This window comes from Amblyomma mixtum, chromosome 8 (genome assembly GCF_055824585.1).
Source record: "Amblyomma mixtum isolate Tamu chromosome 8, ASM5582458v1, whole genome shotgun sequence".
Lineage (NCBI taxonomy): Eukaryota > Metazoa > Arthropoda > Arachnida > Ixodida > Ixodidae > Amblyomma > Amblyomma mixtum.
The window spans coordinates 126,137,569-126,193,563 of NC_143019.1; the positions used below are offsets into that span (position 1 = coordinate 126,137,569).

The following is a 55,995-nucleotide window of genomic DNA, read 5'->3' on the forward strand; positions in this document are numbered from 1 at the left end:
CCATCTGTATATCCAGGTTATTTCATGTCTTACGTTTTTCCCCGACACTACACACACAACCGTACTTGTATTCTTGCAAGTCAGTTTAGTTAATGCTTTACCGAACCCCATGTGTCTTCTGATACTTCTGACTGTCCATGTTTGAGCGGCTTAATGCATTAGGTACATCTGATTGTTCGTTTCCAACTTGTTCGTGTTTTAAGTGCAGACAAAACGGTAGCACAAGTAATTAATTTATATCCTGTTGTTTCCGTCCATGTGGCACTCTGTGTATTTTTGTTTACCGGTTCCTGGCGTACTGAAAAGAGTACGCAAAATGCCCCTCTCGCTGGGTACATACACTTTTTCCGATAAGCTGCACACCGAGACATCTCCCTTTAAAACATTGCTAGAGAAATAGCGCACTTTTATGTCTAATATAAATTGCCGCCTTCCTTTTGCTCAAGAAATGACTGATCATTGTTGCACCAGTTCCAGAGATTCAATACTCATCTCAGATATCATGCAACCGCCACTGAAAAAAAGTCAATTTGACACCGAGTTATGCGCGATCTCACTGCACTGCCAATTTCTGATGCACCGTTTCACATGTTCTTTTTAATTGGACTACGCAGCCACTCGAAAACATGCATGATGGACAGACATAGTGAATCTGTTGTTTCTGCAAAAGGCCGGGTCAGTAGAATTCTTAATACGAAAGCATTACTTAGCTACATCGACGATTTAGTGCCCTCAAAACGTGTCAGCAGCCATTTCTCCGTTCGTGTGAAAGTTACGCGAAAACAAATGACTGTGTGTGATAGCAGATGATGTAGGATGATTTGCGCCAAAGCTTGGTCCATGTGAAGCAATTAGTTGATTAAATGGGACCAGAAATGTCACTTTGATGTCAAAATGAAATTGGACGTTAATATAGCTCGAGGACGTGAAAACAATATTAGACCTAAAATCTCTGGGAGAAAAACGGAACCACGTGACATAGGATAATAAAATATCGTTGTACAGCAAATTTATTGATCTGGGGTAATTGGTTATTTATTTAGAGGCCAAAAGGACATTTAGACGCCAAAATAGCCCCGGACATGTATACACTGCGAAGACGTAAAAATAGCGGTAGGCGTCAAAATTGCAAGAAGTAAAAGCAGACGTAAAGAGACAAAAGAGAAAGAAACGGCAAAAAGAGAGGCAAACAGTCTAAAGCGAAGCAAAGAGAGGTAACGAGTGTGAAAAGTTCATCAGTGTTTTCGCATTCTCCCCATGCGGGTCGCCGCAGTGGTCTCTAACGAGTTTGTTCATATAAAGGAACTTAATGCGAGACCTAGTTTAGACTGGAGTGGCACTCAGTCTTAGTGCTGTGCTCTTAACTGCCATTTTTTTACTGCTGGCCAGCTTACGTGTGTCGTATTATACATTGTGTTGATTTTCCACTGTTTTCATCAAGACTTGTACGTAGTTCATGCATATAGAGCATCGCATCACTCTAATAAAGATCATGTACTTGTAATGAACACTATAAAAGCAGCGATGGTGTAGTGCCAAGGGCCAGCGAAAGTGATCGGTTCGCGCCATATCAAGTTTGAAACAAACTCGCGGTCATATAGTATTTTATTTTCGTTTATATTATTGCAGGTTAAGCAGGCTTCAAACATATAGACAGACCTCAGCAAAAGCCAAAATTCCAAGCCTTGGTGTCGCGCTAAATGCGCCTAGTTGCGTACCCGAAGCGAGGTAAAATTCCCCTCAATCCCAGCGTAGCAAATGCGGCGCAGCTGCCTGTGACGTCACTTTTGGCTCGCGCCTCTGATTGGCTCCTCCGTGCCACAGCTACGGTTCTCCTCCTCCTCTTCCCTGCCGGCGGTCGCGAGGTCAAAGGTCAAATCGGCTTCAGACTGCAGCTTTTTAATATAGTGTGGGTAGTAGGGCTACTGCACTAAAATATCATTGCTCACGTCAACTCTGCACAAGAAACTCACTCCGGGCCGCAGTCGCTTTTCATGGATTTCGTGAGGGCACCTTAATAGATTGTGTTGTCTGGAACCGTTTCTTTGCAATCAGAACTTATGATTCTGAGGTATTTTTATTTACAGATCCAAATGTCACCGAAACAGCCGAGATGATGTACTCCAACTACTTCAAGAATTGTTTTGTACTGCGTTTTCCTTACTTCGGAGAGCGTAAGTCGCGCACTTGTTTTATTTATGTGTGCAGATTTCTTGCGCTTAGTACTAATACCCCCAGTCTTCTATGGAGGAAACTTACTTTCGGGCTAGGAATTCATTTGTGTTTCCCTTTTATGGCAAAAATACAACTGTAAGATGAAAACGATATTTCGGTATGCGCTTCTACTGGATGCTCTATGGCTTTGAAAACAATCCTTGGTTATCAATACCGCTTGACATTTTTAGTGCGTTAGCGCCTAAAGTGGGCAATCCCCGCTGCTTGTCTGGATCCGGTATCGTGGCAGGCTGCTCAGCTGCCCACCGTGTTAGGCGGCAGCTCAATTAATCGCAGAGGCTGCTCGCAAAGAGCAACCTGGATCGCATTCCAATCGAAGAAAACCAAGTTCCATCGATGACAGCACCTGCCATAGAAGGGCAGTGACGCATCCCTTGCCCACTGCGCCAGGAGTGATAGACATCCAGGGATGTATAAATGGATAGAATGGCCAATTCGGCAGGTATGGACGTTAACCCATTATTGCTGCCATCAGTCAACACTGGATCTGAACTCCGTAACTCATGTGAAAACCGAACTGTTAGCGCACCTTATTCGCATTTCGCCTATGAAAATCGGCCGTCATTTTGTTCCCTTACAATCGGAAAACTAAATGCCTACTTAATCATCAGTTTATGTGGCCTCCGTACATACGTAGTTTCTGTGGTTAGTATTGAACAATGTAGCAGAAAGTCGAGGGAATCGTGAGCATTCGTAATTGAAATACGCAGAAACAACCGTGAGGACGACGTTCAATCATCTGTTAGCCGAATTGAGTCGCAGTTATTTTCTTTGTGTTCCAACATCAGAATCTCTCAGGCTCTTTGTAGCAAATTTATTTGCTAACTTTTATATGCTAATTTGCATTTATTTGCTAATTTGTGTCAACTTGCAATCTGCTGTCGCAGCTACCGCATCACTGATTTTAAGCGCGGGGCGCTAGAGCGCAGAGTTATTCAAATGTGGTTTTGAAACGGGCATCGCAGTGTCTTCTGAGCACACACCAACACGTCTGCTACGAATATGGTGCTAACATTGTTGTCTGTTAGTTCTGGAATTGCAATAATTATGCCCCCTGAATCTGCATGATAACTACCAAGTTAATCAATTTTTATCTACCGAACTCGTTCATAGCATTCGCCGCTGGCTGGAATTCAAACGCTGGAAATGGCATTCTCCTTTACGTTTCGCATAAAACCTCTGACACGATATCCTACTAACGTCTACTTTTCTCCTGTATTTCGTTCCACAGAATGCGTTCTTTACGTGTCCAAGGGCTTAGAAGACGACGTTCCACCGGACTGTTTAGACCATTTTGTGGACATCTGCGGCGTTATTGTTCTTGAGTACAGCCAAGATCTGTGTGCCGACGACATAGAAGATTTTACAATACCGTCATAGGGGGACCTCTGTGTAGTACAGAAGACAGGCGTTTTAATCCATGCACAGCGATTTTGAACAAGACACCGCCTTGCAGATCGGATCCAGTGGGTATTATCAAGCAAAATAAATGTCGCAGGATTTTTGGCTGAAACTTGAACATTCCTTCGTACTGAAATTCAACCTAAGCAATGACACGGTAAATACGTGCGTTCGATATAGTTTCTCCTAAGTTTTGTATTAACACCATCATTATAATTTCTCGCTTAGGATTTTCCGCTTCATAAACTTCATCCTCACTTGAGTGTGTACACCCAAGAAGATGCGTTAAAATATCAAACTCAAATTCTCAAGTACGAAGAGCAACAAAATATGAAATAACTCCAGTACCACGATTTCTAGCGAAGTTGTGAATATATATATATATATATATATATATATATATATATATATATATATATATATATTGCTCCTATTTTCGGCGCTTCGTCCGCAATTTTGCGTCGATCATTGCGCCACTCACGAAACTGCTTGGAACAGACAACGGTACGGGGATCGATACCCCGCACCTCCACCAAATGAAAGGGGGTTCGCGTACTAGTGACCTCAGCTATACAGTTCGCCAAACAGCTGAGCGGACGGCAGCAAAATCACAGTCAGTCTACACAGCCAGAGAGCTGGAGCCGCGCGCGCCGGCACACTTCGTCGTCAACTTCTTCGTCTGCCATCGAGGCAACCTGAGGCGCATTCATAATAGTTCAGGCGCGTTACTTGTAATTCACTACAATGTATATATATATATATATATATAACGATAAGAAAGCAAACATAAAAAGAACATAAAATTAAAATAGGAATACAGCGACAGAGGCTTGGGTAACAGAGCTATAGCGATAGACGGGAAGGGAAGTAGTTGCTTCTCAGAAGGCAGGCGCCAGCAAGAATATTGTCTTCAGAACCGCCCTTCTATATGGGTGGCGAGCCCAGGATAGAGAATAAAGACAATATCCTAACAAGAAAATCACAAATTAAAATATAAAAATAGACATATAAAACAAAAAGGCAAAAAAAACCAAGCGCACGCTTGCATATGCACAGTACATCACAGAACGGACCGCTCTCCAGGGGTGCATGTGTTCAAGACCGTTGTAACGTGAGTTAAGAGTTAGACCACAACATTTAGAGCTCCTCAAGACTTGCAATATCCCTCTAAATATGGATATTACAAATATAAGTATATATAAATAGTAATATCCATGTAAATCTTTGAAAGGAAACCACTTAAGCATAGACAGCGACGCAGTGTGACTTGTAAAGTCATACATCTACTTTCTTTAGGCAGCGACCGCACATAGGGTCCACCAGAGCCATAATCCTAAGAGAAAAATGATAGGATGGAGTGTTTTTGGCAGGTACTCGCAGTTCATAAAAAGCAGCTTTGCAATATCCATCAAGGGGATCGTATAGAAGTTGTATCTTTTCAATATTATAGGAAAATAACAGGCGTAACGGTCTCAGTCAGCAGCAGAGCACACCCTCAAGAAACGAATGGCAGTTAATGTCCTAGCTGAGATAATTAAGAAGACATAGATATGGGGAGGGCATGTCATGCGAAAGGAAAATAACCAGCGATCGTGAAGAGTAAAGGAGCGTATTCAAATCAAAAACAAGCGCGACAGAGGGCGTCAGAGAGTAAAGTAGGCAAACGAGATCAAGGATTTTCCGGGGATAACATGGTCGCAAGGGACACAGGAGGGCGGTATTTGCAGTTCAGCGGCGGAAGCCTTTGTCCGGCAGTAAGCGTAGTCAGGATGATGGTGATGAAGATTGCTCTTGGGTGGTATAAGCTTCCACACTTCTGTTTTCTGCACCATCCAAGCCAGTACCGTGAATTACTATTTTCCTTGCAGCAATTACCGAATTTAACGCTGCCTGTACACCGGCGCTCCCTGCGCAGTCTGAACCCAGTTGTGGGATATGCCGTTGTCCCGTGCAAGGAGCACTCCTTACCACTTGTCAACCACATCGTGGCACCAGTGTTGCACGGGCCCCATGGAATCTGGGCTGATGGCCGTAGTGGATACCAGGCTGAGGTGCAAAAACTGACCATTAGACCTGTTTACTCTCGCTGTCGCAAATTTGCATCATAGCAAACATGCTCAGGCTACTCACAGACAAGTCCAGCTACGTGGGATAATTTTCTTTTTGTATGTTCCAAACTCGCGCGGTGTTATATCTACAGGCACCACTACGAATGCATATATGCAGCAAAAGACAGTGAACACGTTCGAAGCACAGCCTTCTGCGGGCTAGCTAGCTCATTTCAGAAAGGGGAAGGAATACACCAGGGCATCCTTGTTGTTGTCTCCTCTCCAGTCTGAGTCACGCAGTCTTACCTTCTTTGGACGTATTCGAATGCTGGCAGTGCCCGGTGCTTTATGGTGGAAATGGTTGACTGATGATTATGGCAAGACCTGCCACATTAAAAATTGCATACTTATTCTGCGGCCTTGCAGACTGCTTTGTCGATACCGGGTTCTCAATACGCATTTTTTTCGATCATGGCTCGTTATCTTCTGATTTGTCACAGTTTCTAGACAGTGGGACTTTACGCAACCAGCCTCCTTCAAGAAACCATACGTCCTTTAGGTGACAATCTTTGATTAATGCAACAGATAAGAAGGTGAAAAACACTCAATTCGGACAAGTTTTCGATGAGAGCAGTGTGGTTCGCTCCGGACTTCTTTCGTCTAGTGAAGTGCCCCATGAGGACAGCCGCCGCACAGGCTCGGTCCAGGAGCATGCCGGTCAAAGTCGCTTCCCTCTCTTTCAGTGGGGGACTATTGTGTGAATAATATACCGGGTTATGTTGGTATGCTAACGACTTGTGGTACAGTACTGCAGTAAGAAAGACTATCCGTATGAGCGGTGGGATGAATTTTATTGAGTACGTATAGGCACTGAAAGGTGCCTATCTGAAGCTGGCGCTAGCGTGTCGGCTCCTACTTGATGAGCTTAGGGTAAGGCGGTGGCTATCGTCTCCTCTTGCGCCTTGTGTGCTCCAGTAGGAGACGACACCCTGCAGCGCAGGTAACGAGTAGCACGGACTCCTCCGCAGGTTGAGGGTTGTCTCGCAACACGGTTGCGTGGGTGGATAAGCGCATTTTCCAATCAAGAATCAAAGGCAGAGCATAGAGGCAGGTTAGGAGCAGGGATCATAGAATGTGCAAAGCTTGCGATGACGTTTTGTGATGCATGCCTGCGCACTGCATGGCTCCTAGGAGAGTCAAACAATAAACCAAAACTCATTTGAAAAGTTGAGTTGAGTTGAGTTTAATGAAGCATAAGCGACTAAGGCTATCGTGCGCCAAGCTCAGGGTATAAAAAATTGTTTTATGTAGATGTTATACAAATGTCGAAATGAACGGCGGTGTAAAGGGCCTAAAAAGTTCATTCGTGCAACCAAGTAAAAATATAAAGCAAAATTTTAGAAGTGACTTATGGTAAAAGCTTTAAAGAGGGTCGGCAACCTCAGCAGCCATCCTTGGCTGCGCAAGGATCTCGAGGTCCTCAACTGATGGAATAGTGACCTCAGCCATCTTCTCACGACGAGAGGGTGGCTGAGGTGTGGTCCGAAAAATTCGCAAGTTTTAAAAAATTTACCATTATTTATTACATTTACAATTTGTTTGAAACACCTGCACTATTTAAAAACTTAAAAAACCTGTGAAATGTCAACAAGTGCATCTTTGCCTAAGGGCAATGTTGGATGGAATGGTATGAGTTCACTATAAAAAATTGTAAAATGCTCTTTCCTCAGTCTTTCTAGTTTTCTGCATGAAAATAAAACATCGTTTATTGTTAACTCATCTTCGCATAATTCACATTCTGGCTTGTCTTCTTTTGTTAGTAGGAAATTATGTGTGAGATGAGTGTGCCCTATACGAAGACGACAGATAACCACTTCTTTGAAACGTTCCTGGTGGGTGCAGGCCTGCCACTCACCTAAAACTGGCTTTACTAAGTGTAGTTTGTTATTTACCTCATTGTTCCAAGATGACTGCCACTTTTCTTTTCATTTACACTGTATTAAGTTCACGCAATCTATAGAGGGCATATTTACTTTTTTTATTTCCTTGCCCCGAGCTTGAGCAGCGCACAAATCTGCTCTCTCGTTTCCTTTTATTCCGACGTGACTCGGGACCCAGCTGAGTTTAATGTTCTGTCCTTGTCCTGTGGCTGTTACTATGTTATGTATGATGTTAGCAAGTAGTGGAGTGATTGAATTTCTAGAGTGGAGCGCAGTAAGTAAATTTAGTGAGTCTGTGTAAATAATATTGTTTGTGAGTTTTTTGTTTACTGTTTGCTGAGTGGCTACACAGACAGTGTAACATTCGGCCGTGAAGATTGATGCACATTGCGGAAGCCTTACTATTTGATTCCAATTCTCCTGTACCACTGCGCTTCCAACGTAAACATCTGTTTTTGAGCCGTCTGTATAAAATGGTGTAAAAGTGCTGTATTTCTCCTCGAGTGCAAACATTTTTTGTATTATATGCTGCTGTGGGGTTTCTTTTATACGGAACTTTGTATGACTGAAATCACAGATTGAAGGAAAAAGGTACCATGGGGTAATGGATCTAGTCTTGGAGCAATGCCAGGTAATGTGTCTAGTATGCCGAGGTTTTCGCACATCTCTTCGAAACGCAGCAGGAGTGGCCTGGTAGTTTATGGTTTGTTATTGAAGAGTGTTCTGGATGGACGCTTTGTAACTGTTAATGGTTGTGTTAGTTCGGGGCGTGGGAGCCCCTCATGCGAGGAACCTCTCAACACAGTTGCTGGGTGGAGACTGGGGGTTTATTGCAGTCGAGGGAGAGAGAGAGAGAGAGGGGGGGGCGAGTGTACAAGAAAACACTTCCGCTGCTGTGGGAGCGCGGATGGTCACTGCTTGGTGCGAGTTAGGAGGAATGTACTGTGCGATGTCAGTGCACGTTAAAGAACCACAGGTGGTCGAAATTTCCGGAGCCCTTCACTACGGCGTCCCTCATAGCTTGAGTCGCTTTGAGACGTTAAACCCCAGTAAACCAACCAAACAATTTAGTATTGCATGTGAAGGATCTATGTTCCGCATGCGAGGTTCGTAAAGGCATGTTGTCCGTGATCGCAGTTGCGTCGCTTCGCCGCTTTCTGCGCGTCTAACCTGTTCGCACAGTTTCGGTATTACGGTTAACACAATGACACCGAAAAGTAATCTACATTTTTCAGCTGACGGTGCCCGGTGGGTACGCCAACCACTGCTCTGTGGAGTGATGCCATAACAATGGACGCACAAGAAGCCGGATTCTGAGCTCACTCACGTGCCAAACGGCAATGCCAACTGTATGGATTAGTTTGTATTTACATTGAGCAAAATAATTCGTTTCACAAAGCACCTAGTGTCATTTCTGGCATTCCATATTTTGACGAAGGCTGAGTATGCGGCTGCGTGGCTGCGTGAGATATTTTCATTTGCTTAGGCCGAAAATAAATATCGAAACGATAGCAGACCGTAGAGAACAAAAATACTTAGGCATCAGGGCACGGCAGTGCGCAGCTCATGCTAGCATTGAAACTGTGCGCGCATGAAACGGAAACCAGTAGCTGTTACCGGTTTCTCTTCCAGCCGCTTGGTGCGGTACAGTCAGTTAAGCCGCTGGGCCCTATGGGAGTGTACGCCATTTAGCAATCCCTTTCTCTATGGTTCCACTGCAATCTGAGGTTTCTTCTAGAGACGGCGCAAAAGGGAAAGGGACAGCGGGTTTTCTTGTGCCTTCCTTGTCCCTCTCCCTTTTGCGCATCTTCAGAATTAAGCTTAGCTATGAACGAACAAGTCACAACGAAAGTACTGCTTGAGCTACAATAGTTAATTCATCGCGCATTCAGGAGCAGCTGTCGTCGTCTTGAAGAGGCTGCATACATACCGAGGCCTCCGAGATTATCAGCGGGCCTTTGCGGAGCAAGAGTTCTTCTTCACTGGGCCTTTATGCCAGCGTAAAAGTTTTTTCCCCCGCTCATCCTTCTTGCCTGTTACCTTGTTTTAGGAAGAAATAAGATGTCTCGGCAACTAATTCTCGAATGCGATAAGCCCGAGGAAACTGGCACCCTTACTTCCGACCCTCGTTCCCATCAACATGTATACACCACTTTTCGCTAGTTTGCCAATTTTTATTTTTGCCTTTTTCACGAGTAATTTTATCAAGTTTAATAATATATTCTACCCGCAAATGCTTCTCAGTTCACCGGGCTAAGCACAATCTCGGCACAGTGCCGTGAAACTTTGTGCACATTCGCACAGTTTTTCTTTCGCTTTCCTCTTGTGTTCTTCGGAGCCTATATCGCGCTCCTCAAGAAATAAGCCTCTGAAAACCGCCGCCCATCCTATTGAGCCCGAAGGCCACGCGCAAACGCTCCCACCACTAAGTACTGGTACCGGGCACTTGTTTTCCTTCGTTGTTCTGTAGCTTCACGTGTCGTTCTATAGGATTATGTCCGCCGGGCGATTGTCGCGACTCCTCGGTTAAAATTCTATTTGCAATGCGACATCACCCAGTAAAATTACATACCGAATTTGGGCCTTGCAGCATTGCCATCTGAAAGGTATACGCGTGCAACTAACGATCTTTTCTCCTTTCAAAACACTGCTCACCGAACGACCATGTCTGGTTGTTTCGCGGTATTAAATACTCTTGCTACAGAGACAGTAAAAGAGAGTTGATAGTTAATTAAACATCGCATAATAAACCTCAAACTAGACGCGGACGACGCCTGAGCGATGTGACGGGCGGCCTGTTGATCTGTCGAGCCAATCTCTTCCCAGCCGCTCATTTAAGGCGCAGCCTTATGTACGGTGCAGAAACGCTGGATGTTCGGTGCATGAGGGACTTCTTTTCGAGAACCGCTACACGCTGGACGATCTCTAGGGTTTTCGGAATGGCGGTTCGTTTAAGGCTCGCTTCAGGGGGCTTAAGCCTCATCTTCCTTGTGGCCACAATGACAGCAATGCGAGGGCAGACAGTTACTCAACGAGAGATTCGGGATGCATTTCAGGTAAGTCCAGTTTTGACCTTGTGTCTGTGTGAGAAATACCGGGTAATCAGAGATGTGGACAGGACATTTTAATTGCCGTTGTCGGCGCTGCTGTAATATAAGTGGAGAAAGGAAAAAAGCTGTGTTTATTGAAAAAATAATACGTGCGATACTCTAGGAGCGCACCCTTAGCTTCTTGCCAGGTTGCTAGAGTTACATTTCACGAAGAGAAGCACGTTTTAGAAGCATTGAGAAGCGCTAGAAGCACGTGTTACGAGCTTAGAGTGGGCGCTTCCAAACGGCAGTGGGTTTTTTTTGGTTCTCAGACTGTATGGCCTCTCAAAAATTTGTTGGTCATACAGTTTGAGAACCAAAAAGAACCCACTGCCGTTTGGAAGCGCCCACTCTAAGCTCGCAAAACGTGCCAACGTAATCTTAGCCTGCCAGTCTGCTCTAGAAAAATCATGCCACCACAAGATAGAAGAAAGCTTTAGCCAGCAAGTTCAACGTTTCCGTGCAGCTGGTTATCCGCCCCACCTCATCACCGAAGCGTGTGAAAGCCTTTTACAAAAGCTTAAAGGCTGTAAAAAGAAGAATGAGGACAAGGAAAAGCCACTGCAGGTGATGCCTTACATACACCAGGTATACCAGAGCATCAAAAAAGTATCGAACCGTTATGGCGTCAGAATGGTTTCTTGGGCACCGGTTAAGCTGAGTAGTGTGTGCCCTTTGATGACGAGAGAAAACAGAACTAGGCCGCAATGCTATACTACGGACGAAAAGAGGTTCACAAAGTGTGACTCAGGCTTTGTGTACAAAATTCCCCTCACTTGTGGTAGAGTTTAAATTGGCCAGACAGGTCGGTGTTTCAATGAACGTGCACCCGAACATAACTTGGCAGTAAAAAACAATACGGGAGGTCATCTGGCACATCATTGTAAGAACTGTGAAGGGAGGGTCAGGGCAAGAAAAAGTGCCTTGCACCCTAGTTTTGCGCAACACTACTTTTTTTGTTTAAGTCAAGAGATAAGACGGAAAGGGAGGTCGGCGAAGCCTATCACACCACAAAAAATCGTGAAAAATGAGTCAGCACTCCGTCTATATCGCTTTCACTGAGCGAAACCACGTTTTTAGAAGACCACCTATATTTGTTTACCTTGTGCATCTAAGATGTTCTTCAAAGCCGGAAATCTAGTTTTATCTGGTTTTATGCTCACCTTTACACTGGTTCTTCGTTGCCTTCCATGTCATGGTTGTTTTTCCATACTCCATTCCATTCTTTTACCTGGTTTTAATTTTTTTACCGTGACTATTCTTGTTTGTTGTTTCCATGTTCTCATGCCGGTTTTTCCATTTGTCACACCATGTTTTTATCGCGTTTTCATACTGTGGTTTGGTTTGGTTTGGTTTGGTTTGGTTTATGAGGGTTTAACGTCCCAAAACGACTCAGGCTATGAGAGACGCCGTAGTGAAGGTCTCCGGAAATTTCGACCACCTGGGGTTCTTTAACGTGCACTGACATCGCACAGTACACGGGCCTCTAGAATTTCGCCTTTATCGAAATTCAGCCGCCGCTGTCGGGATCGAACCCGCGTCTTTCGGGCCAGCAGCCGAGCGCCGTAACCACTGAGCCACTGCGGCGGGGCTTTTCATACTATGCTACTCTCTGTATGTAGGGACAACTGCATTCTCACTTCGAGTATCTTTCATTCTTTTTCCTCAGGCTTATTTGAGGTTCTTCATACTAAATTGTATTCGTTTCCATGGCCTGGCGCTTCTGGGGACATGTTGACTGAATGCTCTCTGGTTTATCGGCCTTTCTGCAACGCAAACTTTGATCCATGTGGTCTAGATTTTAATCAGGTCTCGTGTAAGTGACAGTGGTGGTTATGCGCATAGCTTCATCCTCTATATAGCGTTTGCTTTTCGGTCTCGAATAAGCACTTGCAAGTCTGCACCTGTGTGCTCGTCTGTGTTCTTCGTCCTCCTGTCCTGTCCCTTGTGCGCAGTACTAATCTTTTCAGTAACATGGAGCACTCGAGTAGTACAAGAGCGGGTGCAGCCCAAAAGGCGTGGCATCCAAAAGAAAAGTAACATGGAACACTCGTGCAATACAAGAGCAAGCGCAGCGCATAAAGCGTGACATCAAAAAGGAAAGTAACATGAAGCACTCCAGTAATACAAAGCGAGCGCAGCGCAAAAGGCATGTTATCAAAAAGAAAATTAACATGGAAAGCTGGAGTAATACAAGAGCGAGTGCAGCGTATAAGGCGGGACATCAAAAAGAAATGCAACATGAAACACTCGTGCAATACAACAGCGAGCGTGCCGCGAAAGGTGTGACATCAAAAAGGAAAGTAGCATCAAGCTGCTGTTTGAAGTGCCAAGATGAAAGTGACAAAAGATTGCATCATCAGAAATGATCGCTAAGTTTTTCCCAGAATGACCTGCTGTCAACTCATGATGCGATGGTATTTGGCAGGCCATTGCATAGTGCTATTGCGTATGAAAAAATGAAAACTTTATGGCTATCATTTGTGGAAGTAAACTTCTTGCGTCCTGAAAGAAAATTTTCGATCCAACGGACTAGGTTGATGGGATTCATGGTCGTGAGGGCTTCTGAAGTAGATGACTGTTGATAACCCCATCAAATGCTTTGCAGTAGCCTAAAAATATAGCATCTGTTTGGTGGTTATCGTCCATGGACTGTAGCAAATCTTATATGAACTCGCTAAGGTGGGCTTCCTATGAGGGATTTTCCCTAAAACCATGTCTATGAGGATAATAGAAGACATTAGGGTCATGCTGTGTCATTAGATTCGTGGATGTAATGTGTTTTAGAAGTTTTTATGGGACACCGGTTACTGAAATAGGATGGTGATTAGAGGCTGATTATCAACCGATGGCTATAAAAACTGAAATGATTTCGGGGATTCTCCAATCATCCGGGACTTCCTTCGATTGTAGACTGGATGAGAGCTTATTTTATTATCTGGCCCGAGACCGTTGACGTCTTTTTTAATAGTTTACTACCAATATAGCGACAGCCTGGCGACGAAGAACATTTTAGAGAAGCAATGAGGTTACTAATACCGTTGGCATTGATCTGGGTCATAGGCATCGTGACTGGTCAGGATTCTGATGGAGGTAGGTTCGCAGAGTTGTTTGCGCGAGAAAAAAAAAACCTAGACAAAATAGCCGTTTAAAACGATGGCTAACTTATCTGGTTCGACTAGTTGACCAACAGTACCCATAAGCGTTATGTGCTTCTGGCGAGATCTAGGCGATAGGATGCGCCACAATTTCTCAGGGTTCGATTCTGGGATTCCAAGTAGATCGATGGAAAATAATTTATTTTTTTGCAGCAGCTAGGTTTCAATACATATAAAAGGTATACGCATACAACTAACGATCTTTTATCCTTTCAAAACAGTGCTCACAGAACAGCCATGTCTGGTTGTTTCGCGCTATTAAATACTCTTGCTACAGAGACAGTAAAACAGAGTCGCCCATGCTATTGAGCCTGAGGGCCATGCGCAAACTCTCCCAGCACAAAGTACTGGTACCGGGCACTTGTTTTTTTTTCGTTGTTCTACAGCTGCACGTGTCGCTCTAAAGGCTTATGTCCGCCCGGCGCTTGTCGCACCCCCTCGTTTAAAATTCTATTTGTCAAGCCACATCACCGATTAAAATTACGCACCAAATTTCGGCCTTGCAGCGTTTCCAGCTAAAAGGCACGTATGCAACTAGCGATATTTTATCCCTTCAAAAAGGACACATGAATTCCTGAAATACACTGTGCTCGCCGAACGACCAAGTCTGATTGTTTCGCGGTATTAGCCACTCTTGCTACAGAGACAGTAATAGAGAGTTGGTTGTTAAGTGAACGTCGCTTAATAAAAGTAAAACTAGAAGCGGACGACACCTGAAAGATATGACGGGCGGTCTGTCGATCTGTCGAGCCTAGCTCTTGCCAGGGCGCAGCCCAATGTACAGCGCATAAATTCTGGATGGTCGGTGCATGAGCGACTTCTTTTAGAGAACCGTTACACGCTGGACGATCTCTAGGGTCTATGAAATGGCGGCTTGTTTAAGACTCGTTTCAGGGGGCATAAGCCTCATCTTAGTTGTTGCCACATCGACAGCGATGCCAGGGCAGATTGTACCTCAACGAGAGATTCCGGATGTCTTTGAGGTAGGTCCAGTTTTCTCCTTGTGTCTGTGTGACAAATGCTCACTGGGTAATGAGATGTGGACAGGACATTTTAATTGCCGTTGTCGGCGCTGCTGTTATATAAGAGGAGAAAGGAAGAAAGCCGTGTTTATAGAAAAAATAAGACGTACGATACTCTAGGAGCGCACCCTTAGCTTCTTGCCCGGTTGCCAGTTTTACGAAGAGAAGCGCGTTATCGAATCATTGAGAAGCGTTAGAAGCGCGTGTTACGAGCTTAGAGTGGGCACTTCCCAACGGCAGTGGTTTCTTTTTGGTTCTCGGACTGTATGACCTCTCAACACATTTGTTGGTCATACAGTCCAAGAATCCAAAAGAACCCACTGCCGTTTGAAAGCGCCCACTCTAAGCTCGCAAAAGGTGCCAACGCAATCGTAGCCTGCCAATCTGCCCTAGAAAAATCATGCGACCACAAGATAGAAGAAAGCTTTAGCCAGAAAGTTCAACGTTTCCGTGCAGCTCTTTATCCGCCCCACCTCATCAGCGCAGCGTGTGAAAGTCTTTTACAGGAGCTTAAAGGCCGTAAAAAGAAGAATGAAAACGACAAGGAAAAGCCACTGCAGGTGATGTCTTACATACACCGGGTGTTCCAACATATAAAAAGTAGCGAAGCGATATGGCGTCAGAATGTTTTTTTCGGTGGCGGTTAAGCTGAGTAGTGTCTGCCCTTTGATGTCGAGAGAAAAGAGAGCTAGGCCGCAGTGCTATCTAAACAACGCGAAAAGAAGTTCACAAAGTGTGATTCAGGCCTTGTGTACAAAATTCTCCTCACTTGCGGTAGAGTTTACATTGGGCAGACTGGTCGGTGTTTCAATGAACGGGCACGCGAACATAAATTGGCAGTAAGAAAAAATATGGGAGGTCATCTGTCACATCATTGTAAGGGCTGTAAATGGAAGGGTAAGGGCAAGAAAAAATTGCCTTGCACCCAGTTTTGCGCAACACTACTTTTTTGTTTAAGTCAAGACATAAGACAGAAAGGAAAGTCGTCGAAGCCTATCACATCGCAAAAAATGGTGAAAAATGCGTCAGTATTCCGTGTATTTCGCTTTCACTAATCGAAATCACATTTTTAGAACGCCACCCAGAATTGTCTCAGTTGTGTCCCTAAGATGCTCTTCGAAGCCGGAAATTTAGTTTTATCTGGTTTTACGCTCACCTTTACACTTGTTCTTCGTTGCCTTCCACGTCATGATTGTTTTTCCGTACCCCATCCATACTTTTACCTGGTTTTAATTTTTTGCCTTTACTCTTGTCGTTTGTTGTTTCCATGTTCTCATGCCGGTTTTTCCATTTGTCACACCATTTTTTTATCGCGTTTTCATACTGTTTTTTCCTCTTGTGGTCTGTAGAGACAACTGCATTGTCGCTTCGTGTATTTTTCATGCTCTTTTCTCAGACCCGATTTTAGGTTCTTTACTAGTTATTAATCGTTTTCTTGAGATGGAGTTTCTTGGGACAGGCTGACTGAATGCTCTCTGGTTTATCGGCCTTTCTGCAACGCAAATTTTGATCAATGTGGTCTAAACTCTAATCCGGTCTTGTGTGAATGACAGTGATGGTTATGCGCAGAGATTCACCCCCTATATAGCGTTTGCTTTTCGGTCTCGAATAAACAGTTGGAAGACTGCGCCTGTGGTGTCGTCTGTGTTCCTCGTTCTCCTGTCCTGTCCCTTGCGCGCAGTACTAATCTTTTTAGTAACATGGAGCACTCGTTCAATACAAAAAGAGCAAGCACAGCGCAAAAGGCGGACGTCAAAAAAAAGTAACGTGGAGCACTCGTTCAATACAAGAGCAAGCACAGCGCAAAAGGCGGACGTCAAAAAAAAAGTAACATGGAGCTCTCGAGTAATACAAGCGAGAGCGTAGCGCAAAAGGTGTGACATCAAAAAGAAAAGTAACATAGAGCACTCGAGTAATACAAAGCGACCGCAGCGCAAAAGGCATGACATCAAAAAGAAAAGTAACATGCAACACTCGAGTAATACAAGAGCGAGCGTAGCGCAAAAGGTGTGACATCAAAAAGAAAAGTAGCAACAAGCTGCTGTTTGAAGTGCCAAGATGAATGATCGCTGTTTTTCCCAGAATGACTTGAGGTCAACGCATGATGCGATGGTATTTTGCAGGACAATCCATAGTGCTATGAAAAATGAAAACTTTAGAGGCTATTATTTGTGGAAGTGAACTCCTTGCGTCCTGAAATAAAATTTTGGATCTCGTGTACTAGGTTGATGGGACTCCTGGTCGTGAAGGCTTAAAATGACTGCTGAGAACCCCATCAAATGCTTTGCAGTAGCCTAAGAACATAGCATCTGTTTGGAGGTTATCGCCCATGGATTCTAGCAAATATTTTAAGAACTAGCTAAGGTAGGCTTCACATGAGATATTTTCCCTAAAACCATGCCGATGAGGAAACAGCAAGTCGTTAGGTTCATGCTTTGTCATTAGATGCGTGGATGTAATGTGAGAAGTTTTGAGGGGACACTGTTTACTGAAAATAGGATAGTAATTAGAGGCTGATTATCGGCCACCGGCTTTAAAAACTGGAATGATTTCGGGGATTCTCCAATCATCCGGGACTTCCTTCGATTGTAGACCGGGTGAGAATTTGTTTTATTATCTGGACCGAGATCGTTGATGTCTTTTTAATAGTTTATTATTGATATGGCGACAGCCTGGCGACGAAGAACATTTTAGAGAAGCCTTGAGGTTACTAATACCGTTGGAATTGACCTGGGTCATGGGCATCGTGACTGGTGAGGGTCGTAGAGTTGTTTGCGCGAGAAAACAAAAACTAGACAAAATAGCCATTTACAACGATGGCTAACTGATCTGGTTCGACTAGTTGACCATCAGTACCCATAAGCGTCATGTGGTTCTGGTGAGATCTATGCTATAGGATGCGCCAGAATTTATCCGGGTTCGATTCTGGGATTCCAAGTAGATCGATGGAAAATAACTTATTTTTTTGCAGATTTAGGCTTTGAATATTTGTTTTTGCTCACTGATTCCGCACACGCCGTGGAAGCAGTTTGGGAGTTATAAAAAGCGTTTTCTTTTCTTTTTGTTATTGAGATAGCTTATGTACTTGTTATATCATTTTCACGATGATCTTTCGGTGAAATTGATAGCAGGAGTGTGTCTACCAGGATATATTTACTATCCCTGCCGCCGTAACCATTTATACTTTCCGGATGGCGCTTACTACACAGTATACTACACCTAATAACTTCCACAATTCTTAAAAATAGGCTTTTTAGTTAGAAGAGCGCTTTTTCAGCATAGCATTGTCAGGGGTGCAATACAACAGCATAGACATAAAGCATGCTAGATACAAGGATTGTTAACAAACATTGAATAGTTAAGTTTTATCTATTATTATCAAGCCTCTGAATTATTGAGAGGCGTGTAGCCTATTATAAGTAATATCCATATAAGTTTTTTAGAATATCAAAAACGCAGTAACCCTCAGCTCTGTGGCCGATGAAATTTTAGCTGTTACGGCGAGATATATGCTCTGGAGAGTTTGCTTTGCCTACAAGCTTCTCGAAAGTAGATGTATTTTGAATTGTTGAGAACCTAAAAAAGAGTTTTTGAAATTCTAAAAACTAAATTGAATATTAGGGTGAGCTACACGCCTCTCAGTAATTAATAACCCTAAGAGAAATAGTTAGAAACTTAACTACTCAATACTAGTCAAACAGCAAGCTTGTTAGCACGTCTTAGCTGTAGTCTGACGTACTACACGGCTGACAATGCTATGCCGGAATATGCGCACTTTAAACTAAAAAGCCTGTTATTAAAACTGTGGAAAGTCTTAGATGAAACAACCCGTATAGTGCCATTCATTCTGGCATCCTAATATATGCAAAAGTTCGCTTCCTCTAATACCTCATACCTAATACCTAAATACCTCTAAGAAATAACGCCTTCATCCCTATGACGAAAGCCGAGAGGTGCAAAGCGTTCATACAGCAAGCTACTAGGTTCTCTGCGCCATGAGCTCTAACTAAATGATGGGCGTTGAAGTAATTTTTTCTTATATCTGTCTACCTTTGAAACGGAAATTTGCGCCCGTTTCGGCATCAGTTCCGGCGCGATTTCGGTAAGGCATTCGACTGGGAGTAAAAAGAATTTAGATCAAAAGAATTTATACTGAAAACTGTAACGTTGGCAGCCAATTAGCGAGAAAAGTGGCAAAACATTCTGTTCTCTCACAGGCACCGTGAGTGTTCTATTGGTTGGTGTCGTGGGAGCTCTGCATGTAGAGATAAGCTCATTTCTATGTTGATTTCACTGTGTGTTAAAGCGGTGCGATAAATAAGCAAACCTCCCACTCAGATTCTTTATTCATGGCGTTTGGGCGGTCTTAAAAGTGGTCAATATTCATTGGCAACAGTAACTACGTGACCCGTGCGACACAGCCGCAGATCTCATAACAAATATTCTAACAGCCCGGGCTGCCTGTGTTCTAGCGCTAATTCATTGCCCGCCCGCACAGCACATTCTGGTCGAACCGCGGGAACCTCTGAAGCATTTATCCAAAAAAAAAAGCATGCATCTCATTTTTCAGGGCAAAGCCAGATATGATGTGTAAAAGCTTTGCTAAGCATCCCTCGCAAGTTCCTTTCTGCTGTATCACACTTTTGTCGTTTTATTCAACTTCGGTTGCGGCCGCATGTGGCATGAAGGTGGCAGCTCAAAAGAAATATCAGTCTCCTGCTTGATAACTGCTTAGGGCTCAGAAAGGGTATGAAAACGGACAGATGAAACCGTAAAGAGGAGTAACAAAACATATCCCGAGAATACTGAAGTGCACAAAGATTAAGCTTTCGCTGCCTGCTCTATAAATGGTGCGTGAAGTAAATGGCAGTGATAGTGAACTCTTCACTTGTGTACTGTTACTTCTAGATGATGACACAGAATAGAGAAAATCTCATAACTGCAAGCGTAGCTGAAGCATTCCTACGTCACTGCATTTATATGGTATAGTATGTGCTGTTCATTGTGTAAAGCTGCATATTCTCCATGAGTGACGTCAGTAGTGGAGGGTTCCGGAATAATTACGACGATTTTTTAACATGCATGAGAATCTCTCTAAATGCGGCAGCCACGGCCCGGACTCCGTCCCGCAACCTTGGTCTCACCAGCCCAGTACCACAGCCTTAGTGGCAAACGTACTCGGTTTGGTTTGGTTTGGTTTATTTGAGTTTAACGTCCCAAAGCAACCCAGGCTATGAGGGGCGCCGTAGTGAAGGGCTCCGGAAATTTCGAGCACCTAGCGTACTTGGTCTTTAATAGATTTGAATGGGCTCACTTAAGACAAAAACGCCCTGGAACATCAAAGGGGTGAGGGAAAATCATCGCCATCCGCCTAGATGGGAAACGCACGTCCTTGATCATCATCATCATCATCCTGACTACGCCCACTGCAGGGCAAAAGCCTCTCCAATGTCTCTCCAATTAATCCTGCATTTGCCGGCGGCGGCCACTGTTTCCCCGCAAGCTTATTAATCTCATCCACCCACCTAATTATATCTCGCCCTCTGTTAAGCTTGCCTTCTCTTGGAATCCATTAAGTTAGCCCTAAAGAACCGCGGTTATCTTGCCTTCGCATTCCGTGCCCTGCCCAAGCCCATTTCTTTCTCTTCATTTTGACTAGGATATCATTAACTCGCGTTCGTTCCCTCACCAATTCGGTCCGCTTCCTGTCTCTTAACGTTACACCCATCATTTTGCTTTTCATAGCTCGGTGCGTTGTCCTTAACTTAATCTGAACACGCTTCGTTAGCCTTCACGTTTCTGCACCATAGGTGGGCACCGATAAGATACAGCTGTTGTATATTCTTCTCTTGAGGGTTACCGGTAAACTGCTATTTATGATCTGAGAGAACCACAACCTCTTACTCTTCTTGTTATTAACCTGACATGATCCGGATGAAAGCTCACTACCTGCCCTAATAAACGTATTCTTTGAAAAGCATCTGCGCGCTTAGTAGACGAAGACAGAGCTAAAACATACACGACATACAGGGGCATTTTGTGTCATGTATGTTGTGGGGATACACATGAATCCCCTGCCCCATAGCAACGGCCGCGCGTAATTATCACGCGATGCTATGCGCGCGCCGTTCGGGAGATTGCGAGGGTGGGCACTCACGCCGCCCCCGCTTCCTTTCTCGCCCCGCCGCGACGCCGCAGCGAGGACTTTCCCTCTTTCCCCTTTCACAACGGAGAGACCTCCTCTCCACAGCCCGGGAAGAAGGCGCGTTTCTCCCGAGGCTCGCTGGTCTTCTGGCGGGAGCCGTGCACACGCACGGATCAGAGATCTGCCACGGAGACCGCTGCCCTTATCGCCCGGCCACCGTGTGTGACTTGACCGCCGCGGGCCGTGAGCGAGGAACCACGCGAGGTGAGCGGAACCTTCTTCCCCCACATTTTTGCGTGCGTTCTGCCCTTTGTGTTTTCCACCCCCGTACGCGAGCGGAACACTCGCCCTCGTTACGGCGGTTGTATTGTTGCTGCTGCATTGTATTGCTCGGGAGCAATAAACGCTCCTCCGAGTAGCATACTCGTGTTTGTGCCCTCTGGCCCGAACCCGCCGTGGTTGCGACTTACCGCGCCGCGGGTTGGGGTCACAGCTCTGACTGCTAGGGCTGGCACGCTGGTGCTAGAGAGCGACAACTGCTTCTAGCCCTTTGAGCGTTACTACAAGAATAACCCCCATAATGTGCTACCTCTGTATTCGTCTATTAAGCGCATCAGTTATTTTTCAAAAATCATGAACCAACTTCACGTATTCCCGCATTACTTTCATTACCTCCCTACCAACTGTGAGATGCTTTTCCCTTGCGTGACTGTTGAACATTACTTTAGCTGTCTGTATGTTAATTTTTAGACCCACTGTTCTGCTCTGCCAATCTAACTCATTGATGATGCTTTGCAGTTCATCTCCTGAGTGACTTAGCAAGACAATGTAATCAGCGAATCAGGTATTCTCTATTAACTCTTGCCCCCAACTGTTCAAAATTCAGGCCTGGGAACACCACCTGTACAAGAATGCTGAACTGGGCAATATGGAGAAGATGCATACTTAAAAAAAAAATCAGCGCGAAAGAAGAACGGGTCGGGCCAGTTCAGCATTCTTGTGCAGTTCCTTTCTACGACAACGGGCTTTTCGTGTATTAATTCCCAGTTTTCAAATCCAGCCATACTGGCTTCTCTCATCGCCATTTGCATTGTGAAAGCAAGGACTGCCTCATGGTACTCTAAGCAAGGTCGTGTTTTGCTTCGCTTCTTTTGTTAGTTAGTTATATGGGGTTTTATGGCGCATAAGCAACTATGGCTATCATGCGCCAAACACAAGGTTGCTTCTTTTGAGTGTTCATTTCTGTGACTGTTTTTCAATCGCGTTTGGCCTTTTTTCATGCGTCGTTTTTTCGTGTGTTCTTTGCTATTTAATCTGTACACTTCCTAGCAATAAATTCAGTTTTGAGACAGCGCTTGTCTGTGTCACCTCGCTTCCATGCCGTTCTTCTTTCGCGCTGATTTTTTCAAAATATACACTTCCTGTAAACAGGTGGTGAATAGCATTGGCGAGAGCGGGTCTTCCTGCCTGACATCCTTGCTTGTTTTAATTTTATTGCTGACTTTATGGAGGACTATGGTAGTTGGCAATCGTTATATTTATCTTTCAGTATTTCTACAAAAACGACGTACTTCAGAAGATGTCAAATTAGCCGCGATTACCTAGCGATTGTCATGCAATCGGGAAGCTTCTGTCGCTCAAGAGAGCGCTGAAAAAAGCAAGTGGACCGTGTCTAGCATTTCCCTCAGAGCACAAACCCGGCACTCCTCCTGTTTTGCAAAACATTTTGCTCGACAAGCCTAGTCCGCAGACCCATTTGATATTTCTGGATGGGCCGGGCCCTGCACCAAGGACCACAAGGACAACTCACTACTAGTAGTTGATGAACCCTTAGACATGCTATTTTTAATGGGATTACACAGCCTGTGAAGACACGCATGTTGGACCGACATTGTGAATCTGTTCTTTCAGCTAAAGACCATATTTTGTAGAATGATTGTACTCCTGAAAAATTGTATGCTCAGACCGAGTTTGAACCGAAGTAGAACTCACTTTTAGTGCTGTGTTCTTCATTGCCTTTTTTCGAGTTCTTTGTTGCTTAAATGTGTCGTGCAACGGTGTATTAGCTATATGTGCTCCGAACTGACTCTTTCCTCGTGCTTTGTTGCTTAAGTGTGTTGATGTGCCACTCTTTTCTAAATGTTTGTAGATAGCTCATGCAGGTAAAACGCCGCATCACTGTAATGCGTACCATGTTTAACATGAATGCGGCGATAGCCTAGTTCTCTCGCGCACTGGCCAGCGAACTGATCTGTTCGCGCCGCCAAGGGTTCGAGTACCAGTCGCTTCAAAAATATTTTTTGGATTTATTTTTACCCGTTTATTTCAATTGGCACAAACCTGCAAACCTTTAAGGTACTGGACACAAAGCCAGAAACATCGAGGTTTACCTATCGAAATAGTGCTTTCGCACTAATATAATGTCATGTTCTCTTAAATCCCTCCTGGCGGTCTAAATTATCCGGAGCCCTCCACTACGGCATCTCTAATAACTTGAACCGGTTTGGAACGTCAAAGCATAAAAAACCACTAAACAAGAACGAATATGTGTTTTTCGTGCCGTTATTGTTGTGCTGATTATATGCCATCAGACAAAAAGGACAAAGTTTATTGATCTAACGCTTCTCTTCTGTCAGCACTTTCCATTTTCAGTCTTCTCATTTTCTTTCCCTTGGCAAATGAAATGTGAAGGCTTGTGACTATCGCTTCGTAATGTGCTCCTGGGTTCAATCTTTACTTTCGCTGTCACCGTGAGTCGTAATTCGTCGAAACGACTGGCCCTATTATAAGCTCTATCTTACAAGCCGGCACCCCACGTCAGGCATTCTAAGGTCACTAGGGCAATGCCGCGCTTTCGAAATATACTGCTGCGAGACTCTGGCCGGAGTCATCAGACAGGCTTGAACTCAGTAAATAATTACACAGAACCTCGAAAAGCGTCATGAAAGCAATCGCACGACTAAGACAACTTCCATGGGCTTCATCGAACAGTATGGCTCTATATTATGAACCTTACAGGAAACGTCAGCGCACTAGGTCGAATAATGCAGAAAGTTGGGCGAGTTGGTGATTTCTCGAGTAAATTTTAACGAGATATAGACACGATGACGACGGCTCCTTTGTGCTATCACCTATCACATTTCTGTATGCCCAACATACAGCGGATTTCCAGGCGCCATCCGTGGCTGCAAGTTTTGTGCAGGCCGTGCAAGTGCTGTTGACAGGAAAAATTTTTTTACGACACAGGCTTCCACTAAGCTGGTTTTTACGACCACGCCACGGCTGCGCCTAGTCTGAAAGCGGCCAAAAGCGAACCATATTAACGCCATAGCATTGAAAGTCCCGTTCTCAGAAAATTCGGTGTAGGCGTCGTCGACTTCGGCCTTTTGAGCTAAAAATCGCGAGCATGGCTCTGGCAGGTGGCCCCAGAGAGCAGCCTACGAGCGGCTTCCCAGTTAAAGCGACCTTACGGCATCATCGCAACCTGCCCACCGGATAGCGAACAAATTGCCCACCGTGTCAGACCTTTCATTGTAAAGCTTTAGAAAAACTTCGAAACAAAGCGGGAAACAGCACAGAACACGGATTGATAAGGTCATGCAATTTTACGGCATGCGAACGAAATGCGTTCATAAGCAACTTTCCGTCGAAGGATTGCACTTGTCCAGAATTTTTGGGTATGCTTACTGGAAACGGCGTCTCTTTGATTCTTTCAAATCAAAAACTGTGGGGTTTAACGCCCTGAAGCGACAGAAGCGCTATGAGGGACGCCGTAGGGTGTCATCGGTATAATTTGGACCTTCCATTGTGAAGTTTTTCAAAAGCGTAACAAAGAAAGACAATGATAATAACCAGCTCCCCCAGTTTGAAACGTTATTATTTTAGACCACCTGGGATTAGCCTAGTCGCGCACACAACGCGTTGAACATAGGGATTTCTACCTTCCACCTAACGCAGCTGCGGCGGCTGCGTTCAGATGCAGGCGAAACGGAAAAAGACGCTTGTGTGCTGTGCGACGTCAGTGCACCTAGAAATCCACACGTGGTCGAAATTAGTGCGGAGCCCTCCACTGCGCTACTTGTTGTTTCCTTTATTCTCCCACTACACCCCTTATAACCTCGACTATGGCGCGCTTGAGGTGCCTACCGAGTTTTGAGACATTTAATGCGTCACTTCATTTCTTAAAAATAAAGAATTTCCCGTTTACCTCCATCAAACTGCAATCAGCATGTCACTATGTTCAAGGTGCATTAGTGCGCCACCGTTTAAGGACATGCCGACTGCGGCGACCGCTTATGGGGAAGCCAAGCGATGAGCAATATCTGGCAGGGAATAGCAGGCGGCCGAAAATTGTCAAGAATGGACCGAGGTTATGCTCACCCCAAGTAGAGGCGAACGAGGGATCAAAATACATTTGACATGCAGTACGTGCAATAACGCTTGTCGTGAACCGCTTGCCATTCGGTTTTGTCCTGGCTCCGGTGAATACTTAAAAGGCAATGCCAAAACCTCCTGAAGTGCCCTGGCGTTGTCATTTGCTGTAGAATTAGGGTTCGGCCCAGCTAATCGTTCAGAATGCAAGGGGTGTAGAAATGCACTGCAAGTAACGTAAAAAAGACAAACAATTACAACACACTGGCGCTGGCCATGAACACATTTATTTTCAGGAGTGAAGAATAATTGTACACCAGGAAAGGTGTACCCCGCCGCGTTGGCTCAGTGGTTACGGCGCTCGGCTGCTGACCGAAAAGACGCGGGTTCGATCCCGGCCGCGGCGGCCGAATTTAGATGAAGGTGAACTTCTAGATGCCCGTGTACTGTGCGATGTCAGTGCAAGTTAAAGAACCCCAGGTGGTGGAAATTTCCGGAGCCCTTCACTACGGCGTCCCTCATAGCCTGAGTTGCATCGGGACGATAAACCCTATTGAACCAAACCAAACCAAAGGTGCATGAAAGAGACCATTTTTCAACCAGACACAGCGGAAAAACAACTGCTGTCTACGTCATCATCATCATTAAAAATCAAGCTACGTCTATTGCTGTAAACAACCTTTGATGTGCAACGAACACTGTCCTGCGGCAGCTGTGCCCCGTGTACGCATACAAAATGCGATCCCGCCGCTTTGGCTGTGCAGCCGAAAGCGAAAGTAAGTGCTTGTCTTGTTCCTTTCGTGCTTACTCCGTGTCTTTGTTGTGCGCATTCACGGTTTATTCAGTCACGAGAAAGCGAAAGCCTCTGAGCCACCTCGGCTTTTAGGGAAGCTTCTATTATCCGCTGTTCTGTACAGTCTGAACCACAATATGGCAAAGGTCTATTGATGGGCAGTCTTCCAGAAAAGGAATCCCGTTTTAGCGCGCCATGTACCCAGTTCTCCAGAAAATTCGGCGTCGGCGCTGCGAACGAAAAAGCAGGTGTCTCTCTGCGACCTAGGTCACCTGACATTGAGATGTCATCGCAGCCTGCCCAAGGTATTGTAGTAACGTAACCACCTCTTACGTGGCAGTTAAATTGTTCACGAGAGGTTGCTCGGGGGAGATAAACCTGTGTCTCACAAGACCAACCGGTGCCTGTGTTTAGAACAGCCACTGGCAGAGCAGTGCATATCGTGTAACCGCTTCATCACTGCGCCAGGAGCGGTATGAGGGCTTCCCGCGACCTTTCAATGTCAAGTAGACAAAGCCCACATCCGCATGCATGGGCATGCGGGCAATACGTGAGCGAAGTGAAACGCACATAGGGATTCACGCCGTTGAATTCAGTGAGCCAATAAAGCTATCGCGTCATACCCTTCAAGCGGAGCTTAAGTGTCTCCGCATGTTTTCTTTGGTTTATCGAAGTAGCATAATAATTTTTTGATTTTATTTGCAATTACCTAATCTGAAACCATAAATACTCAAATCGGTGCATTATTTTTGACACTCTTTATGGGGCACTAATATAACAGAAGCATTTTTTCAATGCTTTCAATTCACTTGAGCTCGTGATGCAGAGGGTACACAGGATGGCACGTTTCTCTTGGACAATGCCGCTACGGTCACAATAGATTCTCGGCCGATGTTCGCTTACTGCAAGATTTTCATGGCCTTAAAGGTGTCGTGCGTATATAGGTCAGTTCACTTGAGTACTCACGGCAGATCGCGCCGCGACTCCGCCGCCTGATCTTTCGGCGCAGCCGCGCTATACTGCGCATGTGCGCCGCCTCCTCACCGCCGCTACTACTGCGCGCTCGCCTCCTCGCCACCGTTTGACCTTTCGTTGCAGCCGCGTGTTTACCACAGTTACTACGCATGCGGAAGGAGGGCTTGCCTACACCGTTATCGTGGTGCTCCCACTTCATTGTGCGCGAACTGCGACAGCCATGACGTCGAACAAAGCATAACTGCAGCTTTTCGCTTGTATATCCAGGCTTAACTAGAGCTAAGCCACTACCAATTTTTTATTTCTTTTTCTACCTCGGCACAGTGTGTTAAACTTAAAATCACCTGCCATACTCTTCAGGCGTGCCGTCACGTTGGAGCAAAGTAGAAAGACACCGGCAGAAATCGCACATAATTCCTTGTGGCCGGATAGCCACGCTCAGCTGCAGGGCATTCAGGGATCCCAGTGAACGGCATGTTTGTAACCTTGAAAGTTAAATATATAAATTTAGCAAGAAATCACTAGGCCAAAAGCAGAAGCTTGTAGATTCTAACTCTTGACTTTTTAAACTGCAGGTTAACTAATGAACAGCTATTAGATTTTGAAGGTAAATTGGAAAGCATTTTTAAAAAGTAAGCTATTGGGCCCCATCTGTGAGGATTGATTCAAATCGGCTCAACTGTATAGCCTAAAAATTTCCATTCACTAACTAAAAGGGCAACACAAAAAACGACGTATAAAAGAAATCCTTGCCGCAAGCATTGGCGCTCTTCTCTTCTCCAGCTCTTCGGCCCAGTATAATCCCCGTGCTCTCCACAATGGCGCTTCTCTTTACGGTACTCACGTTTGGCACACTCCTCCTTCTCTGTGTTGACTCAACAGCGGCGGTGCGTGGTCCTAACTTGCTTCAACGTGAGGTACCAGACGCATTTAAGGTACTTTATCTGTTCTGTTCCCTACACATCTTTGTGAGCAATGAATCGTAGTCGCTAAAGAAAGCGGGGAAGGGCTTTTGATTGTTTTTTGTTGAGGAGGCTCCACAACACAAGTCAGAAAAGATATATACCATTTCCCTTTCAAAATGTTTGAGGTTAAATGATCCATTTCTTAAAATTGGCGGGCAGTCCGAGTTCCTGTCGGCGTTCTAGGTGTGGCAAGGTACAGCGCACATAGGGCATTTTGCCATTTGAGCTTCTGTACTCTAATGCATCAGAACAGCAAATTATCACTGTTTTAACTAAGCAGGAGCGCCACAGAACGAAACAAGAGAAGGAACAACCCCTCTGGCTTTCACGAGACAAATCGCGGCCGTGACGTGGTCGTGCAACGCAGTTTAGTCGAAGCTTGTTTAAAATAAGGCACTTTTGCTCTCAACAGTACAGTTACGCACAAACTAATATGGACCACACTTTGTTGCTCATATTCTTTCCTTACTTTGCCTAACAGACTGAGAACGTTTTTCTGCCTATATACGTGAGTGCACAGGACGGAACTGTTTGCATAAGTATCAAGCACCCTGCGATGTTTGCTGCCTAGCGTGTAAGAAGAGTGTCACTGCTGTAGCGCAGCCCATGATATTCTGTCTGAAACTGTACGTGCATAGCCTCCGCGAAACTAGCAACCATAGACTGTGTCCAGAGATTTGCTGTCTGAAATACATGGAATAATGTGATAGGAGTGAGTGTACTGGACACAGGACAGCACTTAGAAAGTACAATACCAAGCATTTCTATTCAGGGCAGAAAACGTTTTCAGGCTAGTAGCTGTCACTCTTCCGACACGACAGTGTTTGCTGGCTGTCGCGCCGCAGAGTTAGGAAAGATCTGGCACCTTCAGATCGAGCGCATTCTAAAACCTTAAGAAGGGAATTACCATCCTGTGCCTGAAGCCTGCTCTCCTGAACTCAAGTGCACACATAATACAGGAAAGCTGTAATGACCAAGTGCGCAGGCTTGTTATCCGTGCCGGTTACCCCTGTGCGATGGTGGTGCCGATGAATGAAACACTGCTGTAAAAAAAAATGAAAGGCAGAGAGCAAAAAAGGGCTAAGCCAATGTGAACCAGAGGTGATAGGTATGTGGATAATCTTTCGCAAAATCCGGAAAGGACGGAGGATCTATGGTGTCTACATTACCGTTCAAACGGGAGAAACTATGCCCGCGTATCGCCATGAAAAATAAATCCAAAAAAGTGGCTGCGACAACAAGCACACCGGGCCCTAACTAAAATGCGCTCCCGGAGTAGTCTACTAATTTGTGGGAAAAACGTACTTACCTAGGCACGGCTGGATGCTGCTTGAACGATCGTGCACAGGAGCATGAACTATTCTTATCGACGGGGGAGGGCTCTAATTTTGCTGAGCATTGCCGGGCCTGAGAAACGTGTCGGCCTCGTCTGAGTAAGATAATTCCAGGTAAGAGTCCTAATACTAACATGGAGCAACTGATGGAACCGTTGTTGACAAAGAAGCGTGAGCATGACTGCATCAGCGACCCTTCAGTTGCGCAGTGCAAAAGTGTGATAGCGCTTCTGAACAAAATGCTTTAAATGCTGCCTTGTTTGTCTTAAAAGTCTTTAGCTATTTTCTGGCGGCGCATGCTCGATTTCTACCTCTTTCCCTCAAATATATGCTGGCGAACTTTCGATTAAAAGAGTCAGAGTTGCGCTCGTCCAGTATAGTTTTTTTTTGCACGTGTTCTTTTCGCGGAACTTTACCCTCTGAAGGCCTATCCAGGGCTCTTGTATTTCACTTCGAAAGGCAAAGCAAACGCGAGGACTGTGAAAACGGGATGTGCTGTGAGTAGAAGCGTGCTACGGGTAAACTGCCCTCTTCTTGTGTGTAGTGAAGAAGTTTGCGCCGAACGCCTAGACGTAAAAGAAGACTAGAAGTGTGGCCGCCCGGCAGACTACGAGGCAACAACAACAACGACAACTACGAGCTCTGAAACCAGAACATCACTGCTGCGTTTCTGGCGGCTTCTAGTGTGCTAAATCCCGCCGTACAATTGCAACCTCTTCCCGGACGAAGTCCTTGGTTTCTTGGTCGTCAGTGACATTGGACATAGCTGCGATCGTTTCGTCGGGTTGCCGAGTGACACGTTGCCGGCGATGCTCGTCGTAACTCTGGCACAGGGTGATGGCATCAGCAAATCTGCGGGGCTCTCTGACCAGTAACATTTGGAAAGCGCCTTCATGGATGCCTTTCAAGAAGTGCCGAACCTTGTTGTTTTCGGGAATCGAGAAGTTGACGCGATGGCACAGCTCTAAAACATCCTCGATGTAGCTGGTGAAAGTATCTCCTGACTGCTGCGCTCGGCCGCGCAAACGATGTTCGGCGTGTAGCTTGCGCACTGCAGGGCGTCCACAGACATCCGCAAAGCGGGCTTTGAAGGTGGCTCAAGTCGTGATGTCGGCTTCGGGATTAGCGTGCCACAGTTTCACGACTTGCGTGAGGTAAAAGATGACGATGTTGGGCTCAAGGACGTCATCCAACTTATTGTGCGTGCTTACACGTTCATGGGACGAAAGCCAGTCCTCAACGTCTTGATCGTCGGTGCCACTGACGAATGGCGGGTCCCACTGGCGAAGCATTCCGGAGCAATCAACAGAAGGGGCCGGAGAAGTGGGGCCGGAGAAGTGGGGCCGGAGCTGGTGCAGCCGGAGTCAGTCATAGAGGTGGGGAGCAGATGGCAGCGGAACTCCAGGGTGTACAGATGATATCGAAACCCGCGACCTCCACCAAGTGTACGGCGGGATGTAGCACACTAGTAGCCGTCAGAAACGCAGCAGTGATGTTCTGGTTTCGGAGCTCGCAGTTGTTGTTGCCTCGTAGTCTGCCGGGCGGCCACACTTCTCGACTTCTTTTACGTCTAGGCGTTCGGCGCAACTTCTTCATTACATCTGCAATAACATAAAACGACCACGGCACAGAGAAGCCATTGTTTGAAACATATACATTTAAGCAATTCTGGTATCCAATTTCCGGGTCTAAAATGATCAAAACTTTCAATTTTTCTGGGTTGTACCACATTTCCGGTGACCGTTTTTAATTGGACCTATCTTCCTTCGACGACACGATGCGACAGGGACACAGTTAATAAACGCCCCAAGGACGAATAAAACAGCAACGGGAGAAAAAAAATTCTCGCTCAAAGAGCTGGTGAATTTGTCGCTGGTGTATCCGCTGGTGAATATATCGATTCAGGAAATCAGTTTTCTAGCAACCTGTTCCTCTATTCTAGATGTACGCCCATCTACCACATGTTGTAGCCATCTCCGATTCGAACAACGACACAATCTTTGAATGTCTCTCTGCAAAGCGAACGTATTTTAACCCAGAAGCCAAGGAAGTTACCTACGTAGCCATGATGAAAGGTCACCATGGGACACAAAAGTAAGTCGAACACTTAAACTTTCTGTAGCTGTAATATGCACATTTCAGCTACTCCTAAAAGAATAGGACTGAATTACATTCTGGCATGATATGTTCTCATTCAGAGGGTTGGATTCAAAGGGAGCAGAAGTAATTTTTCCTCGTACCTTTCCTCGACCATCTCTAAGCGAAACGTTCCAAGCGAAAACGGCAAAGACCATCATTTTTTTACGCGCATACCTCCAGAAAGTCCATATACAAGTAGGACCGTCCCACTTGACAACCGCCCCACCAAAAGGTGTCCATAAATGTGGCCCTCCTCTTGGTATGTTTTGCTGCATACTCCGATAAGTCAGTATAGCGTAAAGGGCAGCAAAGAAATAAAAATAAAAGGCACCTCTGTCACTTCATGCCAGTTATGAGCTGCACGAATTGCTGCGCTCGGGAAACAATCACTGCATGTAATAACGGATGAAGCAATGTACAGCAAAAATGAAAAGCTGTTCTGCTCCCGCCGGAATGAAATGACAGCGGTACTTTTATTATTACTCACCCTTCCCGTTTACGAAATGCAGCGGCGGTGTGCGCCATGTGTACTATATTAACTGAAGTGCACGTCTCGTATGCTTGAAAAGCGTCTGGGGAATGTGACAATTTCGGGAGAGGAAGAAGGGGGAGGGAGTTTTCGAGCGACATGCTACAGGAAAAGAGATATCGCTTGCCACGGAGAGGGCCCACTGTACACCTGTTTACATAGTAAAGTTAAAAGAACCTACCTGTACTCGGAGGGCACCCGTGGTAATCTCTCTAAAGACAGTCTTGATGGCTATTTAATATGCGCCTCTATGCACACAAGCGTTACTGCTGTTAGGTCCAGGGGTCCTTTTTTGTCTTTCTTTAAATGTCTGCACCGGCAGACAAAATAAATCTCACTAGATGAGTGACAGTCGCGCTGCACTCATTAAAGTGACGGATTGGTAAACACCACATCACAACATCTGAAAGGATACTGCGACAGTATCTAAGCTTTCCCAGTAATTGCCGGAATGCTACTGAGAAGGAGTCATTATCTTATGTTAAAAAAAGCCGAGTGCGACGTCACCTATTTTCGTGGATAGCGCGGCTGCCCCGACCAGGCAGCGTACGTAAACCTGTACATTGGTCGGGCCTGGTAGTTCTGACTTGGCAGCAAAAATTGACGTATTAGGCACCATGTATTTTGAAAGGAGTAAGGGAAGCCAAGGTTACAATTCGGACGCAGTACCGCCATCAAAAACGCACTGCACAGCACAGTACAGTACATTGTTTCGTCTTAAGACGATGAGCTAACATAGCTAACATAACATGGAAGCAGGCGCAGAACAAGAATGTATCATGGGTGCGTAAATCACGAGAAACAGTAATTGGAATAGTACTTTCGCATCACGTAAGCATTACAAACAACGATTCAGTGCACGTAGTAAGAAACTAGCTAGCCCTATAGTGACTGAAATAGTCCAAAATAGGCTGCGTTTTTATACCCAGCGGAAATGTCTTTATTTCCCAACCAGCCATCCATTTGTGACAGCTCTCCGAAGGGGTTTTCCGCATGATTTTCTAATGCTAACGCTATTCTATGTAAATGTTGCTGCTCTACTTTGTCGACCCGCTGCCTGCACTGGGAACCTCTGTACTTACAGTTTCTTTTCAGTATAATAATGAGTTTTACTACATCAACCGATATCTACGAGTTTATCAGTGAAGGCAGATTCCAAGAAAAAAAAAACAGAATCATTGAAAACAATATGTGGATAACAATGCACGTGTTGTTCAAACTTTTCTGTCTTAATCTGGACATACGTAAGCTTGAGTGCATATAATTGAAGTATTATCGCAGAGACAGCCTTCCGCAACGGGATGTATACAAGGAAGTGGCAATGAAAGAGAAGCGAACCACGAAAGCGGCCCGTATATATTTATTCATTGGAGCACGCCAGAAGAACAAGGCCATTAAATGAATGAATACGCTGTTGGTTCTTCCTTCCCTTGGTTCTGGAGCCTTCGAGCAGCTGCTGTACGCGATGATCACAAAACGAGTGGTCTGTTAAAAAGAACGTGCGCCAAGGGCAGAGAATGAAATCGAATGCACACATTTATCCCCCTACTTTGACGCATGTATATAAGCCGCGTATGTCCATAAAAAAATTGCCAGTCTGTCTCGTCGTCGAGTTTACATGTAAGCATGGAATACATTGCAGGTGAGGTGTAACGCATTTCTTGGACGGCTCATAGATGGCATTAGCCTCACTGTAGTTTTGAGCAGCCTCCGCCAACAACCACTTTACGTAGCTGGACAGCTCACTCGACTTCATTCGCCACTTCGGGTGTGTAGACCGCTGTGACCAGAGCCGTCCACGTGCCGAAGACTAAATAGTGGCGCCAGCGCCCGGAACACAGAACGCTGGAACTTTCGCTTCGGCCTGACACCACCATCTTGAGGAAAACAGCGCAGAAACAGGGACAAGAGAAAAGAAGACGACGGGGCAGGCGCTGTACCAACTCGATGTACCAACTCGATGTACCAACTCGCTGAACTTGCCGTTTTACTGACACCACCACTCTGTGGACCGCCACGTCACCGCAAGTGTAATAAATGTGGTCGCAGTAGCAGCGCAGTTGCCGTGACCTGTGGCTCATACGGGCGCCTCCTGTTGGTTATGCGGGTCACTACAGGTGCTTTAAGTGCCGCCGCATTTTCGTACTGAGAAGTTAGTTCAACATCCCTAGCGACATCGGAAATTTCCTTCTCACTGTCTCGAATGCCACCACGCTGGCGCTTTCTTTGTCGACCTGCACAAATTTTCGCGGCTTTGCACGAAAGTAAAGAAGGTTATGAAGATATCGAACGCGTCGCACAAATGTCGCGGCCAGATAGCAATGCCCATGACATACTGCTGCCTATAAGGTACAAAGTGCAAGTGTCGTTTGTGTATTCAGCTCGATTCGCCTTAAACTCTTATGCCTGCTTACGCATGTTAAATAGCTAACAAAATAAGGCAACGACAAAGCAATCACCTACATTTTGAGGCCGGGTATCTTGGAGTTATCACAGAAGCAAGATAGCAGGTTTTCCTTCAGTCAAGCAGACCAATGCAAAAATAAAATGAGCAACGATCCTTAAAGTGTTTTGCAATACTGTTCCAGGAAGCATGTTGCCTTCTATATCACCCCTGGACCTGCATCGAATACGGTTCTCTTCACGGTTGATGAACGTAAGTATCTGAGCGAGGGAAGCTGAGCTATAATCTCTGGTTTCGATATCGACCGTTACGTAGGCACACCGTGCAGATTCAGAGAAATCGCATTACATGCTTGGTAAATCACACCACTTTAATTAATTTCGACTAAACACGGACAAACAATTGACCACTGATGTTGATAAGTAGCAAAGAGAGAGAGAGAGGGAAAGGCAGGGATGTTAACCAGAAAGGATGCCGGTTGGCTACCCTGCACAGGGGAAGGGAATGAGGGGAATTAAAGAGGAAAGAGAGAAGTAACGGGAAATAATCACAGTCTGTCAATCAAGGCAGTCTCTCTCAAAAAGCGAAAGAGCGCCTTGTAAGCCTTGATGGCAGTTGACTGTTTTGGCCACGGACCGAGGATCTTGGCCTCTGTGAAAGGGCGAGGGTCCAGGTGGTCCAGAGCACATCGCAGCTTATGTCTTTCGGCTACAAAGGCAGGGCACTCACACAAGATATGGGTGATTGTCGGATGAACCAAAACTGCGAAGCAACCGTTAAACGTACAGCGTTCCAGGTGAAGCCATACGATTTATCGCGCAGTTCACACAAGAAGGGCTGTCGGCCATCGCGATCCAGAAAGCATACTTATTCGTGAAGGCAACACCGAGCCATAGACGACACAGTAGTGCTGCTTCACGACGCGCTACATTACACGGAAGACGGAGGCGCAGTCCAGGGTCCGATGTCCTGAGGCGACGGTTGCCCAACTCTCCAGATTTCCACGCTGAAAGTGTGAGCTCCAGCCTCAAGAAACGAAGCCCACACGCTGCGTCAGCTCTCGTTACGGGGATATTAACGGGGATTCCGTCATTGTGGGCAGAACGGGCAGCTTCGTCAGCCTGGTGATTGACATGAATGCCGCAGTGGCCCGGCAGGCACTGGAAAAATAAGTAGCAAAGATTCCTCATAAATGCACCTTTCTGGCTGGTGATATATACACATAACACTCAGGTCTTGCGTACGCATGCGCGAGATGTCGAGCCGCTTCTTTACACGTATTACACTGTCCGGGAAAACAGAAAAACATTTTTTTTAATATTTCCTCAACCCCACTTCAAAAGGCATCTCTGTTTAATGTCCGCAGAGCTTTCATATGTCTTGTATTGTTATAACTATTGATGAAAATATTTACGTGTGTCAAAGCACACAGTGGGCTGCGTCAAAAGCGGTTCAACCACGTCAGGTTCCATAACGTGCACTGAATCGTAAAAAATTCGCGCATTCTTTTTTGCACATTGCATGAATGCAATTCTATACGTCGCCACCTAACACCAGATGTGAAAGGAATATTATAAAACAATCCAACGATATTAGTTGCAAGCCCTAAAGCTTAGGCTTCAAAGGTTCTTTCTCGGGGCGACAGTACTGACACCAAAAGCAAATGCCTAGAGGGGCGAGCACTCCGGTCCAGGGATTAAGAAATTTGCAGGCGCAGAGTTACTGGTGCCTTAACATGAAAATTAATTTGAGGTCACTACCTGAAGCAGTCGTCTTCTGGGAGATTTTTCTCGGGACGCGGACGACCGTCCAAATCTTCTAGCTTTGCATCTGAAGAGTAAAAAGTGTACCAGACGTCAAATTCATGTATGCTCAGCTCATGCCTTGGGAAAATTCTGTTCTTCCAAGTTTCTAGTCACCTCTTATTTTTTGCGCATTTTGCAAAGGAAATTTTAGCTTGAGGTTATGTTTATTTAAAGAAATCCGCTAGGAATCTGCCGCCCTTATAGCATTGTTGATTTTTTTTTTTGCTTTCTAGGTCCTGACGTCCAAGAAATATGCGAGATCTCTTACACAAACTACAAGAACTGCTTTGTTGCCCATTTTTTCTATTCCGGAGAACGTGAGTGATGCACAATTGAGTTGGTGACTTTTATGGGTTTTTTACTCTCCGTTATCCGGCTATGTGTCGGCAAAGAGAGCATCTACCTAATTATTTCGGATCTTGGGTTTCTCTCGCACTTTTCAGGGTTGAACACCCACTTTGCGATTGGGCTTGAATGCGTATGGCTTTTAAACCAACCTGTAGAATAATTTCCGTCCACACGCATTATGCTTGAGGAAGTGCACAACACTAATTTCGTAAGTCAATTTGCCACGTAGCAAACCATATAGTCATAAGGTAAAGAATATTTTTTCATGAATTGCGTGTAGCTCAGCACTGTTTTGTTCGTTATGTGCTGGCCATTTTATATACACTGCGTGTGCTTATAAATGACCTTTGTTGGAGAGGGGATCCTTCTCACCTTGGTCTCTGTATTTCGTCCATGTGGCGGTGCGTTCTCGCAGTTCTATTATTAAGCGACACTTGGATGGGCGACTGAAGGTGTTGAACACAATGAATTAAACCTGCACTGTTCCAGCACAAAATTGAGCTCCTAACTACGATGAAAGCTTAGGAAGCGTAACTGCTGTAGCAGCTTGTCGGAGTCAGTTAACAGGGACACGAAAAAAAGAATTCTGAATGACTGCCATTTTGAAGCCAGGTACGAGACGACTGACTAGAGGCACAGGAACCCGAATCTTCATAATTATTCCTGTGATTTTATGCGCATCAAGTTTGCACATTTACTGGCACCCACATTTCTGTCCTTTTGCTCGAGGCTTAGCGTCAGATAATGTTAAATTAAATTCGAACTCTTTCGGTTTAGGACTGGATAAGGTAACGATAAATTAACAGGTTTAGGTTTGGTTTCGTTTATTGGGGTTTCACGACCCAAAGCGACTAAGGCTATGAGGGGTGCCGTATTGAAGGGCTCCGGAAATTTCGACCACCTGGGGTTCTTTAACGTGCACTGACATCGTACAATTCTAGAGGCCCGTGTACTATGCGATGTCAGTGCACGTTAAAGAATCCCAGGTGGTCCAAATTTCCGGAGCCCTTCACTACGGCGTCCCTCATAGCCTTAGTCGCTTTGGGACGTTAAACCCCAATAAACCAAACCAAACCTAAACCAGTTATTTTATCGATACTTTATCCAATCCTAAACCCGACAGAGTACGCATTTAATTTAACATTATCTGACGCTAAGCCACGAGCAACAGGACAGAAATGTGGGTGCCAGTAAATGTGCAAACTTGACGCGCATAAAATCACAGGAATAATTATGAAGATTCGGGTTCCTGCGCCTCTAGTCAGTCGTCTGGTACCTGGCTTCAGAATGGCAGTCATTCAGAATTCTTTTTTTTCATGTCCCTGTTAACTGACTACGACAAGCTGCTACAGCAGTTACGCTTCCTAAGCTTTCATCGTAGTTAGGAGCTCAGTTTTGTGCGGAAACAGTGCAGGTTTAATTCATTGTGTTCAACACCTTCAGTCGCCCATCCAAGTGTCTCTTAATAATAGAACTGCGAGAAGGCACCGCCACATGGACAAAATACAGAGACCAGGGTGCGCAGGATCCCCTCTCCAACAAGGGGCATTTATTAGCACGCGCAGTGTATATAAACTGGTCAGCACATAACCAACAAAGCAGTGCTTAGTTAAACAAATATCATTTACCTTAGAGCTGTATGGTTTGCAAAGTTGCAAACTGACTTACGAATTTAGTGTTGTGTACTGCCTCAAGCATAATGCGAGTATATGTGTCTCGCAGCTTAAAGATGAGGTAAGACTGCTTGAACATGGCAACGTACACGCATTCGTGCATGCCAAAAGCGAAATGTGCCTGTCTTGCTTGAAGACACTCTTCTGTCCTCTAAGTGCAAACAGACGACCGCACCAGACAGCGCATATATCCTACATAATCGAATCCCTGAGTCTGTGCGTGCGTTTGCCGACCGGTTTGTTGTGACAGAAAAAAAAGCACTCTATTAAAGAGTCTTCGTAAGTGCTACAGTGCATGTCCTTTTCCCAGTCGTATCTGTCGTTCGGCTTTCTGGCGCGCCCTCATTATATTGAACGTGCACCATCATGTCCACTACAGTTCCTGCTCTCGAAATTATGTGACGAAGAAAATTACCCGCATAGCGGTTCCTCTTGGTTCCGACTCTCAAGGGCACTAATAATTGTCATTGCCTGGGAGTGCAGTTACAAGAGAAAATCTTTGCTAGAAATGTTTTTCCTTATGAAGTAAGTTTGGTAGTCTTCAGAAGAGCGGAATATGCCGAATAGTTAGAGGGTTTGTTGGAAGCCAGTCGCCAGTGGGCAGCTGTTGAGATTCTTAATGGGCTCCAAAGAGGCAAGCGTCGAGCACCAGTGCTTTCGCAGAATGGGTAAAACTAGCTTCAATTTTGCTAGTATAAAACGGTTAGCGCACCTTCGTCGTAATGAAACAGGGAAAACATGCGGTCTATCACGGGCACCAACAACGTCAGTTTTTGGAAGCTGGGGTTACAAATTCTCTGGCACCCCACAGATGTCGTATCAAGCCCCATAATCTCGGATGCCTCGACGATTTCTCTGGTAACCTGATCTTTGGGTTTGGCTGCAACTCGTCTACTTTCAGACGTTGGCCATCACTTGTTCGAGGCAGTGAATACCGATGCTGCGGGCGCCATTCTGACATTCTTTGTCTTCTCCTCCCTGTCATCAAGACAACGACGGGTTTGGCGGACACGAACTACATCTACACCGACTCTTTTCTCTACTTTGCGCTGGTGTCACTGAGGAATTACTAAACTTATGCTTTTTTAAAAACAAAATTACATATTTATTTACACTGAGCCTTAATTTAAGAAACCGACACAATAAAAGCAGGTGCTTCTAGTTGTTATAGAACTGCGATAATTGTTAAAATAATGAAAGAAATGTAATGCAGGTAACCATAAAGCTAACAGAATGGACGCTCCTACTAGTGCAATTTGTTGTGTCTGTGCCAGAACGTCGTCCAAGGAGGTCATTTCCGATGCATTCCTTTTTCTGCAGCTCTCTGCCATGCGGTGCTGCCACGTCTGTGTCCTTGCCGTAAATTTCAGAAAGACTTGCGGTCATTTAGCGCGAGGTGCTGATGTGTTCGCGGGCAGCCAATGTTTCACAGGTTTAATTAACGCTATTTCTTCTATGCTTTCTTGTATTCTTTGGCTATTTTGTGCTCCTGAAGACCCGTTTCAACGTATTCCATTATTTCATGCAATGAAGCACAATAACCACGTTATGGAAGCACACACATGCTACGGTTAAGATCAGAACACTCGCAGCTTATCTTGACGGTATCTGTGGCATTTTTGAGGTCGTCTCAAAAGTCCGCCTGGCAAAATGTGACCCGCGATTTATGTACAGAAATTTCTGAAAGAAAAACTGGAGGACCGAAGAAGATGCACATTCTTCATATTCTTGAAGGCTTGTTGACTACGGTGTGCTGCAACCAAGCATCGAGCGACTGCTAAGAGCGGATGTTCGCCCCCATAGTACTCAGACAACGACGATGAGCTGCCGTTGGAAATTCTATTCCATTGGGGAGCAGATGAACGCGAACCTTCGCTTCCAGTGTTTACTTCAAACTAAGCCATCAAGTACTGGTTTAAACCTCGTAGGTTACAAAAAAACACTATACCGTGCTGCATATCATATGTCTCCAGTGCACTGTTATGTGGTTAAAAAAGGAACCCCTCCTTCGGTTCCCACAACTTTGTCGTTTTCAGGAAAACTAAAAAGTTCTTATCGAATATTCGGAGGTCGTGAGTTCGGATCTCACCGGCGGCTTCTGCTTCCTTTTTCTTCTAATTTGTAACAAAATATCTTTCAGCGTTAAATAATTACACTATTAATTCGCCATTGATTAACGCCGCAAATTCTATAAAAGAAGAGATAGAGAGATTCCCTTGTGCTTTCTTTGGTATTGGTGACTGCAGGCGTCCTTGATCTGTGCTCGAAAAACAAGGTTATTCAGGCAACACTTGTAGAATCTGCTCCTTTTGATAGGTTATGTGGCGGGCCCAATAGGGGTTATTTAATCCTTTTTATGTGATGACCGGTTCGCAATCAGCGATTCCTTAGAACCCTAGAGCAATAATTGTATAACTGTCCAATTTTCCGCACTTTTTCACTTCGCAGAATGCCTTCTGCAAGTATCCAAAGAAGTAGCCGACAACGTGCCCCAGGAATGTATAGACCACTTCGGCGACATCTGCGGCGTTGCCGTTCCTGAGTACAGCCGAGATTTGTGCCCTGACGACGAAGAAGATTTATGAATATCTGTGCTTACTACCGTAATACTAACACTGAAGAACGTCACTCTGCAGTGAAACTGCAGGTTACACGTGCGTCAAAGCCTTAGCCCAATAAAGGAAGGAACTTGCAATTTCGATGCTCTGACCTGTGATCAACCAAACGATTATCTCTTTCCCGTCTACACATATGCAACTCTCGTTTCTGCTCAAGTTCAGAACGCATCACTGCTATACATGGTGTGTCCTCGAGGTAGCGCAAAACGGGACAAGGGACAGATAAAGACGAACACAACACAGGCGCTAACTTCCGACTGACAGAAACCTAGGCGACCAAGACGAACGTGAACCGTTAGGCAAACAGGCGCGCGCATACGCCCGGGAAAAATAATGAAAATCAGGTGAACGAGGAACAACGGACCAACGACTCAGAGATTGTTTAAGAAGGCCAGCTCTCTTTTGGACAGGGAGACAGACGGCTTGCTGACACATTAATCATCCAAGGAAGCCATACGCGCTGCTTGAATAATTTTACGAGTTAACTGGTCCCGGTATCTGGCCACGATCGAGCACTTATCAAGAAATGGAACACAACCACACTCCTTACAGCGCAAAGCCAGACTGCTGCCAGTAAAAGTTTGCGCTTTGAGGCACGTGGCTGTAACTTTTTTACTCTTGTACTTCATAGGCAACACGGACTGCGGGATAGAAGGCCGTCATCATCAAACGTAAGCCGAGTTTATCGAGAATATGGATCGAATAATTGAGTGCCAATATTACGCATTTTAAAGCTGATTGAGTTGGCTTTCCCGCATTGCTTATTTATAAACTGGCGTTGCCACTTGCAGTATCGTCTCCGAAATCACTTTAACTGCTTTCACTCGATAAGTAGCACATAAGGCATCTATTCCCGCATTAAAAATGCGAGCGAGAGCATTCTATAAATGTCTAAAGCGGAGAGGCCAACACAATGTGCTTACAAACGCATAATTTTACAGTTGAATATTTCGAACCACATTTTCGATGAAAATAATTTAAAAACTGAACTCGCCTTCAATGTTGACGGCCTTCAATTCTTTCAATTCTTTCTCGCCCCCTAAAGTCAAAAATAAGAAAAGGTTAATACTTAATTTTATGTAATTGTCTAAATATTGGGCTTTACAGCATACATAATGCCCACCTCTTCAGACTACATCGGTGTACCTCTGAGTTTTACAATAAAAATCTCTAAAGGGGTAAAAAAAATGAGCCTGTTTATTCTTTAGCATTGCTGAAAAATATACATCCTTCAAGTATGTTTCATAAAGTATTGCTGCCAGCACAGGTCCTTCCACGACTGCTGCTGTCATCACGCCCCCATGCAGTGTACTTGATTCCTGATTAATCAAGTACACTGTTAATTACTTCCTCACCCATAGGGGTATATGTACAGTGCCGGCCTTCATTTATTAAGTACCGCTTATTCTGAAGCATGTGTGGCTCCAACGTAATAGGGCACTGCCTTCAGAACACTGCCTTAATAAGTGTGCGTTGACTGAAAGCTGCTCTTCTACCTCGCTAGTTCTTTCAAGCGACAGAAAATCCGCTAGAAGTTGTTGCGACTTAGACCTCGCGCCGCACTCACGGCTGTTGCGCCTTACCTTTCCTGGCCAATTAGGCACGCAAACATTAGCCTGGGCAAGCATTTCCATAGAAAAGTAGAGCGAGTGGTCTGTCATAGCATATAGTCGCGCATGATAAGTAGTAATGTGAACTATCCTGGCCGAGGACGCAAGCCGCCGTTAAATGAATAATCTCTTTGCATCTATGGCAAGATTTTCTTTTTATATATGCAATAGTAAGTTCGGCCGCCGCGGTGGCTCAGCGGTTATGGTGCTCGGCTGCTGACCCGAAAGACGCGGGTTCGAACCCGGCCGCGGCTGCTGGAATTTCTTTGGAGGAGAAATTCTAGAGGCCCGTGTACTGTGCGATATCAGTGCACGTTAAAGAACCCCAGGTGGTCGAAATTTCCGGAGCCCTCCACTACGGCGTCTGTCATAGCCTCAGTCGCTTTGGGACGTTAAACCCCATAAACCAAACCAAACCAACCAATAGTAAGTTCATGAAACTGATCCAATGAGTTTATTTGTTTCATTGCCGAAAGCGCTTTGGGATTGGAAAGGACGTCTACTACAAATAATTGCCTACTAAGAGATTCCAGCTTCCATGGAGACAGCAGCGGTCTTGGTCCATACATGCGGGAAAAGGCAGAAGAGCATGTTATTTCATTCCTCTGGTGAGTGATGCAATTCCTGTGAAATGCCTGTGATTGTAACCGCATGATGTACACGATCAAATTTTCTTCAGGTCCGCTGGGAACAAGAGAAGCATCGAAATTACTTCCGTGCTTTTAGGCACGGTAGACAGCACATGGCACGACAGTATCAAGTGTGTGGCCAAGTTCCTCGAGTGTATCAGCAGAGATGTTATTCATTTTCCCTTTCCTAATGACGCAAAAGTAGATTGCAGCAAAAAATTCAACAATGTAGGACAGTGCGCAGCATTTGCCTAGTACTGTTTTCGTTAGCGTGCACTTTATTATTATCCACATTTTTCGTTTAGATCCCATAAACTTTCTTGGTTTGACCTGAACTTGATATGTATTCTGGCAACAAGTTTTCTTCGCGTTTGTAAGTATCAAGTTGAGGCCAAGCGGTGCATGGATTGCTTTTCATATGGGTCAGATTTCTGGCTTCCCTGATGTCCCTGGATTCGTGGACGGAACGTATGTGTAAACCAGGTGCTCCGACAATAAAACAGGGTCAACGTGTCTCAACAGACAATACAAAAGTCTTATAATGTGGAGGCTGTTTTGTGACAGCGACCGTAAATTTCTTCAGATTTTACTTGGCAACACAGGAAAATCAAATGATGGGCAAGTGTTCCGGCGTACATTTGTAGCAGGTGACTTGCCATGGATATGTGTACGGAGAACAGTAAGGGACGCAGCTACTTCCATCAGGGAGTGTCTGTTAACTCCATACAGAGGTAAATAAATAAATACGATTACAGCAATCTCACCTCAGGACAGTCGAACTACAGACTAGAGGCTTAGCCAAACGTGCGTCCGCAGAGAAAATGCATTTTGCCTATTACAAGGCCGTATCAGTCACCTCCTTCACCTCGGCAGCACAAGCAGCGTGAATCAGCACTGCTCCACCAAAACAGTCGTAGCAGACTGCACGAGGAAAGATATGTTCATGCGGCAGTTAGAAAAGCGCAAAGAGACCGTACAGAGCCTGTTTTCGCTCATGTAACCATCATGCCTTTTTGTTCTTTGTGAAAAGCGCTTTTGTAACGTATGTGCAACAAATTCATAGCTCTCCTGTGCCTTCATGTGTGTTTGTTTGTTTGTTTGTTTGTTTGTTTGTTTGTTTGTTTATGGGGTTTAACGTCCCAAAGCGACTAAGGCTATGAGAGACGCCGTAGTGGAGGGCTCCGGAAATTTCGACCACCTGGGGTTCTTTAACCTGCACTGACATCGCACAGTACACGGAGGCTCGAATTTCTCCTCCAAAGAAATTCAGCCGCTGCGGCCGGGATCGAACCCGCGTCTTTCGGGCCAGCAGCCGAGCACCATAGCTACTGAGCCACCGCGGCGGCCTTCATGTGTGTGTTCTAAAAAAAAGCTACCAGGGTGCAATTACAGAAAACCGCATATATAAGGGTTCATCTGAAAACATCTCACGTCAGTTACAACCAGAAATCATTCGCCACGGGACTACATCAGAGGTTATGCAACAAAAGAGAACCGTGAATGCAAAACAAACAAAACGTACAAATACAGAGTACGTCTGTGAGTATCTGCATACCGAAGCAGAAGTCTTAGCTGGTCCCTACTTATTCGTTCGGCTCATCTGAAATACGCCAGAAGCTTGCACAGGAGTGCCATTTTGTTTTTGTGGAGACGCTTCCGCTGCTCTTCTCTGTGCATGTAGATCCCTCCCTCTTGAATACAGGAGTTCCTCAGAGTTCTCTTCAGGACATTGTCTACCCGTGCTGAAAGCAATCATCTAGAAAGGAGTCTTCACGCCTTCTTTTAAAGTTCCTCCAGGAATGCAATTTGGACTCTAGACGGTGACAACCGGAGTTTGCCATCGACTGCTAAAGGTGATTCTGTTTACAGCCGTGTAGATCAGTCAGGTTTCAGGTACGTGCCTGATTTGCGGACCTAATTTAGTATTTAAGTTTCGCTATGGTGGAGCAATTGCCGGAAGAATCCGTAGTGCGAAACCCACCAGTAGCTTGCAACAACCACAACCTCTCTTGTGGATTTTCCACATCATTTCGGTAGCAGACTCTTCCTTGCAGACTCTTCCTTGGTGGTTGATGTGCCTAACGTTTTAGTCGCGTTAGGCACACACAAAAAAACAGCAATATAACTGCTGATAGTCATTTGTAGACATTCCAGCTCTTGCAGTACGAAGGTTTAAGTGTTGCAGAGAATTAAAACTACATATCAGAGTTCATATCACAGGTTCTCTCGGGCCTCCCATGACCAGTAAGTGAACTAAACGTCACAGACATCTAATTTAAGTTTTGATTTAATCTACCGCTAGGTTGATGAAACTCCAAAAGCAAAAGAGAAATAATTCAATTATGAATTATTTTTCGGTCCTGGGCCACGCAGTCATCTCTGTATTCTAATGCCAACGCATCTTTTGGAAGAACAGTACGCGCAACCAGATTAGGTGTCCACAGTCTTTAACAGTTTCTTAATCACTTCAACGGTGACTGATTTATAAGCTTGGAAGTCGGATATGAATCAAAAGAATGTGGCTGTCTTAATTATTGTAGTCGGTGTAAATCTTCTTGTGTGAAATCTGCATTTTTCTGTGCGCCATAAAAAAAAGCGGACGGCACAAAGCCTCCAATCCGAACCCCTGGAGAGGTTTGGAGTGCCCAGCTGTTTACATGCTTGTACGCATGTGTTTCAAAAAAAATATTTACTTCATTTGAACATGCGCGTGTGCAGCAAAAACAGTTAGTGGATTGTCATTTCCTATGTTGTTCCTCTGCCTGCTGTCGCATTCTTTGCGCTTATATGAAATGTGTGTGTTGTGTTGGGTTTTATGGCGCATAAGCGACTAAGGCTATCATGCGCCAAGCTCAGGGTATAAAAATTGTTTTATATAGGATGTTATACAAAAGTCTAAATGAACGGTGGTGTAAACGGCCTAAAAAGTGAATGTTTTATATAGGATGTTAAACAAAAGTCTAAATGAACGGAGGTGTAAAGGGCCTAAAAAGTTAATTTGTGCAGCATAGTAAAAATATAAAATGATAAGACAAAATTTTAGAAGTGACTTATGGTAAAAGCTTTAAAGAGGGTCGGTAACCTCAGCAGCCATCCTTGGCTGGGCAAGGATCTCGAGGTTCCCACCCGATGGAATAGGGACCTCAGCCGTCTTCTCAGGAATGAGAAAGTGGCTGAGGTGTTTCAAAAACAAGTAAGGCAAGATGAGGTGTGCCAATAAATTGTAAAGCACGGGGTAGAAATTCAGAGTTTTTAGAGTACACTGGCTTCTTTTAAAAATTTAAAAACACTTGACTTAACAATAAGAGCTTTTTCACCTCAGATCAATCACGGATGAAAAGGGATGTGTTGGTTGTAAAACGGGGTAAAAAAAAACTTGTTTCTCAGTGTTTCAAGTTCTCTGCACGAGATTAAGATGTGAGATACTGTGAGTTCATCTCCGCATTTTTCACAGGTAGGTTTGTCTTTTGTTAGTAGAAAGTAGTGGGTAAGGTGTGTGTGTCCAATACGTAAACGACATAAAATAACTTCAATAAAGCGTTCCTGCTGACTGCATTATTTCCATTCTCCTAATATTGGTTTTATTAAATGTAGCTTGTTATTTATCTGACTATTCCATATGCTCTGCCATTTGTTTCTCAGTCTACTCTGAACTACTGCATACAACTATTATGTGGCATACTTATTTTCAGTATTTCCTTGTTGTGGGCTTGAGCAGCGCATGCGTCCGCTTTCTCGTTACCATCAATTCCAACATGGCTTGGAATCCAACATAATTTTATGTTATGCCCTTGTGTTACGATCCTTGTTATGTTATGTATGACAGTACCTAGTCATGGCATGACTGCATTTCTGGACTGTAGTGCATTCAGTACACTGAGCGAGTCTGTGTAGATAATACTGTTTTCGATGTTCTTGCTTATTTTCTCCGTAGCAAGAAACACAGCATAACACTCGGCTGTAAAAACTGATGCACACTGAGGAAGCCTTACTATTTTTTCCCAGTTCCCTTCCACTACTGCACTTCCAACATAACCTCTAGTTTTCGATCCGTCTGTTTATAACACGGTGTAGCTATCATATTTCTCCTTTAGTGTAAGGAACTCTTGCATGATGTGTTCAGTTGAGTTTGTCTCTTTTTGAACTGTGTAAGACTTATATCCCAGACCGACGGAAATCTGTACCAAGGGGCAAATGCATCGCAACGTTCTGCGACATTTGGTAATGTTTCTGATAAGTTAAGTTCTCGGCAAATCTCCTCAAACCGCATTAGCAAAGGCCTGGTTGCTTGGCGCTTATTTGTAATCGCACCGTGTTTGTAATCGCACCGATTATCGCACCGTGTTCTCGAGGAAAATCAAACCCGAGGATGAGGTCCTTCGAGCATTGAGCCAACACAGCGAAGCAGGCAGTGAAGGTTACACCGCGAATCTCCATTCTAGCGGTGCAGACGCCAAGCGGTGTCACCAGATGGCCTCCAGCTGTCCGGATGTGTGTTCCAGGCCAAGGTGTCAGGACTTTCCTCAGGGCAGTCGCCAGACCACGACTCATGACAGATAAATTGGCGCCGGTATCTACGAGAGCAGTCACGCGGCGGCCATCAACGATGATCGGAATTTCAGCCGAAGCTTGGTCACCTTCAGAAAAACGCTGTGTGGGGGAGGTCAGACTAGGGGATCGTTCTCGCGGTCGAGTTGGGGCGTCAAGCGGAGACGTCTCTGTTCGTCGAAAAGTCGTCGGACTTAAGGGTCGTTCAGATTGTCCAATTGAAGCGTCAAGGGAAGGCGTCTCTGGGCGTCGAAAGGTCGTAGCGGCGTGGGGTCGGAGGTCGGGTCGCATGCTAACGTCGGTGAGATGAGGATGTTCGTCATTATGTCCAGTGACGGCGGCCCTACATCCGGGGGTCGCCGTCCTCAGTTTTCCCGGCGCGGGCTGGAGGACTGCCGGACGTAGGACTGGCGGGCTGGTGAAGACAACCGTCGAGGCGACGGTGACCTGGACTGACGTTGGGCAGTGGGTGCAGGTGGGACGTTGGCCGCTAGGTACTGATCGATCTCGCGGGGTCGTTCACCATAGCGTGGTAGGGGTGCGTCTGGCGAAAAGCCGCGCAGGCCAATCCGGCGGTACGGGCAGTGACGACGGATGTGGCCTGCTTCACCGCAGTGGAAGCACAGGGGCCTGTTGTTCGGCGTGCGCCACATGTTTGCCTTCGTGACGGGTGGGCGGTCGTCTGGCAGCGCTGTCGTATACGGGAATCGGTGGGACGGCGCGGTAGGGGCAGGAGAGTAGAACGCCGGCGGTGGTGGCGCAGGACTTCGCAGTGCCTCGCTGTATGTCATCACATAGGGCGCTGGCGGTTGGGGAGGTGGAATGGGCTGCACCGTGCGGCGTATCTCGTCACGGACAGCATCCGAGATGGCGGTGACACTAGGAGGCTGTTCCACAGAGCGAAGCTTCTGCAGCTCTTCGCGAACGATGCTCCTGATGAGCTCTCGGAGGGAGGTGTTCTCATCCCCGGGCTTCGGCATGTGGCACTCCACAGCAGTGATGTTTGATGGACGGCCGTAGTGCGCAAACCGCTGTTGCAGGGCGCGCTCCATGCCTGCCGCTTCCTTTGCAAAATCGGCGACTGTAGCCGGAGGATCGCGCACGAGCCCAACGAACAATTGCTCCTTCACTCCCCGCATCAAATGGCGCACCTTCTTGGCTTCCGACATCGAAGGATCAGCGCGGTTGAAAAGCCGGGTCATATCCTCCACGAACATCGCCACGCTCTCGTTTGGCTGCTGCGCTCTCGATTGCAGGGCCAATTCAGCACGCTCCCTCCGTTCGTTGCTGCTGAAGGTATCCAGCAACTGCCGCCGGAAGTCTCGCCAGGTGCGGATGGCGGACTCGTGGTTTTCGAACCACGTCTTGGCGGCGTCCTGGAGGGCAAAGTAGACGTTCCGAACCTTGCGGTCCTCGTCCCACAGATTAAATTCAGCGACCCTGTCATACCCGTCCAACCAGTCCTCCACATCCTCAAACTTGTCACCATGAAACGACGCAGGCGTACGAGGCGTATGAAGAAGTAGCGGTGGCGAACTCACAGATGGCTGGAAGGTCTGGCTGGCCACCGCAGAGGTCATCTTGCGGGATGGCGCGGTGAGGGGATTGTACTCGGGGGCAAAGCCTCTCAAGCGGCGGCTTGACTTGTGGACAGGTGTCGTGTCCAGGGGGTGTGGCGCAGCGCTGGAGGTTCCTGGGACCTTTTCGTACATGGATCGTACCCAGCACATCCACCAAAATGTCCCGGACGCCGGTAGAACGTTCTATGCCTGGCGAGCACAATGGGCAGAGCGCAGCCGGCCGACCCTAGCACCGAGCAGAAGAGGACGAAGTCCGGCGAGCGACAAAGGTGGAAGACAGACCGCACGGGGGCGCTGGTAGAGTGTGGCAATATTATTCGGGACGGGCATGTTGTGACGATTGAATAACACACGTATTTTGTTCGCGACCTAATTCTAAGAATGTATGCACATGTAAGGGCTTTTCTTCTATATTCTAGTGACGGCTCATTTGCTTCAACAAGAAGGCTCATTACCGGAGACGTTCTGTATGCTCCACAAGAAAGGCGGACACCTATATTATGAACTGGATCTAATTTTTTTAGATATGAAGGCCTTGCCGAGCCATACACTATACTCCCATAATCTAGACATGAGCGCACTGGAGAACGGTAGATATGAAGGAGGCATGCTCTGTCAGATCCCCAGCGTTTCCTTGAGAGTACTTTAAGGATATTCATTGCACGGGAGGCCTTTACTTTCAAGTTGTTTATGTGCGGCAGAAATGTAAGTTTTTTATCAAATGTTATTCCTAGAAATTTACGTTCTTGTTTTACCGGCAGTGTGGCACTATTTAGGTGTAAGTGCGGATCGATCTGCAAGCCTCTTTTAAGCGAGAAAACAACAGCCACTGTTTTCTGTGGAGAGAACTTGAACCCATTTTTATCTGCCCAGATTGCTAGCTTGTTTAATGTGAGTTGTACCTGCGTCTCACACGTCAACAGGCTGGAGGACGTGCAAGCAATATGAAGGTCGTCGACATACACGGAATACATAATGGAGTTGGGAATTATTTTTGCTATGGAATTCGTTTTCAGGACAAAAAGAGTGGTACTTAGGATACAGCCCTGCGGTACCCCATTCTCCTGGACAAAGCTCTTCGAAAGGGTTTCACCCAGGCGCACTTGAAAAGAAAGGTCTGACAGGAAATCCTTCAGGCAGTTCAACATCCTACCCCGGATGCCAAGATCTGCTAAGTCGCGTAGAATCCCATATCTCCATGTGGTATCGTACGCCTTCTCCATGTCAAAGAAGACTGCGAGACAGTGTTGGTGGTGCATGAACGCCTCTCGGACTGTGTTTTTTAATCGGACCAGATGGTCAGTTGTCGATAATCCTCTTTTAAATCCGCACTGGTAGATGTAAAGGAGTTCACGTGATTTAAGGATGAACATTAGCCTAACTTTGAGCACACTTTCAAATGATTTTGCTATACAACTTGTAAGAGCTATGGGCCTATAACTATTAGGGGAGGTGAGCGGCTTTCCAGGTTTTAAGAACGGTACTATAAATGCTTTTTTCCAAGCCTCCGGCATCCCTCCGGACACCCATATTTTGTTAAAAAATTGCGAAAGTGCTCCTACAGCAGCTTCGGACAGGTGGGCAAGCATTTCATAATGTACATCATCCGGGCCAGGTGCTGTCTGTTTACCGGAAGAAAGTATGTTTTGGATCTCGTGAATTGTAAATAATGTATTGTATGTTTCGTTTGTACTGCCAGTCGTTGGAAGTTTCTGCTTTTCAGCTGTGTTTTTGTGTTTTAAGAATGACTGTGTATAGTGTGAAGAGCTTGAAACGTCAGAGAAATGTTGTCCTAGTATGTCAGCCTGTTCATCTATACTTTTTTGTGTTCCTGGGGCTGTTAGAAATGGTACTGTAAAGGGAGAGAATTTGCCGTCTAATTTACGCACCTGTTCCCACATCTTTTTTTATGTAATTGAACTATTGATAGATGAAACATATCTCTGCCATGAGGCTTTCTCAGCACTGCGACGCACGTACCGAGCTTTAGCTCTCGCCTTTTTAAAATTTAAGAGGTTTTCATGTGTCGGATACCTTCGAAACTTACCCCAAGCTCTATTTTGTTGTTTTTTTGCTTCCTTGCAGTCTTTTGTCCACCACACTTTGCGGCTTTGTGACACCACTCCTGAAGACTGCGGAATAGCTAACTGTGCGGCGGTTACGATACAATTTGTGAACAATTCGTTTATCTGGTCAATGTTTAAATTATCTAAAACTATATTTTCTAAGGTGGCTTTTGCTTTAAAAAGTTCCCAGTCTGCTAAATGCAGCTTCCAGCGTCGCGACTTTGTGGGTGTTATATCCGGTGGAGACGATAAAGTGATTAGTATAGGGATGTGATCACTCCCATACGGGTTTTCTAAAACATCCCATTTAAAATCGTTAAAAACAGATGGTGAGCTATAAGACAAGCCTAAACAGCTCATTTTTCCAGACGATGGGGAATAGTACGTGGCCTTTTTTTGTATTTAAAAGACATACATTATTTGTGAGAATAAAATCTTCGATTATGTGACCCCTAGCATACAGCGTTCGTTTCCCCAAAAAGGGGAGTGAGCGTTAAAATCTCGTACTACTAGATATGGTTCTGGCAGTTCATCGATGAGTTCCTGTAGGTCACGGAGTGTTAATGTTATTAGCGGAGGAAGATATACAGAACAGATTGTTATGGTTTTGTAGCTGACAATGCTGACGGCAACTGCCTCTAGTTTTGTTATGAGTCTGATCTCTTGAGAAGGGGCGCCGCTTTTGAACGACAATTGCGACGCCTCCTGACAGTCTATTTGCCTGCTTGCGATCTCGTCTAAATGTTTTATATTATTTCAAGATATTCATGTGTTGTGGACCAAGATATCTTTCCTGTAGACATAAAGCTACAGGCAACATTGACGCTAAAATATCTGTTATATCATTGTAATTCCTCAACAGTCCTCTACTGTTGCACTAAACTAGAAAAGCCATGTTTATGTTTGGGGTAGGAATGATAAATGGTTCACTTATTTTCTGGGCCCGTTACGAGGGCCCTGTCCTTCTTTCGCTCAAGAGAGCTGTTCCGCCGCTGTAAAGCAGGCGGGCTGGGGGTTAGATCCATCACCTCGTCAGAGGTGCTGGAAGACCGCGGTGAAGCCGCGGGTGTGTGCGTTTCAGGCCTCCCCCGACGGGGGGAAGCCCTGTGGTATGCCGACCCATGGACCGGCGCTCCCTGCTTTGAAGATGGCAGGGCAGCCCTCGCTGTCCCTGCCTGTGGCGTGGATGGCCCTGCCCTAGGCTCGGTGAAAGTGGCCTCGACAGGTGCCGGAGTGCTGCGTGGTGCACCGCCCCTGCGCACCACATCAGCGAAGTTGGATTTTGCTGTGAAAGAGAAAGTGTTCGTGAGTGCGAATCGCTCTCTTGCTTCTCGAAATGATATATTTTCCTTTGTCTTCATGGTGATTATTTCCTTCTCCTTCTTCCAGGACGGACATGCCCTGGAGTACGCAGCATGGTCTCCTTCACTGTTCGCGCAGCGTAGAGCTGCGTCACATTCCTCAGCATGGTGGTCCTTTCACACGCATTTCGCGCAAGTTTTGCGGCCGCGGCAACTCTGTGAGCCGTGGCCAAACCTCTGACAATTGAAGCATCTTCGAGGGTTAGGGATATAGTGTCTAACATTTACTTTGAGGTACCCAACGTCGATGGTTTCAGGCAATGTGCATGTGTTAAAAGTCAGGACCAGGTGTTTGCTATCTATTTTTTGTTGTCCTTGCGGATTTTGATTTGGTACACATCTATAACACTTTGATCGGAGAGTCCTTCTAGCATTTCTTTCTCGGTGAGGTGTAGAAAATTATTTTCTGAGATGACGCCACGGACCTTGTTGAGTGATCGGTGTGCAGTGATGGAGACAGGTGTGTCCCCAAAAGACACTATGTTACAGAGTTTGGTGGTTTGCACATCGTCTCGGAGTTCCAGCAATAAATCGGCACTGGTCATTTTGGATACTTTGTAGCCGGGGCCCAAATATTCTGTTAAGCATTTCGGTACCATGAATGGTGATAGAATTCTGGCCTGTTTATCATGAACTTCGCAGTGGACGACATGGAATTGGGCAAAGGTTTCTTTCTTTTCCGAAAAAAAGTTATCTGCTTCGTTCCGCCCTCTTTTGAGAGAGCGATCAGGTTTTGAAAGGAGGGGAGCCATAAAAAATTCAGTTTCTTCGGTCATGGTGCCAGCCACCCACCATGGAGCCCAACAAGGGGACGGGACAGGAACTTGCAAGCAAGTCCTGCCCACGCCAGCTGTACACCTTAACTATAACCAAATATGACTCAATTCAGGGTACTTGGTCACACAAGGTTAACCCTAGCCGCCTATGAAGAGTGAAGAAAAACGAAGAAAAGAGGAGGAGACAGGAGAGTGGTAAGAAAGAGATAGGAAAGTGAAAGATGGAGGGGAGGATAGGAAAAGGCGACTGCCGATTTCCCCCGGTCGGGTCAGACCGGAGGTGCCGTCTACAGGCAGCTGGGGCCAAAGTGGTGTGTTGCCTCCGCCGAGGGGCCTTAAGGGTCCAAACGCTCGGCATCGGCTCAACCACCAGGATCCCCTTTTCCCCGGACACGGCGATGCCACGCACGGCTAAGCGCGGATGCTCGGGTCCGTGGTGACGCATTGCTCACCATCATCCACCTGCGGGGATGTCCCTGCGGATGCTCGGGATACCCCGTGGTGTCGCCACTCACCAACGTCCGCATGATGCAGACGCCCCCCTTCGGGAACTTATTTGAAATGAACAAACACAAACCAGCGAGATTGTTTTCCTTCCAGGCCTTGTTTACCGCAGCACAGGAAATTACCTGTCGGGCGGTCATGTATCATGTCACATCAACTGCGTCAGAAATGTCACATAATAAGGAAAACTTATGACACGTACAAGCAATTTTGATTCGGTAATTACTCACAGCTGCTAAGTAAATACGTGAAATTAGAATCCTCTCCTGGAATCCTCTCAACTTTGAGGTTAAAGTGGGATGTATTAGTATTTTCTGAAACCTGGTTTAGCAATGATAATGATGCTCCTAACATTGATAATTATAAATGCGTATCTTTGGCGCGACAACAGAAAAGAGGAGGGGGCTTATCAATTTATTTGAGGAATGAAATCGGCTATCACTGTTTACCTGAATGCTGTGAAATGAATGAAGATGTAGAAGCTTTGTCTTTGTGCTGCGGAAAAATTGTTGTCATAGGTATATACAGACCGCCTTCAGGTTCGGTATCTGCGTTTTGTAACTTTGTTGAAAAAACTTTGGAATATGTGTCTCTTAATAATTATGAAGTGGTTTTTCTTGGTGATATAAATGTTGATATTCTGGGTCAAACGTCCGTTACGAGAAATTTGCTAGATTTGTACAACAGCTATGGATTTGTGAACTTAATTTCCTCACCAACAAGAGTTACTGACAGCTCTGAAACGCTTATTGATGTGTGCTTTACGAATATTTGCACTAGTGATGTCCCGGCTGGCGTTTTGACATTAAGCATTAGTGACCACATGCCTATATTCTGTATAGTTCCGAGTCAACCAAAACAACACAGGAGTAAACCGGAATCTTCCACATTTAGAAGAATTGATGAAAACAGCTTATCAGAGTTTCGACGTCTTTGTGCTAGCACAGATTGGAGTAATATTTTAAGACAGGAGGATGCATGCCAATCGTACACAAATTTTATATCTACTATTCAAGAACACTACAATACTGCATTTACGCAAGCAACGCGCAGAACTCATAGAAAATCAAGAAAGCCGTGGATTTCAAAACAACTGTATGACCGCATACAGGAAAAGAACAGACTTTTTTCGCGTTTTGTGAGAACAAAAGACACTGACATTCTCCGTCAATTCAAAACGTTCCGCAATAAGTTAGGCGCTGACATTAAAAAAGCAAGAAGTGATTATTACGCGAGAAAGTTCTCCATGTCTGATGGCTCGAAGGGAACATGGAATACACTTAACGATCTTCTAGGTAAAAACAGAACCAACGCACCCGTCTCACTCCACATTCATGGCGCGAACTATGATGGCACTGACCTAGCGAATGAATTTAATGGGCATTTCTTATCTGTTTTTCCGCCAAAATCAACTGATGGTCCACATCAAGATGCCTCAGTCTATATAACCAGTAAACAAAGTAATTCCATGTTTTTGTTACCATGCACTGACTCAGAAATAATTACCATTATTCACTCCTTACGCAGTAATAGTGCTCCAGGTGTCGATGGCATAGCTCCAGTCCCGATCAAGAAAGTAGCAGATGTCATTGCGATACCATTAGCACATATAGTTAACCTAATGTTCACGACAGGCACATTTCCACATCAGTTGAAAATAGCTCGTGTCACTGCCATTCACAAAGGGGGTGACATTAATGATTTAAATAATTATCGGCCGATCTCCGTTCTTTCAGTTTTTTCTAAGATTGCAGAACTTGCAATCAACACACGTCTTTCTCAATATCTCGAGAAAAACCATGTCATCTCCAAGCAACAGTACGGATTTCAAAAAAACAAAACAACTGAGGCCGCCTTACTGGAAATCAAAGAAAAGCTAATTGAAAACATAGAAAATAAACTGCTAACAGTTGGCATATTCCTTGATAT

General features: G+C 45.4%; 2 protein-coding genes across 2 annotated transcripts in view; both read left to right on the forward strand.

Moving 5' to 3' along the window:
• Positions 1–3,625, forward strand: part of LOC149334244 (uncharacterized) — a 13,653-nt gene extending 10,028 nt beyond the window's left edge. The window contains exons 4-5 of the mRNA XM_089556220.1: positions 2,088–2,174; positions 3,467–3,625. Of these exons, the coding sequence (XP_089412346.1) occupies positions 2,088–2,174; positions 3,467–3,615 (236 nt within the window). The 3' untranslated portion in view covers positions 3,616–3,625. The remainder of the gene's footprint in view (positions 1–2,087; positions 2,175–3,466) is intronic.
• A 24,370-nt stretch (positions 3,626–27,995) lies between these two features.
• On the forward strand, positions 27,996–40,959 carry LOC149334245 (uncharacterized). Its single transcript, XM_089556221.1, has 5 exons — positions 27,996–28,112; positions 31,419–31,570; positions 34,733–34,800; positions 36,587–36,670; positions 40,823–40,959. The coding sequence occupies exons 1-5, from the start codon at positions 27,996–27,998 to the stop codon at positions 40,957–40,959; spliced, it is 558 nt and encodes a 185-aa protein (XP_089412347.1).
• Positions 40,960–55,995: the final 15,036 nt, after the last annotated feature.

What these genes read in the sequence shown, in the direction of transcription:
- LOC149334245 (XM_089556221.1), top strand. Translation starts at nt 27,996, where the DNA reads ATGGCGCTTCTCTTTACGGTACTCACGTTTGGCACACTCCTCCTTCTC. An exon ending in GGTCACCATGGGACACAAAA is followed by an intron (nt 31,571 to 34,732) that starts GTAAGTCGAACA and finishes ATACTGTTCCAG; the next exon opens with GAAGCATGTTGCCTTCTATA. An exon ending in TCTCTTCACGGTTGATGAAC is followed by an intron (nt 34,801 to 36,586) that starts GTAAGTATCTGA and finishes TTTGCTTTCTAG; the next exon opens with GTCCTGACGTCCAAGAAATA.